Raw genomic sequence first — 72,089 nt, 5'->3', positions numbered from 1 at the left:
TATCACCTGGGCCTGATCCCTTCCTCAAGGTACGAGTGAAAACAGACAGGTGTCTGTTTTAAAAGGCTGGTGTGAAAGGGAAGAATGGGAGGGGAGGAGTGCAGACCAACAGAAAAAAGGAATCGATGAGGGGACAGGAGAGAGGAAATGTGAGAATTAATTTGGGGGGTGTTGTTTTTGGCTCTATGAAAGGAGTCGGAGGGTAAAGGGAAGAGAGAGCTAGGAAAAGAGATGTAGATGCCACAAGATTTGCACCTTCAGGTTCAGGAACAGCTGCTACCCTTCCACCATCAGACCTCTCAACGACAAGCTCAATGAGTGACTCTGGTACACTATTGATTTTCTTTATTATTTTCTCTATATTCACAGTCAGTTTGTTTACATTTGTTATCTGTTCTTTATTTGTTTACATGTTAACACTGAGTAGTAAAGTTTTTTGCACTACCAATAAATTGCAATCCTGCCGAGCTCACAGGAAAATGAATCTCCGGGCTCTGTGAATCTATGTACTGTAGGTTCTCTGAAAATAAATCTGAAATCTGTAAGATGAGGGCGGGAGTGGGGGGGGGGTGGCAAAGGGAAATCAGAAGTCCATGTTGGGGAAATCAGAGAAGTCCATGTTGGAGGGTGTCCTGATGGAAGCTGAGGTGTTCCTCCTCCCATCCACATGTGGTCTTAGTCTAGCAGTGCATGATAAGGTGGTCAGACATGCCAGCAAGGGGATGGGACGGGGAATTGAAATAGTTGCCTCTGGGAGATCCATGCTATCGTGGTGGGCAGAGCTGAGATGCCCAACAAAGCCAGCCCCCAGCCTCTCCAATTTAGTGGAGACCGCCAGACGCCGTAGTGCACACTTCACACTTTAAACCAGTCAGCGTCATTTGATGGTTTGAATAAATCAGCCTCTAATTTTTCATTCGCTTGTCATTCATTATGAAGATGAGTTGGAGGATATCAAAATCTCTGCCTCATGGACTTAAACATTTAGTTCTACTAATGGCTGCACTAATGTAAGCTCACCTACACTCTTTAATCCACGAGGGCATTGGCATTGTGCTGCATTCTGCAGTATTAATAGCATGAAGCGATTCAGTTCTAACTTCTGGGTACTATGCGCTGGTTGTTCCAAATTTCTCATGTCCCTGGGAATTGCAGGTACGGAGGTGAATGGGTCATTAAGTGAGGGGGTGGGGTGCTGGCGGATGGGGAAAGTGGGGAGAACAGAAAAAAGAGTAATATAAAAGAATGGATTCATTGGGCTGTGGGGTCTGTTCCTGCAGAGTGTCGGGATGGAACAACGCTGCAGATTGCTTTGCACAATGGAGGCTCAAGAGACCTCTGATGCTGGAGTCTGGAGCAAAAAGCAAACTGCTGGAGGATCTCTGGCAGGGTCGAGCAGCATCTGTGCAGGCAGTGGGAAGGATGACGTTTCAAATCGGGTCCCTGTGTGAGGACCGGTCCCGACACGGAAGATCTCCACAGATGCTGCTTAACCCCCTGTGTTGCTCCAGCAGTTTGTTCTTTGATTGATTTTTCTGAAAACAGTGGGAATTATGATGAGTTTATTGTCATACACATTGTACCATGTACATATGCACTGACATTTGTGCTTGGTGTAGCTGAACAGGAGCTTTGTGAAAGAAAACAACTCCAAAAATAGTCTGCATTCAATTATTGTACGGGGGAAAAAAAATGATACTGAATATAAAACCTAGTTAATAAATATTCAGTTCCCTTAATGTAAGAAAAATGTGGCGTTTCAGTAGTGCATTTCAATAATTGGGGTTTCAGAGAAGTTTATGGTAAGGATAGTAATGGGAGGTTCAGGAGCCTGATCTCTGTTGGGCAGCCCTGTTGGGGCTGGATGTCAGGCATCTGTACCTTCTTCACGAAGGTGGCAGTGAGGAGAGGTTATGAACAGGGTGGTGGGGGTCCTTTATGATGTTGGCTGACTTCCTGAGGCAGTGTGTCACATCGAGGTCTTCAATGGATTGGGAGGTCAGAGCCTGTGGTGGACTTGGCTATTTTTTTTAAACCTTGTGCGTTCCTGGGAACTTGAATTTCCAAACCAGACTGTGGTGGAACATAGAACAATAGAGCTCTGTACAGGCCCTTTGTCCCTGGATGTTGTGCCAAATCATGCATAGCTTTTAAAAAAAAAAATGTACTAAACCCTCCCTACCCCATTTTTCTTTCATCCACGTGTCTGCCTAAGAGTCTCTTAACCAGTTGGTTTACTTTCCACATTCCACCTGCAGAAGTTGGAAAGATTATTTGATGAAATGCTGAATCTCCTCCGAAAATGTAGGTATTTGTGTGCCTTGTTTACAGGACTTTAATGTGCTGGCCCAGGAGAGGTCCTCCAATATATGGCATCCCAGGAATTGGAAAGTACCAACCCTCTCCACCTCCTTCCTTTTAATGTGAACAGTCCCTCTGCCATCCTTTCCTAAAATCATCTCCTTGGTCTTGTTGACATTGAGGGCAAGGTGGTTCTTCTGGCACCACCCGACCAGGTTCTCGATCTCCATTCTGTTTACTAATCCCACGTATTTGATCAACCACCGAAGTGCTGAACATTTTATTTATACATTTTGTTGAAGCTGAACTTGGCAACACGATCCTGAGCGCACAGCTCTGGGGACTGAGCACACCACTCTGGGGAGCCCCACTTTTAACGATTAGGAGGAGGTGAAGTTGCTGATCTGCATTGGTTGGGGTCTGCCAATGAAGAAGTGGAGGGTCCAGTTGCAGAGGGACAGGCAGAGTCCCAGATCCTTTCATTTGGTCATGGGTTTTGCTGGTATTAACGCCAAGCCAGCCTGACATAGGTGTTCCTATGGTCCAGGTGACCTAGCACAGAGCAGAGGGCCATCAAGATGGCATTGACCTGTGGTGACAATAGCCAAATTGAAGTGTGTCCAGGTTTTTCTTGTGATAGAAGTTGATTCACTACATAACCAGCTTCTCAAACACTTCATCACAGTTGATGTCACTGCCGACAGTCATTAAGGCGTGTCACCTTGCTCTTCGTCACCAGAGTGACGGATATCCCTTTGAAGCAAGAGGTGAGGTCAAGCCATAGCAGTGAGAGGGCAGGCTGGACTGGAAGGTTCAGTGGCATTAAATCCATTGTGAGCACTCGGGTGGCTTGGAGGTAGGACTTAGAGGGCCATTTTACAAGCCGGAAGCCCGTCATGAGTGCCCTGCCACAAGGGTCAATACTCCCACCACTGTTGTTCCTCATTTCCGTAACAGATCTGGATGAGAATATCGGTGGTGTGGCTGGTAGGACTCCAGACGAGATTCCCATTCTTACCGGGGGCCCTTTGCCACCCGGCCGGGGGGGAGGGGGGTGGGGGAGGGGGCTAGCACATTTAATTAAAAGTTTTCTTTTCACCTCTCGTAACATTTTTTTTTAATGTAGTCGATAGGAGAGAAGTATGGAAGAAGCCAAAAATTGACCACTTCACAGAGACTGAGACTTATAAACTTTGAGCAATGTCCTAGGAGAAGGTGGAGGGGTTGACAATGCCTGGTATCATGAACAATGAGAAGGTTAATTACAATTGGAGAGCGATTATGTTCAGTTGAGTCAGTGGGCTCTTGAAATGCTAGATAACATTTATATGAATGAGTCCAAGGTGCTGGAGTTTAGTATCTCAAACCAAGGTAGGACTGAGACATAAATGGCAGGACTGTTGGGAATTTTGAAGGTCCTTAGTGGTGCATGTACATTGCTGTGTAAATGTGGAGATGCAGGTAGACAAGGTGGTAAAAGATGTTTGGCATACCTGCCTTCATCAGTCAGGGCATTGAGTACAGGAGAGGAGGTTCAACATATTATAGATGACATGGCATTGGTAAGGCCACATTTGGAACACTGGGGGCAGTTCTGGTCATTAAACTGGACAGAATGACTTGAATTAGAGCAAGACAGTGGGGAGAATAGTGTCTACAGTGTGGTACCTACAGACATTCCCTGCCTGCACAAATGCCACATACACTCATACAAGCACACACATGCATTTAAGGTGAAGATTACATTGAACACTACAGCACCGAAACATGTCCTTCAATCCATCTAGTATTCTGCTTAGTCCCAATGACCTACACCTGGACCATAGTGCGACATATCACTCCCATCGATGCACCAATCCAAATTTTTCGTAAATGTCAAAATCAAGCACACATTCAGCTGGCAGCTCGTTCCTTATTCTCACCATCCTCTGAGTAAATAAATTCCCCCAAATGTTCCTGTAAACATTTCACCTTTCACCCTTAACCCATGACTAGTTCAGGTGCAAGGAAACTGGAGCCCCTGAGGAAAACCCGCACAGACACGGGGAGAACGCATAAATAAGGAGGACTACAAGGAGTGTAGAAGGAATCTTAAGAAAGAAATTAGAAAGGCCAAAAAAAGGCATGAAGAGGCTTTGGCTGACAGAGTAGAAATAAATCCAAAGTACATTAAAAGTAAAAGATTAGTGAGAGATAAAATTGGACCCCTTGTAGATAGCGAGGGTAGGCTGAGTGAGAAGTCTGAAGAAATGGGGGAAATTTTGAATGATTTCTTTGCCTCTGTATTCACTGGGGAAAAAAAATGTTGAACCAGTTGAAGTAAAGAAAAATAGTGGGGAGGTCAAGAAGCATATAAGGATGACTGAAGAGGTAGTGATGGCTGTGTTAAAAAAGATAAAGGAGGATAAATCTCCCGGACCAGACAAAATATTCCCTAGGACACTCAGGGAGGCTAGTGGACAGTTAGTGGGGCCATTAACAGAGATATTTAGGATGTCACTGGCCACGGGGGTAGTGCCAAAGAATTGGAGGGTGGCGCATGTGGTTCCGCTGTTTAAGAAAGGGTCCAAATGCAAACCTGGGAATTATAGGCCTATAAGTCTGATGTCTGTGGTGGGCAAGTTGATGGAAAGTGTACTGAGGGATGCTATTTACAAATTTTTGGAGGTACAGGGATTGATAGGGAGTAATCAGCATGGTTTTGTCAGGGGTAGATCATGCTTGACAAACCTGATTGAGTTCTTCGAGTGGGTTACAAAAAAGGTTGATGAAGGGAAAGCTGTGGATGTTGTCTATTTGGACTTAGTAAAGCTTTTGACAAAGTTCCCCACAGGAGGTTAGGAAAAAAGGTGGAGGCATTAGGTATAAATAAAGAGGTAGTGAAATGGATTCAGCAGTGGTTGGATGGGAGGTGTCAGAGAGTAGTGGTAGAAAATTGTTTGTCCAATTGGAGGCCGGTGACTAGTGGAGTTTCTCAGGGTTCAGTCCTGGGTCCACTATTATTTGTTATATATATTAACAATCTGGATGTAGGGGTGGAGAATTGGATAAGCAAGTTTGCGGATGACACAAAGATTGGTGGTGTTGTGGACAGTGAGGAAGATTACCGTAGATTAAAAGGTGATTTAGGAAGGCTGGAGGTGTGGGCTGAGAAATGGCTGATGGAATTTAATACAGATAAATGTGTGGTGTTACATTTTGGAAAGGCAAATTTAAATAGGTCATATACATTGAATGGTAGACAATTGAGGAGTGCAGAGCAACAAAGGGATTTAGGAGTTGTGGTAAATAGTACCCTCAAAGTTGATACTCAGGTAGATGGTGTGGTGAAGAAGGCATTTGGAATGTTGGCTTTCATAAATCGGAGTATTGAATTCAAGAGTAGGGAGGTTATGATGAAATTGTACAAGGCATTGGTGAGGCCAAATTTGGAGTACTGTGTCCAATTTTGGTCACCAAATTATAGGAAAGATATAAGCAAAATAGAGGGAGTGCAGAGAAGGTTCACGAGAATGTTGACAGGATTTCAGGGTCTGAGTTACAGGGAAAGGTTGTGCAGACTGGGGATTTTTTTCTCTGGAGCGTAGAAGATTGAGGGGGGACTTGATAGAGGTGTTTAAGATTTTAAAAGGGACAGAGAGAGTAAACGTGGATAGGCTTTTTCAATTAAGAGTGGGGGAGATTCAAACTAGAGGTCATGGTTTAAGATTGAAGGGGGAAAATTATAAGGGGAACATGAGGGGAAATTTCTTTACGCAGAGGGTGATGGGGATGTGGAATGCGCTTCCGACAGACGTGGTCGAGGTGGGATCATTGGTTACATTTAAGGAAAGACTGGATCATCACATGGATAGGAGGGGACTAGAGGGGTATGGACCGGGTGCTGGTCAGTGGGACTAGGAGGGTGGGGATTTGCTACGGCATGGACTAGTAGGGCCGAACTGGCCTGTTCTGTGCTGTAAGTGGTTATATGGTTATAAATTCCTTCCCAATCGCTGGCGCTGTAAAGGCATTGAGCTAACTGCTACGCCGGCAGTGCTGCCCTGCAATATTGGTCCTGACTCTGTTGTCTTATTTATTGGTCATTTTATTTCTGTATTTATTATTAATACGCTACCTATTGTACAAGTTGACTTGCTTGGATTGCACGCAAAATAAAGCTTCTTTCTGTCTATTAGTGCACATGACAACAAACAATTCATTCATTCCTTCTTGTGTGTCCTGGAAATAAATCAATAGCCTTCCAGTGAGGATCCCCTCTCCCTCAATCTCCTAAAAACACCTTGTTGATGTGACAAACTGCAGATTTGAAGCCAAAACACTTAAAAATAAAAGCCATCACGCAACCCTGTGAGGGATCAGTTTATCCACTAATCAAGATTAATGCCCATTCTTAGAATCCCTTAAAAAAAATGCCTGGTAGTGTAAAAAAATGAATCAAAAGAAACCAATTTAACAGCTTTAAAATGACTGCATATTCTCAACATCAAACCTGACTGAATAGCCAGGCTGAGGAACAAAGAATGCATGGGTCTTGCTCCTAATGGTTTTAATCAAATATCTTGAAGAAAAAAAATGTTTCTCATCCCTCAACCCGGCAAGAAAATTCATTTAAAAATTCAGGCTAACTTTAGACATGAATTCAGACATGACAATAGAAGTCAATCATTCAAAATTTACATTTTCCTTCACTTTATGCCAAAGATGCCACATGTGGTTTTCAAAGATGTTTAACTGGGCCACTGGCCATTCCTCTCTCTCTGCAGAATAGGTGGTGTCCGAGTTAATGCCAGGACTTTGTCCCTTGGATGACCTGGCTTGTGGCATGATCGCCTGATCACGAGTTCTGGGGAGAGGTGAACACGAAGGCCGAGGGGAAGAGTCCTGTTCTAAAGCCCACGTGTGTGTGTGTGTATATATGTGTGTATGTGATTGTGTGTATGTAGGGGTGAACGTGCGTGTATGAATGTGTGAGTTTATGTGGCATTTGTGCAGGCGAGGAGTGTCTGGGGGAGGATACCACACTGTGGATTACTTCATAGTCAAGGAGTCCCAGGACGAAACAGCATGGAAGCTGGCCCATCAACCCAACAAGACTGTGATGTTCATTAAACACCCATTTATATCAATCCCATTCTGTTCTTGCCACATTCCCATTAATTCTACTGACATTTTATCACGTCTTCCTATGAGAGGCAGTTTATAGTGGCCAATTAACCTAGCTAAATATCATCGGGTTAGAGGAGACTCCAGAGTAGCCAAAATAATTCCAACTGATCACGGGAAGACTTGCAAAACCCCACAGGAATGGCATTCGAGTAGCTGTGAACACCATCAAGGACGGGATTGAACAGGGGTCACTGTATATATTTGACAATTCGTAAACCTGAATCAGTGTCGGAGTCACCCAGAATCAAGTCACTTATGTACACGGAAGGAAATGAGGAAAATGACTTCATCCCAGGAGTGCTGAGATCCAGACCTCACTGTCTGGAACCGGAAAGATTGTAGCCAACATAAACACTTTTAAAAAGCTCTTGAAGTGTCAGATGGCCACCGATTGAGAACCAGGACATTTGACTGACTTAATGGTGGCACAGTTCCAAAGTGGCTAGCAAAATGCTACTGCAGTTCCAGTGACCTGGGTTCGAAACTGGCATTGTCTGTAAGGAGTTTGTGCATTATACTCCTGTCTACAACTTTCCCCCCACTAAGTGCTCAGTTTCCTCCCACCCTTCAACACGTTCGGCGGTTGTCTGTTAAATGGTGTATTTGGGTGGCATGTGCTCCATGGGCCAAAGGGCCTATGACCATTCTGTACATCTAAATTTCATAAAATAAATTTAAATTTCTTGCTTTTCTATGGTTGTGGCTTCCTTATGTATTTTGATTCATGGCTGGTCTTATTTATCCAACAATCTCTTGATCCCTATTTTGAACCAGTATCCCTCACCATCTCACTGTGAGGCGGTAGCCAACATGAACACGCTTAAAAAAACGCTTGAAGAGTCTGACGGCCCCCAATCCAGCTGGACACTGGGACAGGTTTTGACCGATGCCTTCCCAGCCCTGGCCCTGTAGGCACCTGCTCGGTTATTGTTTAAAAACTCAGCAGGTCACCCAGCGTCCGTGGAAAACAAAATCGGTCAAGGTTTTGGGCCTGAGCCTCGTGCTTTAGTATAGGTGCTGCATGTTCTGCTGTGTGTCCCTCGCACTTGTGTGACCCCAGCATTTGCTGGCTTTCTGGTCCACCTCAATTTGGAACTTGATCTAATGTTGAGATGCCCTCTTCCTAATTTCCAGCTGGCTATCAAATTCCCCAATAAAACTAAGCTTCAGATGACTTAAGGCTGTGGAATTCCATTGGCATTTGCTCAAAGTATTATTGAGGAACCTTTTCACCCTTGCACCCAGGAGCTTTGACTCACTGGAAGAAGATGCAGGAGTATTAAAATCAGGCCTGCAAGGCTAGGAAATAGCATCTTGCTGCAGGCTTTGAGAATGATGAACGGTGTCCTGTAACTGAATAAATCACTCCAAAATATTAATGATATTCAATTAAAATTATTATTCATGTAAATATATTATGTGCTGCACATAGTGTATGTCAGTATGTGCACCATGGTCTGGAGAGACGCTCTTTCGTCTGGTTGTGGTGGTGCAGTCAGATGATAATGGACTTTGGTTGATGAAGGTTATCATCGACTATCCTATGAAGATAAAGCACGCAGCATAGATTCACCACGAGTGTGGCAGGGTTTCGAAAATCTTAATAGAATTGCTCTTGGCCTTCATTTTCAAATTGGCAACATTTGAATAGAGGAGTGATAGAAACGGCCTCCTGGAAGCAATAAATGCCAGTACTAGTCAAGCAATGGGGGACAGAATCATGGAATATTCAAGGACCCAGCTTTAACAAGGGGAGTGAAGGGAAAAGTAATCAGCCAGGTCCGGTGTTCGTCAAAGCTCAGGGACAAGAATGAGAAGTGGGTCCTCATATATTTTTCCTGTTGAAATATTTATCCAGTCCTTTTCCAATTTGCGTCTCTATCTCAGCTGGGACTTGTAGTGAGTCAGGCCATCGTTCGAGCAGCCCTCTCGGCAATATTTTGAGCAGTTCTGCTGAAGTTCAAGAGGAGCTGGAGGGACTCGGCAGGTCCGACGACGTCCACGGACCCTGTTCGAGTAAAGGCTTCTGACCTGAGTCTTCGATTGTCCATTTCTAACCACAGGTCCAAGGGAATTGGGGCGACTGGGTTGGTGTAGTGGCTAGCCTCGTGCTAATGCAGTGTCCGTGCCCCAGATTCTAATCCGGCGCCTGTATGGAGTTTGTACGCTCTCCCCGTGACTTGTGTGGGTTTTCTGCAAGTGCTATGGTTTCCTCTCACCCTCCAAAGTATACGGTGTTGGCCAGCATGGGTTTCATGAGCTGGAAGGGCCTTCTACTGTCCTGTATATTTAAAGTATGCTGCCTGACCCACTCAGTTCCTTCAACTCTGTTTGCCTAATGTTCCAGCATCAGCTGTTCTTGTTTCATTTGCATTTCCCTCCCCTATATCTCTGCCTTGAAGAGGGAGGTTGAGTGATGATTTTGTTTTAGACATCCAGCACAGTAACAGGCCCCACAGCCCCAGGCCTCCCAGACGCCCCAACCAACCCGGCAACCCTGAATGTTTTTTGGCGGGTGGGAGGTAACCGGAGGAACCCCATGCAGACGCAGAAAGAACGGTTACACTCCTTACAGACAGTCCTGGATTTGAACCCGGATGGCTCTGTAATATTGTCGAGCTCACCACTCTGCACTGTCGAAGGTGGAAAGAAGCAGGAGCCCTTGCAATTGTGGGGGCCAACATTCAGAGCTCTTGAACTGATGATCATTTTTCACAAATCCAATGGGGAATGTGGGGAAAAATGAAAGTGGAATGTGAAATTCATCATGTCAAATGGCCAACTGAAGATGTGAAGGGTGGATTTTTTAAAAATTTAGTTACAAGGCAGGGTCATTTCTGTGAAGGTCAGCATTTACTGGCAATCAGAGCCACAAAATAGAGCACAGAAATTAGCCCCTTTACCCATCAGGTCTCTACTGACCCTCTAGGGTAACTATTGGCCGGTTAGCTTAACATCTGTAGTCGAGAAAATGCTTGATGTTGTCACTAAGGATGAAATGGTGAGACATTTAGAGCAAAGGGGTTCCATCAGGCGGACACAGCAGGGATTCAGAAAGGCCAGGTCTTGTTTAACAAACTTGCTGGAGTTCTTTGAGGATATTAATGGGTGCGGTAGGTAGAGGGGAACAGGTTGATGTTATATATTTGGATTTCCAGAAGGCCTTTAATAAGGTGCCACATAGAGATTTATCAATAAGATACAGATGAATGCAGTTGGGGGAAATATATTGGCATGGACTGAGGATTGGTTAACTGACAGAAGGCAGAGAGTCGGGATAAATGGGTGTTTTTCTGATTGGTAAGTGGGGGGCCGCAGGCGTCGGTGCTGGGCCCGCAGCTGTTCACCGTTTACATCGATGATTTGGAAGAGGGGGCTGAGTGTCGTGCAGCCAAGTTTGCGGATGATACTGAATTGAGTGGAAAAAGCAAATTGTACAGAGGATGTGGCGAGACTGCAGAAGGATATAGTTAAGTTAGATGAGTGGACAAAGGTCTGGCAGATGGAGTACAACGTTAGTGAATGTGAGGTCAACCACTTTGGTAGGAAAAATAGAAGAGCAGATTATTATTTAAATGATGAAAGACTGCAGCATGCTGTAGTGCAGAAGGACCTGGGAGGGCTTGTGCATGAATCACAAAAGGTTGGGTTGCAGGTTCAACAGGTTATTAAGAAGGCAAATGGAATGTTGGCCTTCATCGCTAGAGGACTTGAAGTCGAGAGCAGGGAGGCCACGCTGCAACTGTACAAGGTCCTGGTGAGGCCGCACCTGGAGTACTGTGTGCAGTTATGGTCTCCATACTTGAGGAAGGATATACTGGCCTTGGAGGCAGTCCAGAAGAGGTTCACCAGGTTGATCCCAGAGATGAGGGGGTTGACCTACGAGGAGAGACTAAATCGTCTGAGATGATTGTCACTCGAATTCAGAAGAATGAGAGGAGATGTTATAGAAAGATATAAAATTATGAAAGGGATAGATAAGATAGAGGCAGGAAAATTGTTTTCACTGGTAGGTGAGACCAGAACTAGGGGACACAGCCACAAGATTCAGGGGAGTAGATTTAAGACGGAGATGAGGAAAAACTGATTTTCCCAGAGACAAGTGAATCTGTGGAATTTTCTGTGCAGAGAAGTGGTTGAGGCAACTTCATTAAACATACTTAAGGTTCCGTTAGATATATTTTTACATTAAAAAAACCATTTCATCAGATGCAAGGATCGACAACGAGATAGACAACAGACTCACCAAGGCAAATAGCGTCTTTGGAAGACTACACAAAAGAGTCTGGTAAAACAACCAACTGAAAAACCTCACAAAGATAAGCGTATACAGATCCGTTGTCATACCCACACTCCTGTTCGGCACCGAATCATGGGTCCTCTACCGGCATCACCTACGGCTCCTAGAACACTTCCACCAGCGTTGTCTCCGCTCCATCCTCAACATTCATTGGAGCGCTTTCATCCCTAATGTCGAAGTACTCGAGATGGCAAACGTCGACAGCATCGAGTCCACGCTGCTGAAGATCCAGCTGCGCTGGGTGGGTCACGTCTCCAGAATGGAGGACCATCGCCTTCCCAAGATCGTGTTATATGGCGAGCTCTCCACTGGCCACCGTGACAGAGGTGCACCAAAGAAAAGGTACAAGGACTGCCTAAAGAAATCTCTTGGTGCCTGCCACATTGACCACCGCCAGTGGGCTGATATCGCCTCAAACCGTGCATCTTGGCGCCTCACAGTTTGGCGGGCAGCAACCTCCTTTGAAGAAGACCGCAGAGCCCACCTCACTGAAAAAAGGCAAAGGAGGAAAAACCCAACACCCAACCCCAACCAACCAATTTTCCCCTGCAACCGCTGCAAACGTGTCTGCCTGTCCCGCATCGGTCTTGTCAGCCACAAACAAGCCTGCAGCTGACGTGGACATTTACCCCCTCCATAAATCTTCGTCCGCGAAGCCAAGCCAAAGAAGAAGAAAAAAAGGAATTAAAGGATATGGGGAAAAGGCAGGTGGGTGGAGTTAAGATCAGATGAACCATGATCTTATTGAAGGGAGGAGCAGGCTCGACGGGCCAGATGGCCGACTCCTGCTCCTATTCCTTATGATCTTATGTAGACTGTTTGTTTTCAAACTGCCCCCCGAAACATACCTTCCACCTCAAACAATTCCTATGCCATTGGTGCTCTGTAATTAGCAAGGGATTGCTTAAGGTGGTATGTGAGTGGGAAAAAATAGTTTGAAAACCACTGTTTTAATCGCACCTCATTGACTTGTTATTTGCACGGTTTCAGAACTCCAAAGGAAATGGGCCAATGACCATTTTTCTCAAGCAAAATGTCTCAGTAACAATTGGGTCTAGAGCAGTGGTTCTCAACCTTCTCTTCCCACTCACATCCCACCTTCAGCAATCCCTTACCAATCACAGTCCACCGATGGAATGTGGAATGTGAGTTTAGGGAGGCAGATCGAAAACCATTGCTCTTGACTGTGGACACACGAGAAACTGTTGATTCTGGCATCCAGAGCAATGCAGATTCTATTCGAAGAAGTCAGCAGGGTGAACAGCCTCTGGGAGAAAAATGTGTTGCACACAAGCGTGCTGGAGAAACCCAGCAGGTCAGATAGCGTCCATAGAAGTAAAAGCGAGATCAATGTTTCGGGCCTGAGCCCTTCATCAGGTATAAGCAAATTTAAAAGTCTAACCTCTGAATAAAAGGGTGGGGGGAGGAGGAAGTGGAGGGGCCACAGGCTAACAGGTGGATACAGGTGGGAGGGTAGAAAATAAAAAGAAAACGGACATGAGAAGGAAGGGAAAGGGTAGGGGACTGGAGGAAAAGAGACAGAGGGATAGGGAAAATGGAGAGACTCGGAAGAGGGATAGAGAAGTGCTTTGATGGAACATTAGGTTCTCTTTCTCCAATTTGCAGACAGCCTTGGTTTGGCAGTCCACAAGACCATGAGCAGGCATGTCGGCATGTGAATATGGCAGGGAATTGAAACGGTTGGCCTCTGGGACGTCCTTGCCTTTGCAGTGGTCAGAGCAGAGCTGCTCAATGGAACAATCTCCCAGTCTGCGTACAGTTCCACCGATGCAGGGCAGGCCACAACAGGAGGGAAAGATGCAGTAGGTGACCCTTGTAATTTTCACAAATGAAGTGTCGCCTCACCTGGAAGGTATGTTTTGGGCTGGAACTCCTGAATGCTCTGATGAAGAGATCTGGCCTGGAACAGTCCTTTGAAGTCTGGCAACGCTTCACCCACGAATCTGCAGGGTCTTTTTCTCCAAGTGACGCCGCTTGACCCATTGAGTTCCTCCAACAGAATTATGGGTTTTCCCATCTCTATGAATCCCATTTAGCTGGCACCTTCTCCATACCTTAGAGATCATCTCGCTATTTCTTAAACATTATGAGGGTACCTGGCCACCACCGTCCCTGCCCCCCCTCCCCCCAAACAGTGTTTTCTGGATTCCAGCTTCACTCCAGGAGAACCTGTCAATTGTCAGCCTGGAGATTCTAGCCACCTGACTGAACTACTGCGACCTCTAAGTGGTGGTGATGGGAGTCCACTGATGGAGCAGAGAGAAAGCTCACATGCAGCCTAAACCAGCGATGACCTCTGGCTGGATTCTGCTCTGGAAAGGATAATTGACCCTCTTAAAAAAAATCTTATAACTTTTCAATAAACCGAGACTACGCTGTTTGGTCGAGCATTTTCCCCATGACCAGCGCTTTGTATTTCTGACAACAGTCCAGGGAATAGTTGGTGTAACATTTCTATGATGCTGTCATCTCCATTGCTTCCCTGCAATTCCAACAGCGACTGGTATACATTTATTATTTCTGATGTTTCACAGAAACCCACACAGTCCTGTTGACTTCTGAGACCCTGGCTGCGATAGGCCGAAGAGGCCCTTAAGCTGATCAAGATCACTCAAAGAAAAGATGCCACATGTGGTTTTTTTTCCTTCAAATAATTATATTTGAACATTGAAGTTTTCAATTCCAGGTCGCCCTTCTCTCAATCTGGTTACTCCATTTCCCTACGTCATCTAACCTGTTCCCTTTCTCCCAGCTCACTCCTACATTTGTTTTTCACCACCCACCCCCCCGTCCTCCCCCACATCCCAGTGGTCTCCACGCCTATACCTCTGCCTGTCATGAGAAATAGGAGCAGGAGTCGGCCATCCAGCCCATCGAGCCTGCTCCGCCATTCAACGGCTGATGTGAAGATGGGCTCATCTCCACCTCCCTGCTTTTTCCTCTATATCCCTTAATTTTCCAACTTTGTAAAAATCTATCCAACCTTGTCTTAAATTTAGTTACTGAGGTTGCCTGCACTGCTTCAATGGGCAGCAAATTCCATTAATTGACCATCCTCCAGGAAAGGCAGTTCCTCCTCTTCCCCGTCCTAAATCTACTACCCTGAATCTTGAGGCTATATCCCATTGTTCTTGTCTCACCCGCCCTTGGAAACAACTTACTCACCTCTATCCTATCTATTCCTTTTATAATTATATACTTTTCTTTAAGATGTCCTAAATTCCAGTGAGCACAGTCCAGGATGACTCAATCTCTCCTCATAGACTAACCCCTTCATCTCCGGAATCAACCTGGTCCTCTGGACTGACTCCAGAGCCAGTGCACCCTTCCTCAAGAAAGGAGACCCACTCCACTTCTCCCACCTTCATTCGCCCCATGTCCTCACCCCGTCTTCGCCCTTCCCATATTTTTATACTTGCTCTATCCCTTTGCCAACTAAGTATTGGGAAAGGGCCCCGACCTGGAAAACTGACTAGCCATTCCTCTCCGTGGATGCTTCCTGACCAGCTGAATCCATCCGGATCTTCAATGTTTGCTCTTTATTTTTAAGAAAGAAAATCTTGAACGGTTAAGATAAAGTGTACAGCAGGCACATTAATTTTTCTACAGGGGGGCAGTGGACATCTGTACAAAATGGAAGGAGGAAGGATTAAGGGAGACATCAGGGGCCGGTTTAATCACACAGAGTTGTGGGTGCCTGCAATGCATTGCCAGGGGTGGTGGCAGTGCCTGGAACAATAGGAGAATTTGAGAGATTCTTAGGCATGCGCAGGAAATGAAAGAAAATTAGAGGGTTATGAGATAGGGAGGGTTTTTTTGATGTGTGAGTACAACATCGTAGGCTGAAGTGCCTGTACTGTGCCGTAATGTATTACCTCTGAGTGAGGCTGGTGTTTGTTGACTATCTCAGCAAGGTGGTGTTCCACCTCCCTGAACTGCCATGCCCAAGGAGGAGGAGGAACTACCACTGTGATGGTGGCTCACTTCAGAGGTGGTGGGGTGGGGCAGTCAAGAGTCAACCATGTCAGTGAAGGTGCAGACTCACACTGAGAAAGGATGCATGAGTTACTTCCCCTGAAGGATGTTCATGAACCAGACGTCTCTTTTTTTTTCCAACACAATGACCAATACTTTTTTTGGATTATTTAATAAATATGTTTGAATGCCCAACCACGATGGGATTTGAAATCGTATCTCCCAGGTTTCTGGATGACTGATCCTGTTACACAAATTTCATTCTCTCATACCCCATGGCCGTAGCCACAGTGCTGGCCCTGCAGTGAGAAGTCCATGCTTTTCGGGAAGGAGTGGCTCATGAGTGTCTCTCTCACCGTCACAGCGCCATTAGCCCACGCCCCCGCCCTGATCTCACCGAGCTTCTCAACCCAGTTCCGAACAGGTCCATCGCATGTTTCCACAATGTTCAAAGTAGGACCCAGCTCTGGCAGGGTAAGGCAGGAGGGTGGGGAATGTTACTTGCGCAGCTCAGTTCTAGCTCCCGAGGGCTCGATGCAGTCTGTTCACTACACCTCCCCAGAGAGGGTCACAAAGCTTCTGGGGAGGGAGGAGTGGGATCATCAAGGTTGTGACAGGTCTGGGAGAATCAAGGTGTAGGGCTGAGAGAGGAAGCACCTGCGATTAAAGCAATGGAGATCCAAGTGACATCTGAGCTGAGACAAAAGGCTAACCTCCTCTCTCTGCGGATGCTGCCCGGCCTATTGAGTGTTCTCTGGTTTTAACTTGAGTGGACATCGTAGATGGGTGCAGGCCTTCCCTCCCATGTTTCTGAGCCTCTCTCAGAGCCCTCCTCTCCCCAGTTACCCCCCCTTACCCCTCCTCCTCTCCCCCTCCCTCCTCATCCTCAGGCAGGAGTGCTGCCCACCGCACCCCGGCCTCACTCCCTAAACCGTGCTCTCCAACACCCAGTCTGAGCTGCAGCAGGCCCCCCTGGTTATCTCCAGGCCATCCTCATCGCACTGGACCAGAACCCCGTTGACCGACAGGCTCCTCTTAGTCCAGATGTTGGTGATGCACCGAGGGTAGCTGTAGCACTGGCCGGAGGAGAAATCCCCCATGTCGAAAGACTGGCTGCGCCGAGCTTTGCCCTCCATGGGAAGGGTGAGCAACTTGTTGAGCCGTGACTCGCTGCGGCCCAGCAGCGGCTCCTTGTCCGAGTAGTGGGCCAAGGTGGAGGCCCGGGACTCGTAGCTGTCATCCTTCCTCTGGCACCTCAGGTCAAGGGAGGCAAAGGCCCCCATCAGCCGGTCAATGTTGTGCCGGGACCTGGAGTTAGACCTCCACTTCTTGGACAAGGTGCTGGAGTCACTGTGGAGGCTGTAGCAGTCCTGGCTGGAGCCCGTGGAAGAGGAGGAGACGCTGCTGCGGGCAGACGGGCAGTTGAACTCGGCCGCTGCGTCCCTAGATGTGCCTGCCTTGTGACGCAGCTGGGGAAGGACCCCATTGTGGACGGGTGGGACAGATGTGGCCGTGGTCTGGGAGCAGACGTCGTTGACGTCGGACATCTTCGGCTGGCCTTGGCAGAACTTATACCTTAGCATCAGCACAGTAATGAAGATGAGGAGGGAGGCCACGATGATGCCCCCAACCACCAGGATCATGGTCCCTCCCAGGAACTGGCCATGAAAGGAGGCGCAGCGGCCATAGTCTGCCGCCGTTATGAAGCGCACACACCCCACCACATTGGTGGCTGTGAGTGTGGTGGCCGTGTCGTCCCAGATGGCCAGGACGCACAGGTCATAGCCAGCCGCTGCCACCAGGTTCTTCACCACAAAGCCTTTGTTGGATGCCGGGATCATTCTGAAAGAGAGCAGAGATGAGGAAGCTTTAGAAAGGGTGCTGAGGAGATTCACCAGGATGTTGCCTGGATTAGAGAACATGTCATATGAAGCAAGATTGACAGAACTAGGGCTTTTCTCTTTGGATCAAAGAAGAGTGGCTTCCGCAGGGACCACTCTCTCCACAATTCCCTCGTGCACTCATCCCTCCCCACCCTTTGTCCTCCCGGCTCCTTCCCTTGTGCCTGCAACAGGTGCAACACTTGCACCCACACCTCCTCCCTCACCACAGTCCACAGCCCCAAACAGGCCTTTCACATGAAGCAACACTTCCATTATACACCTACAAGACTTATGTACTGCATCAGGTGCATCCTTTGTGGCCTTCTCTACATCAGAGAGACCGATCACAGATGGGAGATCACTTCCCTCAGCACCTCCGCTCCGTTCACTACCACAACAGCCTCCCAGTAGCCAACCACTTCAATTCCAGGCCACACTCCCACGCCCACATGTCTGTCCATGGCCTTAAGTACTGTCCCACCCTGACCACCCGTAGATTGGAGGAGCAACACCTTATTTTCCATCTGGCTACCCTTCAGCCACAGGGCATTAACATTGACTTCAGTGCTTTCCACTAAATCTCCTTGCCTTTTCTTTCCCCCTCCCCCTTTACCTGTCTTTCCAGTTCCCTCACCCACCCAGCCATCTCTCATCCCTCTCATCACTGCTGTCCCCTCCCTCCTTTCTCCACCTATCGTCTCCTGGCTTGCCAAACCCCGCCCCCACTCTTTTGTTCGGAAGCCTGCCAGCATTCTCTTGTACCTTGATGAAGGGGTCAAGCCCAAAATGTCGGTTATATCTCTTCATCTTTGCTACATAAAGGACACTGTTTGATCTGTTGAGTTTCTCCAGCATTTTGTGTTTTTAACTTCAACCGTGGTGGTTGTGATTTTATTAGTGACTTAATAAAGGTAGATAAGATTATTTAAATTTATTTACAGCATTTTACAAGCTGAATCCAGCCTTTCAAATCTGTGCTGCCTTATTTCTCCCAAATTAACCTCGAACCTCGTACATTTTGGAGGGAGGGAAGAAACTGCAGCACTTTTTTCCAGGAGCCACACTGGCCAATAGCAGAGGATATTGGTTTAAGGCAATGGTTCTCATCCTTTCTCTTTCCTCTCACGTACCACCTTAAGTAATCCCTTACTAATCACAGAGGATGGCATAGATGCCCTGTGGTTAGAAAGGGATTATTTAAGGTGGTGCACGAGTTGGAGAAAAAGGTTGAGAATCATTGGTTTAAGATGAGCGGAGGAAACTTTAGGGGAATTTTCAGAAGCAGGTGTTTTACTCGGAGAGTGGTGAGTATGTATTGCTGGGGGTAGTGATAAAATGGAGCTTTTAATTTTCTTTTCTTTTCAAATTTTTAGAGAGATGTCCCGGTAACGGTGAGCCCCCACCTTCCGAGACACACCCAATTAATCCACCAGCCCTTTGGAATGTGGGAGGAAACCAAAGTACTTGGGGGCAACCCACATGCAGGCGAAGAGGAAAACAGACAAGCCTCCTTACAGACAGCGCCAGAGTCGTGCCCTGGGTGCTGGCGCTGTAATAGCGTTGTGCCGAGTACAATGCTAACCGTACTGCCTGGGACTGGTTTGAGCAGGTCAAGGCTTGGATTTTTCTCTCCTTTTCTAAAATTAAACAGTGAAACGATGTCCAAAGCAAAGCCACGCAGCGTCCATTTGCACCCTGAGCGTCATATTCTGTGACTGCTCCCACTACTTAGAACTATAGAGCAATGCATCACAGAAACAGGCCCTTTGGCCCATCTAGTCCATGCTGATTAGTCTGCCTAGTCCCATTGTCCTGCACCCAGACCATACCCCTCCTTAAGCTTACTCAACATCCTTCCCTAACTCACACATAACCTTCAATTACATCTATCTGAGTCATTTAAATGTACTAGACTCCTCCAGAAATGTGTTCCAGGCATCCACCACTGTCTGACTTACCCCTGATGTCTCCCCTAAACTTTCCTCTCTTCATGCTGTACAGATATCCTCTTATGTTTGCTATGGTCGCCCCAGGTGCTGACTGTCCCACCTATCTAAGCATTTCATAATCGTATTGTTATGAGCCCAGAGGACTCCAAAACCCAACAGCAATAGATATTCATTAAGACAAATGTTTACTTAAACAAAAGTTGCTTTTAATTATATTTCAACATGAAAATAGAATCAAACTTTAACTTATCACTATTGACTTACTTAACCTAACTTAACCCCCTTCTAATCCTAAGTGCACGTGTATGTAATGTGTGTGTAAGTTCAGAAATGTTCTTCGGTTCACAGTCCAATCTCACTTCTCACTCCTCCAAGTTCACTGGTTGTAGGCAATTCTTATACTGTGCACAGAATTTAACATTATTAAGTTCACCAGGCTTTGGTGTTCGAAAGGTAAATGGTGACCGCTCAGGAAGGTTCTTGTTAGTTTTCAAAGAGAGATTTATTGTGCGATGACATCCACAACTGATTCCTTTTTAATCAGCCACTCTAATCAGTGTCCTGCTGATGAAACTTGCCCCCTCAGGGTTCTCCAGATGATAACCTCTTTCTTTCAGGTCACCACAGAGTGCCTCTTTGTTTCTCTTATTCCAAATGAAATATTAAACTGCCAGTCCTCTCCTCTTGCATGAACCACAAGGGTTTTGACCATCTTACAAAATGGGGCTTTCCACAAGCTTGCCAGCTTGTCCTGTTCCAGTCCCAGCTGCTTCTGCTGGCTGTAACACTGTACAAGTGATCTCTGTGACTCTCTCTCTCTCTGAGGCAAACCCTGTTTGACTCTCTCCACTTGAAAAACCACTTGACCCTCTTTGAACAACAGGTTATCTTCCAGGCAATCTGCGGCTCCAACAAGATCTTTCATCTGTTGCCTTTTGTAAACAGCAATCCATTAGTGAAGTCTCTTGAGCACTCTCCAAAGCTCTTGCAAAAGCTGTGGAGCCGATATGTCTACCATTAGCAGAGCTCCAGTATTTCAAATAAGATCTGTTTTAAAGTGTTTGTATGTGACCTACACTAACAAACCTTTCACAGTTTATCTCCCAAAAACATATCTATATACTCTGTCACAGAATACACATCCATTAAGTCACCCTTTCACCAGAAAACCTCTCAACGTAGTGAGGCATGGTCTCTTCCCTTTGCTCCCCTCTCCCCCACCCAGATAGGTCAACTCTGTTTTTCTCTCTCCACAGGTGCCACATGACCTCTGAGTGATTGTGGCATTGTTTTTATTTCATCTTTCTGGTAGCAGCAGTATTATATCGCCCTTGTACTTTGCAGCTCACAATTCCAGCACAGTCAGAAATGTTTTTTGCCCAAAGTGGCATTATCAAACACAGGAGGGGGGCAGGGTTTCAGATGAGAGGTAGGAGACTTAAAAGAGATCAGATAGACATGCCTTTTTATCCAGAGAGTAGTGGAGACAGAGGGTCATAAAGTCTTCCACCATGGAAACAGGCCCTCAGGCCTGGCTTGTCTTTGCTGAACAATGTGTCCCCCTGCTTTAGTCCCACTTGGCCTCTCCATCCATGTAGTTAATCGAGTGTTCCTTAAAGAAAGGTAACATACCTCCCTCCATCACTTTGCCTGGCATCTATATCCCCGCAAGAAGAACAGTCCCCACTCATATCCCTTCCTAATCCCACTCTACTCACCTTATATTTACGTCCTCTTATCTCTTTAAATTTTACTCTAGGAAACAGGCCCTGACTATTGGACAACACGGTTAGCTCAACACCCTTTACAGCGCCAGCGATCGGGACTGGACTTAGGTTCGAATCCAACGCTGTCTGTCAGGGGTTTGTACGATCTCCGCGTGTCTGTGTGGTTTTTCTCCAGGGGCTCCGGTTCCTCCCACCATTCATAATGTACCAGGGGTGTAGTGCACTACCAGTAACCACAGAGACTAGGCTGAGGGAACGATAGGCTTTAATATACAGAACTGGCCTGGATCTAGGTATAGGAATGGAGGGAAGGGAGAGGTGGCTCGACCTTTATGGCCCAGGACCACGGGGGAGGAGTCATAGGGTATGAGTCATCAGTGGGCGGGCCAGCTCCATATATGCAGTAGTCAATCATAACTATATACAATGGGGGAAACATCACTACAAGGTTTAAAAGGTGTAAATTGGACTCAATGGCCAAAATGGCCCATTACTGTGCTGTAGGTCAAAATTTCAAAAAAAAAATTAAATTTAAATTTATTCAGCTTATCTACGTTCCTCCTGATTTTATACATCTCAATAAGGTCTCCTCTCAACCTTCTATGGTTTTACCATTCTCTCATAATAATTCAACTCCTTTAACTCTGGCAACGAACTCGTAAACCTCTTCGGGGCCTCTTCCAGTTCAGTAGATCCATCCTACAGCTCGGCAAACCAAAACTGCACACAGTATTCCAAGTGTGGTTTCACAGGCATCTTGTATAACTTCAACATGATGCCCCAATGCTTGCATTTAGTGCCCCGACCGCTGAAGGTGAGCGTCCCAAACACGTTCGTCACTGCTCTATCTGGAAAGAGCAATGCACCTGCACCATCCCTGTGTCCAGAACAGGCCGCAGAGGAGGTGGTGGAATCAGAAAAAATTTCAACGAACTTAAGGCATAAGTCAAAATACAATGCTGGAGAAATTCAGCTGGACAAACAGTGTACTCCAAATAGCAAAGATAAAGACATATAACCAACATTTCTGGCTTGAGCCCTTCATCCAAGTATGAAAAATTGTTGGCAGACACCCAAACAGAATGTGGCTGGGGGTGTGGGGGGAAGGGATGGGGGAGGAGCACCATTCCAAAGGCAGGAGATAATAGTTGGATAAGGGAGGGAGGGCACACCAGCAAGCAGAGGGACGAGGGGTGGCTCTGAGAATGGAGAGGAAGGAAAGAAGACAAAGGAAAAGGGAAGGGAGGGAGAATGGCGAGTAGGCTGGCAGAAACCGGAGATGATGTTCATACCATCTGGTTGGAGAATGCCCAGATGGAAAATCTCGTGTTGTTCCTGGAATTTACAGGTGGTCTTGGTGGTATAGTGGGACAGGGCACGGACAGACATGTGAGCATTGGCATAGGATGTGGGATTGAAGGGGTTGGCCCCTGTCACTGGCGCAGGTAGAACGTAGGTGCTCAGCGAAGCGATCTCCCAGCCTGCACCCAGGCTCTCCGATGTAGAGAAGGCGACAAAGGGAGCACCGGATCTGACGTAGAGAAGGCAGTTCGCTAAATGGTGCGAGGAAACAAACTGCTGATTCAAAAGAATTATCACCTTTCAGTCTCTCAGTCTCCATCCTATCACCAACATTCCCTAAGTTCTATCCACCCCTTCCTCCCTGCAACTTAAAATGTGTTTGATTCCTCGCTTTTCCCAGCTGATTTTCTCACTCTACAGATGCAGTTTGAAAAGCTGAACATTTCATCATTCTTAGAATTTTATGTTACATGTGAAATTTACCAAAATGGATGAGGGATTTCAGCAAAGAACTTGGACTGAAGACACATTGTTCTCCATAACCTTCCCACCTACATAGTCCAAAGGTTGATGGAACACTCTCCACTTCAGATTTCAGATTTATTGTCAGAGTACATACTTCACATCACATACGACCTTGAGATTCTTTTTCCTACAGCCGAGACAGTATTACTGTGTATTTGTCATGCAAAAAAACTATACACAAAGCACACACATAAATGAATAAATAAATATAAACAAACTGACTGTGGAATACAGAAAGAATTTTTTAAAATCTATAAAGTGCACAAGAAAGAGTTCTTAAATGAATCCCTGATTGAGTTTGTCAATGAGGAGTCTGATGGTGGAGGGGTAGCAGCTGTTCCTGAACCTGGTGGTGTGATTCTTGTAGCCCCTAGACCTCTTTCCTAATGAACATAGTGTGTGCTGGGTGGTGTGGATCCTTGATGATTGCTACTGCTCTCTGATGGCAGCGTCCCCATAGATGTTCTCGATGGTGGGGAGTTTTTTGCCCGTGATGTCCTGGGCTACGTCCATCTTCTTATCTTGATCAGCGTGCCCGTGATGTCAGGCGCACTGTAGAAGTGCCGGAGTTAATACTGTTGGGCCCAATGCGCGATACCGCTGCGGGTCCTGGCAGCAAAGAGGATTGAGGCAACACATCGGAAGACGCGCACGCGCAGGCCCGGCGCTTCCAGGAGTGCGCGGTGCGCCGCGAGTGCACGATCTTCTGGATAGGGTCTGGGCTATCAGCGAAGTCGGCCGGCAGTGACTTGAACATGTCGGGTCTGGGTCTGCAGGTGTGATGAAGATGGCAGAATCCAAGGAACAACAAGAAAAAGCTTTGTGCCAAACTGAAGAAATAGAAGAAGAGTCATTGATTGCTACTGAAGGGAAAGAAGGTAGGCCTCATGGAGAGACTAGTGATACTACTTTTGATGCTGCTTTTACAATTTTGGAATCTATAGCTCATCAAATGGGTAATATGTCAACACAAATGTCTACTCAGATTGACCATGGATTTATGAATATGACTGAAAAAATGAATAATATTTGTGAAGAAGTTTCTTCTGTTAAGAAAGATATTTCTGTTGATAAAGCTGATGTTAATAGATGCTTGAATATGGTGGATACAGTTCAAGACAATTTTAAGAAGATGGAAGGTGCCTTTCAAGTTTGTAAAGAACAAGTGGATCATAATAAAGAAAAATTAGAAAAAAGTGGAAGATTCTTTTGTTGGATGGGAAATTCAGAAGAAGGACTTATTGAAGAAGATAGACTCTTTGGAAAATCAAAGCTGTTGGAATAATGTTAAGATAGTGGGAATTCCTGAAGGAATTGAGGGTTTTGATCCAATAAAAAAATTTTAAAAGTGGATTCATGAAGCACTGGGATTGGAATTTTTTCCAGAAGATTTGGAATTAGATAGAGCACATAGGACCTTACGAAGTAAACCATATCCGGGTCAACCTCCATGAGCTGTTTTGATTCGTTGTCTAGGCTACCAAGATAGGGAAACTATTTTGTGAGTAGCAGCCCAAAATGCACGTAGATATCAATCCCCATTGATGGTACAAGGAAATGAGCTTTTTTTTTTCTATCCAGATTTAAGTCAAGAAATTATTAAAAGACATAAAGAACTTAATTCTGCTAAAGAAGTGCTTTGGAGAAAGGGTTATAAATTTTATTTTAGATATCCTGCAGTTTTGAAGATTTTTTATGGGAATTTCCAATCACAATGTTTTGAGAATGATCACGACGCTTTAATTTTTGCCAATTCTTTGCCAGACAGGCAGTCTTCACCTAAGAGGAAGACACCTGATTAGAAGAATGGAAATGGGAACGGGAAGACAAACATGTCAAAGAGCTTGATTGATATTGATGATCCGGAACAAGCCTTGGGATTGAATTAATTGGGGCTGTGAGCTGATTTAGACATAATTTTATAAGTCAGGTAGGGGGGGATAGAGGTCGCTGAAGCTTTCGGATGTCGTCCGCCACTAGTGGGAGGGATTTTATTTCTTCCCACACCCAGTTAAGTGGGGAGTTGCTACCTTTGTAGTTCCTTTTTATATTAAAAAAATACCTTTTTATTAGTGTAAGTTTTACTTTGTTTAGAGAGGGGTTTAGTGATTGTTTAATTTAGATTACTGAGCAAGGGGAGCTTCAAATTTTGTTATCGGAGAAGGGTATTTTTTGTGTGAATAGAAGGAATAGAAAGAGGGGTTTTTATTCTGTTTTTAGTTTGATAACAATGTCTAATTTGAACTTTGCAACATTTAATGTGCAGGGTTTAAAAAACCCAATTAAATGAAAACGTGTCTTAGTCTATATAAACAAGATGAAAGTTAATATTGTTCTTTTGCAGGAAACTCATTCAGCTGTTCACAATTTACATTAATGATCTGGATGAGGGGATTGGATGTAATATCTCCAAATTTGCAGAAGACACTAAGCTAGGAGGGGTTGTGTGCACGGAAGAGGGGGTCAGGAAGCTCCAGTGTGATTTGGATAAATTGAGGGACTGGGCAGATACATGGCAAATGCACTACAATGTGGATAAATGTGAGGTTATCCACTTTGGTAATACAAACCGGAGGGCAGATTACTATTTGAATGGCAATAGATTAAGAGATGGGGAAGTGCAGAGAGACCTAGGGGTACTTGTACATCAATCTCTGAAGGCGAGCATGCAGGTACAGCAGGCGGTTAAAAAGGCAAATGGTATGTTGGCCTTCATATCAAGAGGGTTTGAGTATAAGAACAAGGATACCTTACTGCAGCTGTACAGGGCCTTGGTGAGACCCCACCTGGAGTATTGTGTGCAGCTTTGGTCACCTTATCTAAGGAAGGATGTTCTTGCAATGGAGGGAGTGCAGAGGCGATTCACCAAGCTGATACCTGGAATGGCAGGATTGACTTATGAGGAAAGATTGCGCAAATTGGGATTGTACTCGCTGGAGTTTAGAAGATTGAGAGGGGATCTCATAGAGACCTATAAAATTCTGGCAGGACTGGACAGAATGGATGCAGATGGGATGTTTCCAAGGATGGGAAAATCCAGAACCCGGGGCCATGGTTTGAGGATAATAGGCAAACCATTTAGGACCGAGATGAAGAGGAATTTCTTGACCCAGAGGGTCGTGAATCTGTGGAATTCATTGCCACAGAGGGCAGTAGAGGCAGGTTCATTAAATATATTTAAGAGGGAATTAGATCTATTTCTTCAGTATAAGGGTATTAAAGGTTACGGAGAGAAGGCGAGGATGGGGTACTGAACTTTAAGATCAGCCATGATCTCGTTGAATGGCGGAGCAGGCTCGAAGGGTCGAATGGCCTACTCCTGCTGCTATCTTCTATGTTTCTAGAACATTTGAAATTAAAGAGGGATTGGGTCAGTTATGTATTGTCATCTTCTTTTAATTCAAAAGCAAGAGGAGTGGCAATTTTGATTCATAAGAAAATACCATTCGAACTTGAATCCTTGATGGAATCAGCTGGCCAAATTTTAATGTTTAATTGTTTACTCTTTGCGGAGTCATGGTCTTTTTTTAATGTGTATGCACTTAACTTCGAGAATGAACAATTTATGTCTGAAGTTTTTTTTAACTTTAAGTCAAGCTAAAGAAAATATTCTGATTGGGGGAGATTTTAATTGTGTATTAGATCCATTATTAGATAAATCTCCGAAAATCGTGAAAAAAATCAAAAGCAGTGGTCCAATTGGTTTCTTTGATGAAAGACCTAAATTTGATAGAGGTTTGGAGAAGGTTAAACCCTACTGAGAAAGATTTTTCATTTTATTCTTCACATCATGATTCATTTTCAAGGATTGATTTTTTTTTGGTATCAGTACATTTGCAATCACGTTTTATTCAAGCTGAATATAAGAGTAGAATAATTTCTGATCATTCATTGTTATTTATTTCTTGTGTTGGGCCAGAAGTTATTCAATCAACCTTTCAGTGGAGGTTTAATGTAAAGTTATTGAAAAAATCGGAATTTGTAAAATTTATTAAAGATCAAATTGTTTCTTTCTTAGATTTGAATAGGAATACAGTTCAGAGTAATTTTACTGTATGAGATACTTTGAATGTGTTTTTACATGGTCAAATTATTAGCTATGCATCAAAGGAAGAGAAGAAATTTTTGGTAGAGACTCGGTCATTGGAAAAACAGATAACTGATTTGGAAAAATAATTTCAGTGCAATTGTACAGAGGATAATAAGGCAGTTTTGACAAAAATGAAGTTACGATATAATACATTACAAACATACCAATTTGAATGTTTGATTCAAACATCTAAACAACATTATTATAAGTTAGGGGACAGAGCCCATAAAGTTTTAGCCTGGTAATTGAAAACAAAACAAGCATCAAGAACTATTAATGCTGTGAGGAAAGATAATTCCGTTATTTTTAAACCTCAGGAATCAAGGACCAATTTTTATCATTTAATCAGAAATTATATGCTTATGAGGGAGTTTGAGAAGATGGTTCTATTGTATCTTTTTTGTCAGAACTAAATTTGCCAATATTAGGGGAAGATGATGTGAGGAAATTAGATTCTCCTTTTACAAACTTAGAAATAAAGGATGTTGTTCAACAAATGCCAAATGGGAAATCTCCAGGAGATGATGGGTTCACTGTTGAATTTTATAAAGTTTTTTATGATGATCTGTCCTCTTTATTTATGGACATTCTTCATCAGGTAACTCAAGAACAAGCATTAGCAGATTCGTGTTTAAGTGCAATGATAACAGTTTTACAAAAAAAGATAGAGACCCTTTGAAAGTAGCTTCATATCGGCCAATTTATTTATTGAATGTGGTTTACAAAATAATAGTGAAATTACTGGCCAATAGACTTGCTAAGTATTTACCACAACTGGTACATGCTGATCAGGCTGGTTTTATTAAAAATAGGTATGCTTCTGATAATATTCTTAGAGTGGTTTCACTGATCAACGCTTCACGACAGCAACCTGACCTACCAATGGTAGTTGCATTAGATGCTGAAAAAGCTTTTCATAGGGTTGAATGGAAATTTTTATTTAAAGTGTTGGAGAAATATAAGGTTGGACCCTTTTTTATTGGTTGGGTGAAGGCATTATATAATAATACTGTAGCTAGGGTGGTGACAAATGGTCAAATCTCTTTTCTTTAAATTATCACGTTCAACTTATCTGTCACCAGTTCTATTTGCATTGGTCATTGAACCATTAGCTTAGGCTATTAGACATAATGAGAATATTAGAGGTATAAAGTTAGCAGATGATGAATATGATTAATCTATTTGTGGATGCTGTTTTGATATCTAATCCAGAACGATCTTTAATTTACTTGCAAGAATGTTTAGAATGATATGGTAAATTATCAGGATACAAAGTTAATTGGGATAAAAATGAAATATTACCAATTTCTGAAGGAAATTACGACCAGTGTAGACAAATTACTAAACTCTGTTGGACTAATAAAATTAAGTATTTAGGGATAATGATTGATGAAAATATTCAATAATTGTATAATTTAAATTACATATCATTAATGAGAAAGATCAAACCTGATTTGATTAAATGGAAGGATTTATGTTTGTCATTAGTAGGTCAAGTAATCTGTATTAAGATGAATATCTTTCCATGAATCCAATATCTTTTTCAATCGGTTCATTGTCCCCTGTCAAAATCTTTTTTTTTCAAGACTTAAATAAAGTAGTCCAAGAGTTTTTATGGAAGGGAAAACTAGCAAGAGTAGCGATGCATAAATTGACTTGAAAATACACTTTGGGAGGTTTGCAATTACCCCATTTTCAAAATTATTATGAGGCAGCTCAATTAAGATTTATTAATCGTATGTTAGATGTTTAGATGTTGGGCCAAGGTAGAATTGGCTGGTATATTGGAACCCTGACCACATCAATTTGTATGTAAATGGAATTCTGTTTTATTACAAAGATATGATGTACCAGTTTTGAAACACTTATTAGGGATTTGGACTAAAAGGAACTTATTAGTAGGCTCAAAAGGTAAAATATTGGTTCAGGCCCCAATATATCAAAATAAATTAATTCCTTTTACATGGAATAAAAGATTTTTAAGAAGTTGACAGATCAAAGGAATAAAGTTATTACAGGATTGTTTTGAAGAGGGTAAACTTTTATCATTTAACCAACTTAGAGAGAAATTTGGAATTTCAGGGAGTTCTTTGTTTGTTTATTATCAAATTAGGGCATTAGTGAAAGAAAATTTTGGAAGAGAAATGAAAATTCCCAAGTTAATGAAATTTGAGTTTATGATTTCTCATTTTTCGGATAAGGGTTTTATTTCAAAGATGTATGCGCTGTTACAAGATACTATGGATAAAATACATTTAGATAAATCCAGGATTAAATTGGAAAATGATTTAACTTGCGATATCGATCAGGCCGACGGGGAGATGATGTGTTTTGAGGGTGTGAATAAATTGGTTAATGTAAGATACAGTATGATTAATTATAATCTTTTTGCATCAGTTATATTTAACTCTTGAGAAATTGAGAAAATATGGATTTAGTAATTCAGAGCTGTGTTTTAGATGTAGATTATGTGTTGGAACTTTTTTACATTCTGTTTGGTTTTGTGATAAAGTTCAATCATTTTGGTATAAAATCAGGGATTTGGGTGGAAAAGTAGCAGATGGAGTTGAATGGGGATAAGTGGGAGGTAATTCATTTTAAAAGAACAAACCAAAAGGGCTAATGGTCAGTTACTTAAGAGGATAGATGAACAGAGGCACCTTAGGGTAAAAATCCCTCCAGGTCACTGCACAGGTTGATAGGATAGTTAAGACGGCCTGTGGGATGCTGGGATTCATGAAGAGGGGGATTGAATTCAGAAGTAGAAAGGTCACGTTGCAACTCTACAATTTTCTGCTAATACCACAAAGTATTATGTTCAGTTCTAGTCACGTCATTTTAGGAAGGATGTGGAAGCTATGGAGAGGATGCAGAGGAGATTCACCAGGATGTTGCCTGGATTGGGAAACAAGTCTTATGAGGCAAGTTTAGCTGAGCTAGGACTTTTCTCTTTGGAGTGTAGAAGGATGAGAGGAGACTTGATAGAGGTCTACAAGATTATGAGAGGCATAGAGAGGGTGGACAGCCAGCACCTGTTTCCCAAGGCAGGAATAGAAAACACCAGAGGACGTGAGTCCAAAATGAAGGGAGGGAAGTTTAAGGGAGACATCAGGGGTAAGTTTTTTTTATGCAGTGAGTTGTGGGTGCCTGGAATGCTTTGCCAGGGGTGGTGGTAGAGGCTGAAACATTAGGTGGATTAAAGGACTCTTAGGCACAAGGCTGGAGGAAAAGTGGAGGGTTACGGGGTAGGGAGGGTTTAGTATTTTTTTAAAGGAATATATGGGTCAACATCACGTCAAGGTCTGAAGGGCCTGTACTGCGCTGTAGTGTTCTACGTTCTGTGTACGCAATTAAGAGAACCTTGGTTAAGTGTTCTGAAGGTTGAAGAAGAGGTTCAGGAGGGGAATTTGAGGGCTTCAGGTTCACCTGCTGAATGTCGAGCCAGCATTGGGTGGATTCAGGGAAGGTTGAGGAGGGGCAGTTTCATAGTGGGATCTCAGAAGGCTGAGGCTGACCCTTTACAAGGATCAACTGAAAGAAACGCTGCAAACAAGGGGCTATTTTTGCGCATCTTCTAACTCAAGGTCGAACAATGACACACTGGAACTTGAATTGAAAATGGGCCTTCATTAATAAAGTGCTTTGTCCCACAGAGTTTGGGAGTCAGAATCTGAACCACTTGCAAGATTGTGATAAAAAGGATTTTGTTGTTCTCTCTCTCTCTCTCTCTCTCTCTCTCTCTCTCTCTCTCTCTCTCTCAGAGGACCATGAATCATTGAGATTCTACATGCCAGTGAGCTGTGAATGTTGTTTCACCTAATTTAACAACAGGATTTGTGATCTGTAGGCATTTGGAGCTGAGACCACCAATCAGTGGTAGGATTGTGGGGTCCTACCACCTGTTATGTTTAATTTTTAAAACAAAATTAGACACGCAGCACTGCAACAGGCCGATTCAGCCCTATGAGTCTGTGCCGCCCAAATAACATCCTATTAACCATTGTTTTGAATGGATCGGCACCCCCCCCCACCCGGAGAAACCCCGCACAGGCACGGGGAGAATGTACGAACCCCTTACAGACTATGCAGGATTGGAACCCAGGTCGCTGATGCTGTAAAGATGCTGCACTGACTGCTACGCCAACTGTGGCGCCTCTTTACTTTGGACTTGCAGTGGCGTGCGGTCATCTGGACCGAGAAAGGCCACCTTTCAAACTGTCACTCTACCATCCTTTCACAAATGTGCAGATTTCAACTCGACTGCCAGCCGGAATTGTGCTTTTCGACAAAAAACACACTGGAAATGCATGCAATTTATTTCCACGGCTGCTCGTCTGAAAGAGAAACACTTTGGAAGTCATGAGTTGCCCAGGGCCTTTCCATTCCATAAAAAATGAATCTTGTCACACTAAATGTACATTGCATGCCACTGCATTATGGTTTAATTTGATTATGCTCCCATTTACTTGCTCAGGTAAAATTAAAAATGTAAATTACTCACATCATGTGAAATATTGTTCATTATGGGCAACGAAGAGGGATGTTTAAATTGAACAGATTACCTGCTGCAGCGTGGAATTAACTAGAACCTAAGTCAATCTGGTTTGTTGCATTCTCTTTGTTGTGAACAACCCTCAGAATCGTTATTGGATGCCGCGTTCTTCAATATGCAATATCCCTTTTTAATATTTTATGGAACTGATCCACACAGAACACTCGAATAAGGTCTGAGCAAGGCGAATTAAACAACACTGCTCCAGAAACGAGCCGGTGTTTTCCCTCTTTATGACTTTATCAACTTGTATCATTCTGCACAGGGAAAGACTATTCAGCCCATCGGTGCTCTGTGATTAATAAAGGATTGCTTAAGGTGGGATGTGAGTGGAAAAGGAATGCTCTAGACCCAATTGTTACTGAAATATTTTGGTTGAGAAAAATTTTAATTGCCCCATTTCCTTTGGAGTTCTGAAACCCTGCACATAATGAGTCAATGAGGGACGATTAAAACAATGGTTTTCAAATTTTTTTCTTTCCACTCTCATACCACCTTAAGCAATCCATTACTAATCACAGAGCATCAATTGGATAGGGAAAATTGAAAAAAATTCAACTTAGTTCTTCAGATTTGTGTTTTAGGTGTGGTCAGGAAATAGGTTTTTTTTCATTCAACGGACTTGTTCTAAGATTAAAAATTTTTGATTACAAATTAAATCATTTTTAGAGCAGGTATTGAAAGTGAATTTAACATTTGATCCATTGTTATTTTTATTAGGGGATATTAAGTTGATCGCCTTAGAGATGAGAATGACTATTTATCAAATTGAATTTTTACGTTTGGCTTTGGCTGTTTCGAAAAAATGTTTGGCTATTACATGGAAATCAGAGTTGGTTTTAAGTATAAAAAGATGACATAATGAAATGAAAGCTTGCATTCCTTTAGAAAAGATAGCGTCTAACTTGAGAGATAAATACTTTTTCTTTGTTAAAGTGTGGAGCCCATATTTAAAAACTATTGGTGTTAAAATTTGATCTCTCAGTCCGCTTCGGTGGATGTCTCTGCTACCGCAGCTAAAAAGTTTGAATATGACTGCTTTTATGGATGATATTTTTTACTTTGTAGGTGGGTAGGGAATGAGGGAGGGTATTAGTGGGGTGATTGAAGGAGGTTTGGGGGGGTTTATTTAATCATTAATTTCAAATAAAATATTTTTAAAAATAATCATTTTCATGATTCCTATTTCCACTGGTTTCCCAAGTATTGAAAACCCATGAATCCCAGTTTGGGTGGTTCTCAATCAATGACATTCTTTCAAACTGCCGTGGAAAATGGGGTTAACCGGACAATTTGCCTGGTTAACGCCCCAGTTAGTTTGACTCGGTGAACCCTGTCATAATCCAACCGGGCCCCTGACCTACCTCAGAGGTAGTCAGGGAGCCCAGTTAAACATACTTCAGGCATTTCCACAGGCGATTTGAACAGGAAAATGGCCAACCCACTTATTCTGGTGACGTCAGAGCTTGCAGGCGTGCGTCACCTGGCAGCCAGCATTTGAACATCCGGTGAGTACGTGAAGCATCATTGCGGGGGCCGGGTTAGTGATTTAATGGGTCGATCACCCTACAATTTAAAAGGTGCTTCTAGCACCTTTGCACCAGGAATCTCACCCGGGTTCCAGGAAGGCTACCCAGGGGCTGCAGTTTAAAAGAAGCTAGAGAGTCACAGAGATTTACAACACACTCTTCAGCCCATCTTGTCTATGCTGACCAAGTTATCTACCCAGGCTTGCCGAAGTTGCCTGCGTTTGACCCATACCCATCTAAGGCAAAGATTGATAGGTTCTTGATTAGTCAAGGCTCATAGGGAGAAGACCAGGCATTAGAGCAGAGTGGATAAATGCATTAGCTCATGATAAAATGGCAGGATATCATCGATGGGCTGAACAGCCTATTTCTGCTTCTATGTCTTATGGCCTAGACCTGTCCTATTGGTGAACCTGCCTCATTGTCTTCTAAAAGTTACAATTATACATGCCTTTCCTTTTTTTTTCCACAGCTTGTTCTATGGGCCCACTGTTATAGACCATGGACTCTGTGTCATAGAGTCATAGAGCATTGAAATAAGCCCATTCGCCTGATTTGCCAACCACATTTCCCACCCACTTCTTTAAATCTTCTCCCTTTTAAACCTATGCCCTAAAGTTTTAGACTCCCCTACATTGGATAAAAGACCATGACCATTCACCTTATCGATGATTTTAGCAACTTCCATAAGATCCCCTCCTCAGCCTCTTATGGCCCAGCATATCCAGTCTTCTCCTTGTAACTCAAGTTAAACAAGAAGGTCTGAAGAGACTGGTGTCGAGTGAGAGTTACAAGCATGCTGGAGAAACTCAGCAGGTCACACAGCAAACATATGAGAGATTAAATCACTTTTTAAAAAGTTTAAATTTACAATTTTAGTTTTAAAAAAAATTAAGACATACAGCACGGTAACAGGCCATTTCAGCTCACAAGTTATACCTCTCAATTTACTCCCCATTATCCTACACCCTCCAGGTATGTTTCAAATGGTGGTAGGAAACAGGAACCCCCGGGAAAAACCCACGGCGACACAGGGAGAACATGTAAACTCTTTACAGACAGTGTGGGATCCAAATTCAGGTCCTGATCGCTGGCGCTGTAAAGGCGTTGCGCTAACCATGACGCCAAATGTGCCGCCCAATGAGTAACCAACATTTCTGCCCAAATCCCTTTGTTAGATATAAGCAAAACTAAGCATCTGGTGCCTTGCCATTCAGTGTGGGTGATCATGTCCGTCCATCTATCATGATCTCTGACCCTCCTAACCTAACCCTAATGCAGAGGTTCTCATCCTTTTTCTTTCCACTCACATACCATTTTAAGTAATCCCTATGGCATTGGTGCTCTGTGATAAGTAAGGGATGGCTTAAGGTGGTATGTGAGTGGGAAGGGAAGGTTGAGACTCACTGCTCTGGACTCAGTTGTTACTGAAATATTTTGCTTGAGAAAAATTGTTATGGGCCCGTTTCCTTTGGAGTTCTGAAGCCGTGCACATAACGAGTCAATGAGGGACAATTAGAACAGTGATTTTCAAACTTTTTCTTTCCACCCACATAACTCCTAAGCCAATCCTTTACTAATCACAGAGCACTGATGGCATAGAGATCACTTAAAGTGGTGCGTGAGTGGAAAGAAAAAGGCTGAGAATCACTGCCCTAAAGTGTGCGTCCCCTGTTCTCCATCTTTGAGGTGAGACCATAGTTCGATGGAAATCAAGGGAAAAATACCGAAGTGGTTTCCCATTGCCGTCTTTGGTTGCAGTGTCCATATTGGATGGGTAACCCTGGCCATTGGTCATCACATTCATCTGCCCAGTGTTTTTAGTTTTACAACCATAAATTCCAATTTGTACAATCTGCCTGTAAAAAGCATCCACCATCTGCAATCCATGGCTTCATGTGACCCTGAATGGAAGGAAAAACAGGTGCTACACCTTGCCCAGGGGTGACCCTATCGGACGGAAGGAGTGCCTTACTCCTCCTTTTGATGAGCAATTGCACGGTACTGACACCTAGAAACTAGGCAGGGACCTGAATAAAAAGTTGTGGTGGGGGGGTGGGTGGTGTAAGCACAATTTCACAGGTACAAATGAGGTCATAGGTTGATACAGGTGAGATGGTGGAGGAGAAAGAATCTGAGGTGATGGGGATGAGGGTAGCCCTCTGATAGGTGAGGGAAGCTGGAGGAAAGAAGACAGAGGGATATGGAAATTGAAAGACTTATAACTCGAACCTTCCAGCCCCAGTAACATCCTGGGCATGTATTTTATTTCACTCTTGTTCCTTCCCCCTGACGCCAAGCTCCCCTCTGTGCTCTTTTTGCCCACTCACCTGTAGACCAGCACTTCATCCACCGAGCTGTTGTATTGGAGCTGGTACATTTTGACCTTGGGGGCTGACCGGCCCACTGACCACCTGACCAGGGCAGTGCTGGCCGTCACTTGCGACACCGTCACCCTCTTCTCTGGCCTGCCTCTGGCCCCATCCCGGTGTGACCGGCTGGAGCCGGTGATGTCGGAGAGCCGGGAGTCGGGCCGCGGGGACCCGCCAGTGCTGTTGCTGAGGTGGGGGAGCTGGACGATGGAGAGCTCGACGGGGGCCGTTGACTCGCCGGCCGCGTTGGCCGCGATGCAGGTGAAGGTGCCGTAGTCCTGGGAGGTGGTGATGAGGATGTCCAGGGTGCCGTTGTCGTAGATGATGGTCCTAGAGGAGTTGCCCAGGATCCTGTCATCGGGGGCCACCCAATGGATAACAGGCCTGGGGTCCCCAATGGCCTTGCAACGCAGGGAGGCCATCTGCCCTTCCAACACCAGCACCTTCAGGCTGTGCTGTGTGATCAGTGGCTGTTCACAGACAAACTCCTCCTCCGACACATACCTGTTGGCCAGAAAGAATTCAAAACAATGAGCTCAGGTCTGTGGAAGCAGAGAACTGAAATGTAATAGAGTCGCCCTCTAAGTGGCTAACAATTTTAATTCTACACCCCACTCTCGTACCCACATCTGTTTATACACTGCCAAACAGAGGCAACCCGCATTTTGGAGGAACAACACTTAATATTCCACCTTGGATGGCATGACCATCTCTTTCCCTATCCCTCCACTTACTTTCTGCCATCTCCCCATCCCCTTTCCTCTCCATTCAGAGAGCTAAACCCAGCCCATCACTTATCACCTTATTTTTTTCTTGTACTTTCAAGAGTAGATTGAAATGAATAACTATTCCATTGGAAAAAATAACATATAATTTAAAATATAAAATCACATTGTTTGAACAAATTTGGGCACCATACATGGAACATAATAGAGAGAGCTTGCCTCGGACCTTCACCCCCTAAAATGATAAGAAGACAAAATGACTAGATTCAGTGTGTAACAAATAGATGACACGTTTTTCTTGATTATTTTCCTTTGTGTGAAGATATTGTTTTATGGTTTTATTGTATTGTACATGTTGAATATTTATGGATTTTGGAGGGGAGTGGGAAGAGGGGAGGGAGGGAAAGGGGGGGGGGGGGAAGGGGAGAAAATGCCACTGTGTAAATTTAATGAGAAACATTTGTACATTTTTTGGTTGATATGGTTCACAATGTGAAAAATAAAAAAAAATTATAAAAAAAGAGTGGGCTGAAAGGTGGCAGATGGAGTTTAATGTAGATAAGTGTGAGGTGCTTCATTTTGGGAAGAATAATCAAAACAGGATGTTTGCAGTGAAGGGGAGGGGATTGAGGAATGAAGAGGAACAGAGAGATCTTGGAATTCTATTCTTTGAAAATGGATTCCCATGTAGATAGGGTGGTGAAGAAGGCTTTTGGTATCCTGGCCTTTATAAATCAAAGCATAGAATATAGGAGCTGGGAGATGATGTTCAAGGCAGTGGTGAGGCCAAATTTGAAATATTGTGTGCAGTTCTGGTCCCCAAATTATAGGAAGGATATCAATAAGGTAGAGAGGGTGCAGAGAAGATTTACTAAAATGTTGCCTGGATTGCAGTATCTAGAATAAGGAGAAAGATTGAGTAGACTGGGTCTTTATTTATTGGAGCGTAGAAGGTTGAGAAGGGATTTGATAGAGGTATTTAAAATAATGAAGGGGATAGATAGAGAAGATGTGAATAGACTCTTCCCCTTGAGGGTAGATGAGATTGGAATGAAGGGTCATAAGTTAAGGGTGAGGAGGCAAAAGTTTAGAAGTAACATGAGAGGGAGCTTCTTCACTCAGAGAGGGGTGGCTGAGTGGAATGACCTCCTGGAAGAGGTGGTTGCGCAGGGTCAATTTTGTCATTGAAGAGAAGGTTGGATGAGTACATGGATGTGAGGGGGTTGGAGGGATATGGGGAGGGAGCAGGTAAGTGGAAATAGTGGAGTTCACTTAAATCGGTGTGGACTAGAGAGGCCGAGATGGCCTGTTTCCGTACTGTAATTGTTACATGGTTATATATGGTTATATACTTGAAACCAGAGTTCAACTGATGTGGTTTGAACTGGTCAGACTCAGGATCGGGACAAAGGAACAGTTGAAGGGGATAAAACAATAAAATCAGTCCAGGGCCAATGTAATGCGACACAGAATGGCCGGCTGGCTCTCAGTCTATATGAGGTCAATGATCATTTATAGAAGTACAGTCTTCTCAGGAATAGTCAGCATGGTTTGTGAGGGGAAGGTCATGCCTCATGAGTCTAATTTAATGTTTTCAAGAGGTAACATAAGAAATCGAGGGCAGTAAATGAATTTTAGTAAGGCATTTGACATGGTTGCACGCGAGAGGCTCATTCAGAAAGTCATGAGGCATGGGATCTGTGGAACTTTAGCTGCGTTGATTCAGAATTGGTTTGCCTATAGACAGCAGGAAGTAGTAGTGGACGGGAAGTGTTCTGCCTCGAGGCCAATGACTAGTGGAGTGCCACAGAGATCTGTTCTTGGTGATTTTTTTGAATGACCTGGACGAAGATGTAGATGGATTGGGTCAGTAAGTTTGCGGATGATGCGAAGGTTGGAGGAGTTGCAGTTGGTGTTGAAGGTTGTCATAAGTTGAAGCAGGACATAGATAGGATGCCAAATTGGACATAAAGTGGCATATGGAGTTCCCTCCGGATAAGTGTGAGGTGATGCATTTTGGAAGATCAAGCTTGAAGCCAGAATACATGGTTAATGGTATGATACTTAACAGTGTGGAAAAACAGAGGGAACTTGGGTCCAAATCCATAGCTTTCCTGATGTTGATAGCATAGTTAAGAAAGGCCTATGCGACGCTGGGGTTCAGTAGTCGGGGGGGGGGGGTGGGGTTATATTCAGTGTCGTGAGGTGTTTTTGCAGCTCTATAAATCTCTGGCGAGACCACTCTTAGGGAATCGTCACCTCATTACAGGAAGGTTGTGGAAGCTACGGAGAGAATGCCGAGAAGATTGACCAGGATTCTTCCTGGATTGGAAAATAAGTCGTATGTGGCAAGGTTTTAATTTTCCCCTTGAAGAAAGTAACTAAACACAGGCCTATGTGATAATGAGAGGCATAGATATATGGTAGATGGCCAGCACCTGTTTCCCAGGGTGGGAGTAGCAAATGCCAGAGGACATCTGTACAAAGTGAAGGGAGGAATGTTTAGGTGATACATCAGGGGTAAGTTTTTAACCTAGAGAGTTGTGTGTACCTGGAATGCCTTGCTGGGGGAGGTGGTGGAGGCTGAAACAATAAATTAAGAGACTCTTAGACAGGCATATGGATGAAAGAAGGTTATAGGGTAGGGAGAGTTTCATATTTTTAAATGTAGGCCCCACATTGTGGGATGAAGGGCCTGTACTGTCGTGTAATATTCTATGTTCTAAACCACAACAGTTGGTCTGTAGGAGATATAAGCATGGAGAATTTGGGGAAGCAGCCTGGAGACCAACCATCATAGAACATCGTAATCCACAGCACGGTACAGGCTCTTTGGCCCACAGAGTTATGCCAGCCTAATAACCTACTCAAACGACTGCCTGTAATCTACTACTTCTGGGCGCACGGTGGAAGCAATTCACACCATGTTGGAAATGTAAAAAGAAATCCCCAAAATCTGGTTGAAGTAAAAACACAAAATGCTGGAGAAACTCAGCAGGTCAAACAGTAGCAAAGGTAAAGATACATCACTGACGTTTCGGGCTTGACCCCTTCAGTGAAGTGCATTTCAATGCCGGGTCACACTCCCGCGCACACACATCTCTTCATGGCCTTGTGCACTATCCCACCCTGACCACCCGCAAATTGGAAGAACAGCACATCTTATTCTCCATCCGAGCGACCTCCAGCCAGATGGCATTAACAGTGACTTCGCTGCTTTCCACTAAACCTGCTGGCCTTTCCCCCCCTTCCAGTTCCTCCACCACCACCCCCTTCACTCTCGTTGCTGCTGTCCCCTCCCTCCTTTCTCCACCTATTGTCTCCTACCTTTGCCACCCCCCCATCCCTTCCCCCCCCCCCAAGTCTTTCGTTCAGGCACCTACTGGCATTTTCTCAGGCTTCGATGAAGGGCTCAAGTCTGAAACGTTGGTTATGTAATGTAAAGGACACTGTTTGGACCTGCTGAGCTTCTCTTGCATTTTGTAGTTTTACCCCCTGGGAAATGCAGTGGTTTTATCAGAATAAAGAGCCGATGATTCTGGGAATAGTCAGAGATGCCTTAATGAGTGTGTGAACAAAGGCCTAGTTTTGTGCTTGATTGCTCACATTATCAATCGAGGAATCTATTAATTAATACAGATCCTCTCTGGGCCAAACCAATCAGTATTGTTGAGGGCAGAACAGCAACCTACCAGAAGTACCTCCCCTTGAGGCTGGCAGGAGAGGCGCAGGTCTCCATGTCATCCTCCCGGTTTAACCGGCGGAACCAGAGCAGCTCGCAGTTGCAGTGGAGGGGGTTCCCGCCGAGGGTGAGGCTGAGGGGCGGGAAGAATGGGGTGGTGGACATGTGCATCAGCTCCGACCTGGCGAAGATGGGGTCCGGCGGGAGCTTCTGTAGCCGGTTGGAGATGAGGTCTAGCCTGGCCAGCTTCTGCAGGTCGGTGAAGGTTCCTTCGGGGATGTAGTCGATGAGGTTGTGGTCCAGACTCAGGGTGTGCAGGTTTCTCATCTTGCCGAGCGCTTCCCACGGCAGGCCGGCCAGGTTGTTGTAGGAGAAGTCCAAATCCTCCAGCGTCACCAGGAAATCATCCAGGGCTCCGTCCGCCACCCTGCGGAGCTGGTTGTTGTTTAGGATCAGGTGCTGGAGGTTTAGCAGGCCCCGGAAAACATTGCCCCCGATTTCTGTCAGCCTGTTGGTGTCCAGGTGCAAGGAACGGAGGCTCTCCAGGTCGATGAACGAGTAGGGCTGAATGTAGTCGATGGTGTTCCGTGACAGAGTCAGATCCACAAGGCCGCTCATGTTGGCAAAGTCTTGCCGGTTCACTGCGATTATGAAGTTGCCTCCCAGCCGCAGCTCGACAGTTCTCCGGTCAATATCCGCGGGGACAAACAGAAGGCCCTTGGAGGGGCAAAGGGTCCCCAGTGATTCGGACAGGTTTTGACACACGCAGTACTTGGGACAAGCGCACACTGCTGTTACCATTCCGACCACCAGCAGGGTACAGAGCAGTCTTTCCATTGTAGATCATGTAAAGGTACCTGAAAGAGAGGCAGAGACAGTGTGAAACTGAGTCATCAACTGAGTTCGAATGGCCACATGCAACTACAGCAAGATCACACGTCTGTAAACAGGATTAGTCTGCCTGTATAGCTGATAGACCATCATTGCACAGGATGGGTTAGTTAATTTACTGAGGATGTGCTGGCATTTGGAGAGAGTTCAGAAAAGATTCAAGTCAAGTCAACTTTATTTATCATTCCTACCATGCTCGCACGGTAGGACGAGATAGTTTCTCTAGGAACACGGAGCATATTTACCTAAGTTAGGAAAGCCGCTAACACATTAAAATATTAAGGTATTAAGACATATACACTAAGGCACTATCCACATCTGTACTGGGAGTTCAGGAGCCTGAGGGCTTGGGGGAATCAACCTGTTTCCCACTCTGGATTCAAGGGTCCAGAGGGCAGAAGGGAGAACAGTTTACATGGGGGATGTGTGGAGTCTCTCATAATGTTTATTGCTTTCCGCCTGCATCGAGTGTTGTTAATGTCCTTCATACTATGAGGAGGTTCTCCATTGGTCTTTTCATCTGCAGGGTCTTGCGGTCCGAGGTGGTCCAACTTCCAAACTGGCCGGTTTTGCAGTTGCACAGGATGCTCTCGATACATTCTCTGTAGAATGTAGTGAGGATGGAGGGTGGGAGATGGACTTTACTCAGCCTTTGCAAGAAGTAAAGGTGTTTCTGGGCTTTCTTGTCTATAGAGCTGGTATTAAGGGACCAGATTAAGATTCTCTGCCAGGTGCACTCTGAGGAACTTGATATTCTTAATGACCTCAAAGGTGAAGCCATTAATGGCCAGTGGAGCGGGATCCCCCAGGCCCTCTTGAAGTCGACAACCATCTCTTTTAATTTATTAACGTTCAGATCCAGGTTATTGGCCCTGTACCAGTCCGTTAGCGACTGCATCTCAACTCTGTAGTCCTCATTCTTAATAATAAGGCTCACCACGGTCATGTCATCAGCGAACTTGACAATGTGGTTCGAGCTGTGTTTAGCTGCACAGTCGTGGGTCAGCAGTGGACTAAGCTTGCAGCTCTGGGGGAGCCCCCATGCTCACTGTGATGGTCTTGGAGCTGCTGTTACTGATCCAGACTGCTTGAGGCTTCCCCGATAGGAGGTTAAGAATCCAATTGCAGAGGAAAGTGTTTAGACACAGCAGGCTCAACTTTCCTATCAGGTACTGATTGTGTTGAATGTCAAACTGAAGTCAATAAACATACGTGTCCTTATTTTCTAAGTGGGTGAGGGCTAGATGGAGGGCGTTAGCGATGGCATCGACCATAGAGCGGTTGGGTCTGTATGTGAACTGAAGGGAGGTCCAGTGATGGGGGAAGCAGGAGCCTGATGTGCCCCATGACAAGCCTTACAAAGCATTTCATGATGGTAGTCGTGAGTGCGACATTGAGGCAGGACCCAGATGACTTCTTTGGCATGGGAACAATGATGGTGGTTTTGAACCACATAGGAACCATAGCGCTTCTCAGGGAGATGTAAAGATGACTCTCCTCACATCAGCCACTGTAAGATACAGCACCTGATCATTTGGAGGAGGGGTGGTCTTCTCCGCTGCCACATCATTTTTCACCTCAAACTATGCAAAGAAGTTGTTCACTTCATCTGGGAGGGAGCCATCACCAGCACATGCAGATGGAGTAGTCTTGTGATAAGTGATACCTTGGATCACCTTCCATGTGCGTTTTGTGTCCTTGCCATCCAGGAAATGACTGTGAATGCTCTGTGCAGGTGCACGCTTAGCATCCCTGATGCCCTGAGACAGCTTGGCTCTTGCAATTGCTAGATGGCTGAGTTGTCGCCCACTCAGAAGGTGTCTCAGTTCTAGAGCAACATACACAGCTCTGCAGTCACCCATGCCTTCTGATTAGAGTGAGTAGTGATGGACTTGGGCACAGTGACATCGTCAGTGCACTTACTGATGTAGCTGGTCACTGGTGCCATGTCCTCCTCCAGATTGATGCAGCCACCACAGGTTGTAGCTTCCAAGAACATCTGCCAGTCAGTGAGCTCAAAGTGCTTGAATAGCCCCTGCTGGCCAGGTTTTAACCTGCTTCAGGACTGATCTAGCAAGTGGTCTGTGTGCTGGGATTAGCATTACAGAGATAAGGTCTGAGCATCCGAGGTGGGCTCAAGGCATCAGAAAAGTTTGTGTACACAAGGTCCAATGTGCTCACCCCTCTTGTGGCAGAGTCCACATACTGATGGAATTTAGATAGCCCTGACTTGAGGTCTTCCTGGTTGAAGTCCCCGGCGATGATAATCAGTCCGTCAGGGTGTGCGGTCTGCAGTTCGTTTATTACCTCGTACAGTTCCCAGATTGACTCTTTGGCGCTTGCGCTTGGGGGGGATGTATACACCTACTATGAGGACCATGAAAAATAAAATGATCTGCACCTGACCGTTACAAATTCCACCAGCATTGAGCAGTGACGGGACACTAGTACCGAATCCTTACACCATTCTGTGCTGATACACAGGCCACTGCCATGGGCTTTAGCACACAGAGCAGCATCTCTGTCAGCCCAAAATAAAGTGAGGCCGTCCAGGTGTATGGTGGCATCCAGGACCCTGTCGCTGTGCCACCAAACCATAGCAGTCCCTGTCCTCAAGCTGCGCGGCCTCTGGAGTCGGCTGTCGTCCATTTTATTCACCAGGGAGCAGGATGGATGGGAGAGGTGGGCAGCAAGGGGGTTTGGTCACAGCCAAGCATGAACCCCCACTCGCTGACCGCGCTTCCTCAAGAATGATTCCTGGAATGAATGAAAGTATTAGCATACGAGGAATGTTTGACAGCTCTTGGACTGAACTTCTCGGAGTTCAGAAGAATGATGGGGGACTGTGTAGAAACAGGGGAGTCCAAGTCAAGAGAGCGCAACTTCAGGATTGAAGGGCGCTTATTTCAAACAGAGATGCAGAAGCATTTGCTTAGCTGAGAGTGGTGAACCGCTGGAATTTGCTACCACGAGCGGGTGTGGAGGCCACATTGTTATATTTAAGGCAGAGTTTAATGGGTATCTGAATAGTCAGGGAATCAAGTCAAGATTATTGTCATCTGATTGTACAAGTACAACCTGAAGTAACAGCATTTTCTGGACCTTGGTGCAAAACTTGTAGACAGAACGCACATTCAGACAAGCAATACATATGCAGAGCAAATATTTTATCTATAAAACTAAATAAATGAATATTGCTTTCTACAAATGGTTAGTGCAAGCAGGTTCCTAGGGATAACAAGGGTTATCAGGAGAAGGCATTGGGATAGGGCTGAGTGGGAGAATGGATCAGCTCATGATGGAGTGGGTGGGCTGAATGGCCTACTCCTGTCCTTTATCTTATGGTCTTGTGGAAACATGCAAGATCCTTGAAGGACACGGCAAGGTAGATGCTGAGATGTTTCCACAAGGGGCAGGAGAAGCTGTCTCATTAAATATATTCAAGGCACAGATTGTGGGGAACAGGCGGATGAAGGGAGTTGAGCCCACAGCCAGATCAGCCATAATCTAGTTGAATGGCCAAGAAGGCTCATCAGGCCAGATGGCCGACTCCTGCTCCTGTTTCTTGTGGGCTTGTGTTCTGGGAAACAGCAGCAAGAAAGGCTTTCATTGCACCTGTCACTGCACTAATGTATAAGATAAAATTGCCATGTCTATGCTTTTAATCCCTCTGCCATTGCAAACCTATTCTTTCCTTACTTTATCAAGCCATTTGGAACCAGGCGAAGGTATGAGACTCCTCAGATCAAGCTGAGAAAATAAATCGGATTATCCCCCTTGTTCTGTGGCCCTGCTTGCTTAAATGATCTTCAGTCCCTTGGCTGTAAATGAGACCAGGGTTTCAGGCTTCTCCAGCCTCTCAAGCAGGGAGTTCCAGACCCTCACTAGCTGCTGGGTGAATGAAAGCATTCCTCCTTCATCAGTTAATAGAAACTGAGCCGTTGGCCTCCCTGCTGAGGGAAATGGTCCTTTCCATTAAATGCAGAAGAATACAGAAAGTAGCAAGCGTAACCCCAGGTCCATCAAGGCTGCGACTTCCCATCCATTGAAGATATCCAGGTGAAGCCCTGCCTCAAGAAGATGGCCAATATCATAAAGGATGGAGTTTAATGTAGATAAGTGTGAGGTGCTTCATTTTGGGAAGAATAACCAAAAGAGGACGTATCCAGTGAAGGGGAAGACATTGAGGAATGCTGAGGAACAGAGAGATCTTGGAATAACAGTTCAGCATTCTTTGAAGATGGATTCTCATGTAGATAGGGTGGCGAAGAAGGCTTTTGGTATGCTGGCCTTTATAAATCAAAGCATTAGAATATGGGAGCTGGGAGGTGATGTTGAGACTGTTCAAGGCATTGGTGAGGCCAAGTTTGGAATATTGTGTGCAGTTCTGGTCTCCAAATTATAGAAAGGATATCAATAAGGTAGAGAGGGTGCAGAGAAGATTTACTAAAATGTTGCCTGAATTCCAGTATCTAGAATACAAAGAAAGATTGAGTAGACTGGGTCTTTATTGATTGGAGCGTAGAAGGTTGAGTGGGGATTTGATAGAGGTATTTAAAATTATGAAGGGGATGGATAGAGTAGCTGTGAATAGGCTCTTCCCCTTGAGGGTAGGAGAGATTGGAACGAGGGTCATAAGTTAAGGTTTAAGGGGCAAAACTTTAGAAGTAACATAAGAGGAAGATTCTTCACTCAGAGAGCGGTGGCTGAGCGGAATGGCCTTCCGGAAGAGGTGGTTGTAGCAGGGTCAATTCTGTCATTTAAGAGGAGATTGGATGAGCATATGGATGTTAGGGGGTTGGAGGGTTATGGGCAGGGAGCAGGTAGGTGGAACTACAGCGAAACCTCGTTAGAACCCAGTTAGGTTAATCCGCGGAATCACTTATAGCGCAGGTGTCTGTGTACCCCAAAAATTGATTTTAGGATGCCAGGCTAACAGTAGCTAAGAGCCACAAACTCAAAAATGGACTTTTATGACTCATTTACAAGATTTATATGTTAATATGTGGAGTTTAAATGTCTTAAAGGTCTTATTATAGGGTTTGAGTTACAGTTTTCTGTTGCCCTGCTTCCTGAATCATGACATATAAGCATCTGTACCGCGACTCGGCTGTAACGCGGGATGAAATCTTGGACCCCCAACGACCGTGTTCTAATGAGGTTTTACTGTAGTGAATTTTCACTTAGATTAGTGTGGACTAGAAGAGCCGATATGGCCTGTTTTCGTACAGTAATTGTTATATGGTTATATCAGACTGGTCGCAATCTCTTCGCACTGCAGAAGGTACAGCAACCTGATGATCAGCATGTCTGCACACAAGAAAAGTTTATTTCCAACAGCTCGAAGATCCTCCCACTATCCTAACCTTAACCTACTCTGGCATCACAAAGAGTACTGTTTCCACCCTGATGAGGTAAGGTTGAAAAAGCTATGGTTTTCCTCTTTGGGGTGACAGAGGATGGATGAGAAGTGTCCTGTCAGATACCCATGAAGAACAACTATCGTCCAGTAGCACTTACATCTACTGTGAAGAAATGCTCCTAGAGGCTGATCATGGTCAGAATTAACACGTACCTAAGCAGAGGTCTGAACCCACTGCAATATCGTCACAATCGCTGTATTCATAGTTATATCGCTGGCTCTCCGCTCAGCTCTGGATCCTCTAACAAATAGCAACTCATGCATGCGGATGCTCGACTACAGCTCAGCCTTCATCACTAATGTTCTCTGAGGGCTGGTCAAGGAGCTCCAAACCCTGGGCCTCTGCACCTCCCTCTGCAACTAGATCCTTGACTTCCTCATCGGAAGGCCACAGTCACTAAGAATTGGAAACAACGTCTCCTCGCCTAAAGATGAGCACTCAGCGGCGCAAGGACAGCTTCTTCCCCGCTGCCAGCAGATCCCTGAATGATCAATGAACCAAAGACACTGCCCCACTTTGACTTTTTGTGCACTATTTTTATTTACTTTTGTAAACTGGATTATAAGAATGTTTGCACTGTGACACTGCGGCAAATCAAATGAATTTCGTGACATGTTCATGACAAGAAATTCTGATTCTACTTCTGAGATTACAATGGGCGCCTTTATCCCCAGGCGACAATAGCAAATACATTGATTTCAGGTGAGTTGAGCGAAGTTCAGCTCATACATCAAAGGAATGTTTATCTACTCAGAAAATGGTGGGTGTCTGGAATGTATTGTCAGGACTGGTGGTGGAGGCTGGTATGATGGGGATGTTCAAAAGTCTCTTAGATCAGCACATGGATGCAAGAAAGATAAAGGGTAAGTATGACAGAATATAGATATGTTTTTGGGAGGTAAATTGGGGCAGGTTTGTTAGTGTAGGTCACATACAAACACTTTAAAACAGATCTTAATTAAAATACTGGAGCTCTGCTCATGCTAGACAGGTCAGCCCAAGAATCTTTGCAAAAGCTTTGGAGAGTACCCAAGAGACTTCACTAATGGATTGTTGTTTTCAAAAGGCAACAGATGAAAGTACTTTTTGGAGCCGCAGTGGAACTTGCGTTCCTAGGAGCGTCATGTGGTTTTGCAAGCAGAGAGAATCAAACAGGCTTTCTCTTTGTGTGTGTGTGTGCGCGTGAGAGAGAGAGAAACTCAGAGATCAGTTCTACAGTTTTACATTCAGCAGCAGCAACTGGAACTAGAATAGGACAAGCTGGCAAGCTTGTGGAAAACCCCATTTTGGAAGATGGGTTGTGAGTGCTTCATTCAGCCTGGCCAAAGCTCTTGTTATTCATGCAAGAGGAGAGGACTGGCTGTCTAATGTTTCACTTGGAATAAGAGAAACAAGAAAAGCACTCTGTGGTGACCTGAAAGAAAGAGGTTATCATCTGGAGAACCCTGAGCGGGCAAGTTTCTTCGGAAAGACACTGAAGTGGCTGATGGAAGTAAATATACAACAAATCTCCCTCTGAAAACCGACAAGAACCTTCCTGAGCAGTAACCAATTACCTTTCAAGCTCCAAAGCCTGGTGAACTTTGTCAATGTTAAATTCCATGCACAGCATAAGAATTTCTTGCAACCAGTGAAGTTGGAGGAATGAGAAGTGAGATTGGACTGTGGATTAAAGAAAGTTTCTGAATTTACGCATACATAATATACACGTGCGCTTAGAATTAGAAGGGGGATAAGTTAGGTTAGTTAAGTCAATAGAGATAAGTTAAAGTGTAATTCTGTTTTCATTTTTAAAATTATTAAAAGGAACTTTTATTTAAGTAACCATTTGGCTTGGTGAATATCTATTGCTGCTGGGTTTTGTAAAAGTAGGCAAGAGTTAGAGAGCTGTGGAGGTGGTTTACACAAGTCAGCACAGCATTATAGGCTGAAGAGCCTGAATGCTCATTTTTTTCTATGTATTGATACACCTTTTCTTCAACTCTTGCGCTAGCTGTACCTTTGAATATTAATATTCATCATGAATATTAATCATATCTATCCATTTTATTTATGATCTCTTCCCATTCTGGGGTAATTTAATGTTGAATTTTTCTTTTTTCTCACAAAGGTTTGGCTGCAGCAAGTTAGAATTTCACTGCACATGTAGATGGTACTAATGCATATGACAATAAACTCATGATCATTAAACTATGTAACCATATAACCATATAACCGTTTACAGCACGGAAACAGGCCATGTCGGCCCTTCAAGTCCGTACCGATTCACTTGAACTACTCCACTAGCTCCTCCGCAAACTTCTGAGGAAGTAGAGGCTTTCTTCATGATGCCATTGGTGTGTTGGTTTGAAGTTCTTTCATAGTTTTAAACACCCCAACTAAATTATTCAACAAAGACAACCGCACCCTGGTCAGTTTCTCCTCAGGACCATCCAGTCCTGGAAGGACCCTTGCTGGAGAAAGGGAGAGACCCGGGAGTGCAGGTGCACGGTGTCCTGAAAGCAGTATCTGAAGTGGGACGGCTCACGAAGAACATGTTTGGCACACTCGCCTTCAATGGGTGAGGTATCAAGCCTGGACCGCGAGGCTCAGTTGCACAAGGGCGGGGCCATGCTTGGAGAACCTCGAGCCCTTCTGGATGCCCAGCCGAAGGTAGTTATGGCATTCAGTTAGAAGGGACGTGGAGAAGACCCACCAGGATGTTGCAGGGAAGTGGAGGTGAGGGGAAAAAGGCTAAGTGGTGGCATTACAGAAGTACAGAAGATCATAAAGCAGACGAAAAGCTTTTTTTCCCCCCAAAGTGGACAATTTCAGAACAACGTGGTGCAGACTGAAGGTGAGAGGAGGGAGATTTAAAAGGAGCCAAGGGATAACATTTTAACTCAGAGGGTGGCTGTGTAATGCACAAACCTGGTGGAGAAACTCAGCAGGTCATGCAGCATCTATGGGAAGTAAAACGTATCGAACGTTTTGGGCCTGGGTCCTCTGTATGAGCAAAAAACTGGAAGGTGCTGTGATGCACTGTGGTGGCACTAAGCAGACACCAGATTCGAAAGCCTGAACAACTTAAAGTCTTCTGCTGCAGTTAGCTGCAACACCGTGTGACTGACCTCGAGGGGCCAGATGTGGATGATTGGCAGCCAACCGGGTGGGGATTGATCCATTCAGGTCTGCTGATTGGCAGCCGGCCAGGTGTGGTTTGCTCTCCGCTGATCTTCCTGCAGGTACACAGGTCGCCCCCTACAGAAGACTAGTGGTGTATCACCACAGGAGCCAGATTAAAAAAAAGTGGGGTGGGGGGAGCAGAAGAAAGGAAGGTGAGGTGCACAGGCTAACTGGTAAGAGGTTGGGAAGGCAGAAGAGAACTGAGACGTGATAGGTGGAGGGGTAGCTGATATTGGTGAGAAGGTGGAAGACCTGGAATGAGTAATTGGAGAAAGCTCTAGAAGCAGGTATGATTACCACAGTCAAAAGACATTTGGGTACAAATGTCTATTGGAAGGGTTGAGGATACGGAACAAATGCAGGAAAGTGGAATGAGGCCACAATGCCAACTTGTCCAACGTGTTGGGGCGGAAGGTCTGTTCCACATTGTATGCCTGAGATTCTGTGGTGAGCCTCCTCTGCCTATTAGCTGGTGCTCTTGTGTCATCCCTGTGGTGCGTTGACCAGACTGTACACATTTCTTTGGTCCTGGCTTGACGAATGGTTTATTTATTCCCACACGACCTCCCTGCTCTCGTCCAGTGAAGATTCGTGTCACGTGTCTTATTTGCTTTCAGGGATTTGTGGACACGCATCCAAGATCACTTTTCTCACTCCCCTGTCAACCACTGCGTACTTCCTTTTTGTGCCTGCCCTGTCTGGGTTAAATTACATATGCCACGTTTGTCCAACCCGTTCACTGCAGTCTAGAGCTCCCTTCCTCATCCCAACCATTCTTCGCTCTTGATCCGAACTGTTTTCCTTTGTTCCCGCTGAGATTCGGAAACACCGAGTTCCCTCGGTTTCATTTTCCAACCACCTTCACCCCGCCACCTCCCATTTCCCACAAGGACGAAATTCTCATCCGTCGGTCACTTCTACTTGTAAGTGCTCCTAAAGTGTATTCCTTCTCCACCACCTGCCCTTGGCCTTCAATAGCCTGACCACTAGCAAGATCCCAGTAATCGACGTGTTCAGAAGCAAAACGCAATCAGGTGGAACTAGTGTAGGTGGGACATTTTGATTAGCATGGGCCAGTTTGGTTGAAAGACCTGTTTCCACACAGTATGACTCGCTAATGAAAAGCATCAGTGAACCAGATGCATTGACACACCAATCCCATGGTTTCAGGTTCCCATTACTGGGTCTATATTTGCATTCCAAAAATGCTAATATATTCATTTACATTGAACTTCCCCAGGTTTGAAGGAAGGTCTTAGAATAATTGTGCAGGATCTTAAATCCTATACTATCACAGCTGTGACCTTACGTAGAGAGGAGGAAGAAAAATCACCTTGATCCAGGTGAACACAGACACGCACAGACCCCCCACAAGCACGGACACACAAATACACACACCTCCAAACACATTCACTCACTCTCACTCATTAACTTACATGGCAAACAGATGCACACGTATGCACATATTATACACACATGCACACTAACAACCACAAACACATGACTAACACATGCACACATACACATACGCCCTAACACATGCCCCCACCACACACACACACACACACACACACACACACACACACACACACACACACACACACACACACACACACACACACACACACACACACACACATAACACATACTTGCATACCCCAAAGCTCGAGACAAGAAAAGACTCCCATGGGTTGTCAGACCATATTGTCACAGGCACCAGCCTTCACTCCATCGAGGACATCTGCAACAGGCAGTGCCTTAAATTTAGACATGCAGCACGGTAACAGGCCATTTTCGGCCCACGAGTCCGTGCTGCCCAATTTACACCCAATTAACCTACATCCCTAGTACGTTTCGAATAGTGGGAGGAAACCAGAGCACTTAGACCAAAACCCTCGCAGTCACACGGAGAACGTACAAGCTGCATACAGACAGCACACGATTAGAGACCCTGCCCCAATCTCTGGCACTGTAAAGGTGTTGCGCCAACCGCCTCACCAAACGTGCTGCCCAAGAAAGCAGACTCCATCCTCAAGGAGCTCCACCACCCAGGCCATGCCACCTTCACTCTGCTACCATTGGGGAAAAATGTACAGGAGCCTAAAGACGATTGCTCAGCAGCACAAGGACAGCTTCTTCCCCTCTGCCATCAGATTCCTGAATGGACAATGAACCACAGACACAACCTCACTTTGTCGTTTACTTTTTCTTGCACTATGTTAATTTATTTTGTAACGTAGTTTGTATAAATGTTTGAACTGTGACGCTATCACAAAACAATGAATTTTGTGACCTGTTCATGATAATAAATTCTGATTCTAATTTGGAAACACATGCACTAGCGCACACACATTCACACATGCCAACACACACAGGAATACACACATACGTACGCATGCGCACGCACACACACACACACACACACACACACACACACACACACACACACACACACACACACACACACACACACACACACAGAAGCACAGACATGTGCAGGCATGTGCACATATACAAGCATTTCGAGCTGTTGGCCATTATATCAGAGAGAGCTCTGTCCCAGGAATCAGCTCCCATTGGTCTTGTTAAACAGGAAAGGAGAGAGCTGATAATAACTTCTCACTGGAGCTTCACAGTTGACCTGATATTTTCACGCTTGGCTTGACAACTGTTAACAAGCCATCCTGTGCAGCTGGGAGTTATCGTTAAACTCATGTAGCTGCACACACTGAATTCCACACAGAGTTCATCTCTTCCTGTTGCTTCCCCTTTCTCTCACAAACTGGAGGCCACCTACCACCACACACCCCCCCCCCCACCAATCCTAACCCCCCTCCTATTCTACATGACCATTGCAGATCCACCCCGGGCCTTGTCTCCTGTTCTCCTCAGTTCTCAATACTCTGATCTTTCATAAAAGATGTTCACTATCCCTCTTCTTTAAATAACCCCGATGATCGACCCTTCACATCACTCTGGGGGAGTGAATTCTAGCGATTCAACCCCACTCCCGAACTTCCTTCTCTTATTAGAAGCAAAAGGAATTGGAGCAGTAGTTGGCCATCTGGTCCATCAAGCTTGCTCCAGCATTCGATAACACCATGGCTGATCTGGCTGTGGACTCAGCTCCACTGACCTGTATTTTTCCCCATAACCAAGTGGTTCTCAACCTTTCTCTTTCCACGCTCTGTGATTAGTGAGGGATTGCTTAAGGTGGTCTGTGGGCGGAAAGAAAAAGGCTGAAAACCACAGTTTTAATCATCCCTAATTGATTCGTACGCAATAACGATTGGTGATTCTCAACCTTCCCTTCCCACCCACAGACCACCTTAAGCAATCCTTTAGTAATCACAGAGCCCCAATGGCATAGGGAACACTTTAAGTGGGATGTGAGCGGGGAATTACTGAACCTTTAATTCCCCTACTAATGCACCTGTGTGTTAAATACATTCAGTGAGGCAGGGCTCTACTGCCTCCTTCCGCAGAGAACGCCACAGATTCACGACTCTCTCACCGTAGTTCCTCCTTATGCCTTCCCACCAGTTCAGCAGGAGGAGGCAAGTGGCTAATCCCTGAGGTGAGGTGTGGATTCAGCTGAGGATGCTGCAGATCGGACCCAGACCCCGGAACGCCATGCTGCAAGCGTTTCTCCCGCCACTCAGCTGAGAATCAAACACTTCATAATGCAACCGCTCCACAGTTTGGCTCCCCAAAACTAAACTTGATATACATTCATGTCACTCCAATATGAATGCAGTACATATACATTTTCTACACATTGTCAGGGTGCATTAACACGTTCAACATTGTCTTTCTGCAGGTATCAAACTAACTCACCAACAACCTTGCGTAGATATCTTTGTTATGGAACATAGAACGTTACACAGTACAGGCCCTTCAGCCCACAAAGCTGCACTGACCTATTTAAACCAACTCCACAACAGTCTAATCCTTCCATCCCTCACAGTCCAGAACCCTCTCTTTTTTCTTATTTTTGTTTAGGCATACAGCACAGTCACAGGCCCTTCTGGCCCAAGAGACTGTGCCGCCCAAATGCACCATGAAATGACAAACCCTGGGGATTTATGGAGGGTGAGAGACAGTGGTGGAAATCCATGCAGAACCAGGGAGAGCATAGAAATTTCTTACGGACAGCTTAGCATGATGCACTGGAGCACTTTGTCGGATTACAGCCTCACAACTCCAGTGGCCAAGGTTCCCTGATCTTTGGTGCTGATCTCTTCCTGTGACGACATGAACTGCTCTGGTTTCTTTCCAGCTTACCAAAGCTATGTGATTTCGTAAGAATGACAATTTGCCTTTCATGTGCAGGCGTGTGGGAGAATCTTGGTGGGGTGGGTGAGGGGGGAATTTTGTGCGGATAGTTTAATGGGATGTGGGATAGAATAGTGTAAAACAAGGGCTTGATGGAGTGTGGAACTCGATGGGCTGAAGGGCCTGTTTCTGTGCTGTGCAGGTCCACGACTTTGACATGGAGCACACACAGTAGGCACCAAAAAGTACAGGGAGAAATACCATCAATGCTATCTCCGTAATACTCTTCCAGATCTTCCAAGTGAGCCAATGAGTATCCTCTCCCAGGCCACTGAAGTTTAGAATAACCCAGCCTTGGGGACAGGATGCAACATGGTCACTCTCTGTTGCAACATAAAATGAGAAAACCTCAGCTCAGAAACAAACCCTTCGGCCCTTCTAATTTGTGCCAAGCCATTTTTCTGCTTAGTCCCACTGATCCTGTCCATCACCCTCCATACCTTTCCCATCCATGTACTTATCCAAATTCTTCTTGAATGTTAAAATTGAGCCCGCTTTCGCCAGTTCAGCTGGCAGCTCATTCCACACTCTCACCACTCTCTGTGTGAAGAAGTTCCCTCTCATATTTCCCCCTAAACCTTTCCCCTTTAACCCTTAACCCATGTCATCTGGTTTCTATCTCACCTACCCTCAGTGGAAAAATCCTGAGGGTAGGTAAGATACAATTTACTCTGTCTATTCCCCTCATAATTTTAAATACCTCTATCAAAGTTCCCCACAACCTTCTATGTTCCAGGGAATAAAGTCCTAACCTGTTTAACCTTTCCCTGTAACTCAGATCTTGAAGTCCGGGCAACATCCTAGTAAATCTTCTCTGCACTCTTTCTATCTTATTGACATCTTTCCTGTAGTTAGATGACCAAAATTGCATACTATACTCCAAATTTGGCCTCGCCAGTGTTTTATACAATTTTACCATAACATCCAAACTCCGATACGCAATACTTTGATGTATGAAGGCCAATATGCCAAAAGCTCTCTTTACAACCATATCCACCTGTGACACCACTTTCAGGGAATTATGTATCTGTATTCCCAAATCCCTTTGTTCTACTACACTCTTCAGTGCTCGACCATTTACCGTGTATGTCCTTTCTTGGTTTGTCCTTCCAAAATGCAACACCTCACACTTGTCTGCATTAAATTCCATCTGCCATTTTTCAGCCCATTTTTCCAGCTGTTCCAGATCCCTTTGCAAGTGTTGAAAACCTTTTTCATTGTCCACAACACCTCCAATCTTAGTGGCATCTGCAAATTGCTTATCCAATTTACTACATTGTCATTCAGATCATTGATATAGATGACAAACAACAATGGTTCCAGCACCGATCCCTGAAGGCATGTCTGAGAAGTAACCACCCATCACTACTCTCTGGCTTCTCCCCTCCAGCCACTGTCAAATCCAGTTCACGACTTCACCATGAATACCTAGTGTCTGAACCCTCCTGACTAACCTCCCATGTGGGATCTTGTCAAAGTCCATGTGGACAAGATCCCCAGCCTTTCCTTTGTTAACTTTCCTGATAAGCTCCTTGAAAAACTCTATAACATTCGTTAAAAAAAATGGCATACCACGTGAAAAGCCATGTTGACGATCCCTAATCAGTTTCTGACTTTCCAAATAATTGTATATTTGATCTCTTAGAACACCTTCCAGTAATTTATCTACTACTTACGTCAGGCTCACAGGCCTATAATTTCCTTTTGGAGCATTTTTAAACAATGGAACAATGTGAGCTACCCTCCAATCCTCAAGCACCACATCCCCTGGCTAAGGACATTTTAAATATTTCTGCCAGAGCCCCTGGAATTTCTACACTAACCTCCCTCAAGATCCGAGGGAATATCTTGTCAGGTCCTTAGGATTTATCCACTCTTATTTGCTTTAAGGTTCCATGACCTCACTGCTTGTTTCCCTTACTTCTCATGACTCTGTGCCTGTTTCCTGAGTGAATACTAATGGAAGAGTCATTTAAGATCTCCCCCATCTCCTCTGGCTCTATACAAAACTGGCCACTCCAATCTTCAAGGGGACTTTTCTCTTACTATACTTAGAATTTTCCTTCACATTGTCTGCCAAAGCAATTGCGCCTCCTTTTCAGCTTCCCAATTTTTCTTAAGGTTTTTCTTGCATTGTTGCACTCCTCAAGTACCTCATTTGCTCCATGTTGCCTGTACACCTCATTCTTCCACCGAACCAGATCCCCAATATCCCTCGAAAACCAAGGTTCCCTAAGCCTGCTAACCTTGCCTTTAATCCTGACAGACAAACTCAGCACTCTCACAATTTTACCTCTGAAGGTCCTCCACTTACCTCGCACATCCTTGCCTGAAAAACAACCTATCCAAATCCACATATTCTCGATCCTTTCTCATTTCCTCGATATTAGCCTTTTTCCAACTTAGAATCTTAACCCGAGGCCCAGGCCTATCTTTGTCCATAATTATCTTGAAACTAATGGCATTGTGATCCCCTATACATACTTCTGTCACCGATCCTGTCTCGTTCCCTTAAGGAAGATCAGTATTGCAAACTCTCTAGTTTAGTGGGTCTAAACTATTTTCTTTCCACTCACATAACACTTTAAGTAATCCCTATGCCATTGGTGCTCTGTGATTAGTAAGGGATTGCTTAAGGTGGTACGCGAGTGGGAAGGGAAAGTTGAGAACAACTGCTCTAATTCCAATCGTAACTGAAATATTTTGCTGGAGAAAAATTGTCCTTGGCCCATTTACTTTGGAGTTCTGCAACCGTGCACATAATGAGTCAATGAGGGACGATTTTCAAACTTTTTCTTCCCACCCACATCCCACCTTAAGCAATCCCTTGGTAATCACAGAGCACCAATGGCTTAGTGGTGTGTGAGCGGTAAGAAGAAGGTTGAGAACCACTGGTCTAGTTGGTACCTCAAAATTTTGATTTAGAAAACTTTCCTGAACACATTTGACAAGCTCCAAGCCATCCAGCCCTTTTACAATATGAGAGTCTCCATCAATATGTGGAAAATTAAAATCTCCTTCTATCATAACCTTATTTTCTGTCTGCTATCTTTCTACAGATTTGATCCTCCAATTCCCATTGACTTTTGGCTCATTGGTAAAATAACCCCATTGAGTGCCTAGTTACTTCGTTCTGTCACACGCACACAGACTCAGAATATATTTGTTAGGACAAATGTCACGAAATTTGTTGTTTTCTGGCACCATTACAGGTGCAAAATTACTATAAATTACATTAAAAAAATAGATTAGTGCAAAGGAAGAGAGACACTGTGGTTCATTGTCCATTCAGAAATCTGATGGCGGAGGGGAAGAAACTTTTTGTATCGTTGGGTTCTGGCTGCTGTGCCTCCTTCCTGATGCTAGCAGTGTGAAGAGGGCATGGCCTTGAGGATAAAGGCTTCTTTCCTGAGACACTGCCTCTTATAGATGTCTATAATGGAGAGACATCTGATGGTGCTGGTCAAGTTGACATCTCTCTGTGATCTTTTCCTGTCCTGTGCATTGGCATCTCCATACCAGACAGAGATGCTACCAGTCAGAAATGCTCTTCACTGTACACCTGTAGAAATTTGCAAGAGTCTTTGGTGAAGTGTAGCCACTGGCAAGCCTTCTTCATGATTGCATTGACACGGAGGCCTCAGGGTAAATCTTCAGGAATGCAAGTAGGCTTTTTTGACTGAGGTAGGGTGAGACAAGATCTGAAGGGCATGGGTTAAGGGTGAAAGGTGAAATGTTGAAAGGGAACATTAGGGAAAACTCTTCATGCAGACAGTGGTTGGACTGCAGAATACAAATTAATGAAGGTCCAATGTCAATGTGTAAAGAAATTTGGACAGGTATATGGATGGGAGAAGTATGGGGGTGGGGGGGGGGGGGGGGAGGGGTTGGTGGATATGATCCAGGTGCAAGTCAATTGCACTAGACAGAATAATAGACTAGATGAGATGATGGGCCTGCTTCTGTGCTGTAAGGCACTTTGATTCAATGGATCTATCGAAAGAGGCCAGAGGACACCCAAAAGGGCAGAGGCTGTGGAAGGGAGATTAAAGCAAAAGACTGTGTTGGGAGAATAATTGGCAGCAGTGATAAATGGGGTCTTGGCTGGGATTGAACTGTGAGGACCGGAAGTGGGGCTGGATACATTGCAGGAGGACAAGTCATGGCTGTGGTGAGGAGTCAGGGCAAGATCACGGACAAGGAGTAAGAGAGTAGCGGAGGCCACGGACAGGCAACAGTGGGAGAGGGTCTCACAGAACCCCCATCATCGAGAGGAAAACATATCCACAGTGAGAGCGCTGGCAAGGAAGGTGGCTGTTTCAACATTAGGGTTTGAGGTGGATTTGAGGAAAATGTGGGAAGCACAGACCTGGCTACTGGGTACCAATTGAAATGTGTTAGTGGGTGTTGTGTGAGGTCAGGCCATAAGACCATAGACACAGGATCAAAAAGAGGCTATTCAGCGCATCAAGTCTACCCACCATTCAATCATGAGCTGATCTATTCTCCTAATCAACTCACAGCCTGGCCTTCTCCCCATACCTTTTGATGCCCTGGTTAGTAAAAGAACCTATCCATCTCCGCCTGAAATACACCCAATGACCTGGCCTCCACAACCACCTGCAGCACCATTTCCATAGATTTACCATCCTCTAGCTAAAGAAATGTCTACCAAACTCTGTTCTAAGCGGTTGCCCTTCAAGTTGTGCCCTCTTGTCCTAGACTCTCCCACCATGGGAATCAACCTTTCTACATCTCCTTTGTCCACACCTTTCAACATTCAAAATGTTCTAATAAGATCTCCCCTTCACTCTCCTAAACTCCTAAATTACAGCCCAAGAGCTGTACATTCCTCATGTGATAACCCTCCCATTCCGAGAATCTTCCTTATGAACCTCCCCTGAACCCTCTTGAATGTCAGCACATCCTTTGTTAAACGAGGAGTTCTAAACTGATTATAATACTCTCAAAACATTCACTAGGCCCTGACACAGTCTCAACATCACATCCCTGGCCTTCCACTCCATTCCTCTTGAAATGAATACCAGGCTTGCGTTTGCCTTATTCACCACTGAGTCAACCTGCATGTTTATCTTCAGGCAATCCTGCATGAGGGCTCCCAAGTCCCTTTGCATCTGGGTATTTCCAATAGTTTCCCCATTTAAAAATATTGTCTACCATTTATTTCTTCTCCTGCACGCTTTCCAACACTGTATTTCATTCACCATTTCTCTGCCCATTATGCTCACCTGTCTATGTCCTTCTACTCCTTCTGTTCGTGCAAGGTCTCTGAGGGCTCCTAAAGCATGCCCTGGAGGTTCCCCATTCCCCCGCTCTATGCCCCTTTGAGTGACTAGTGCTCAGGAATTGGTGGAGACGCCTCATTTCTTCAAGGGAGCTTTAGGCACGTCTTTTCGGCTTCACCGCTTCAACATCCATGGTCGTGACATCAGTTCGACTGGGCGGCCTCCTCCATGAGTGGCGCAGCCATCCGGAGGTTACAGCCATTGCCTCGCAGCACCAAGGACCCCGATGTCCGATGCAGAGTTCGCACGCTCTCGCCCCCTGCCACCGTGTTTCCTCCCACCTCTCAAAGATGTGCCAATCGTGGGTTACATAAGAAACGGGAGTAGGAGTCGGCACATCAACACCTGTTCTTTCTGGGAAGAGATTCACATGTCATTGAATGATACTTTGTCAACCTTCTGCAGGTTCTCTGTGGAAAGTATGCTGATTGGTTGCAGTGCAGTCTGTTTTGGTAATGTGAACATCTAGGAACACAGAAGGCTGCAGGAGATAACAAAATATAATTGAGTCCATCATAGACATCACCCTCCCATGTATTGCAGACATCTATGTGAGGTGCTGTCTTCAGAAGGCAACCTTCAACATAAAAGACCTTGTTCATAACCTCTTCTCACTTAGACAGAAGGTACAGAACCCTGAAATCCATCTCATCTAGGTTCAGAATAGTTTCTATCCAACAGCTATCAGGCTTTTAAACAACCTTCCCATGCTAAATCTAATCTTAAACTATTCCTGTCCGACCTGTTGGAGTTTCAGATTTGTTGTCAGACTCTATACAACGTGTGCATCTCAACAAAGCTGAAAGTCCATAGGGCAGTGGCCATCCCTTCTCTCCTTTATGGATTCTGTACAGACGTCACATCAGGCAGCAGGAGAAATTCCACATGTGCTCCCTCTGTTCCATCCGCTGGCAAGACCATGTCTCTGGAGGTCTTGGGTTGCATGAAGTCCACCAGCATTGAGTCCCTGATCATCAGAATGGGTGACCACCGTATGCCTCGCCGCTGCTCTATAGTAAATTAAAGACTGGAAGGAGACCTCAAGGTCGTCCATGCAAGCACTATAAAGGCACTGTGAAGGAAACCCTCCTACCCAGAGAACTTAAAGCTGCAGCTGCTGGCAGCTCCCGTGGGCGAGCCCTGTGCAATGAAGCCTTCATCAGTCTCGAAGGCAGGCACTGCCAAAAACTGGTGGAAGGCCGTAGGGCAGCAGCGACAGTTATTACAACAACGGACTTCCAGTGCCTCCATTGTGTTGGAATCTGCGCTTCCAGATTGGGACTGCAGAGTCACCTTCGTGTCCATAGGTGAACTGCACAACAACATGTCTTCCTCAAACCGAAGGATGACCAATAATTAAAAAAAAAACCAAACAGAACATCACATTCAACCCTGAGATTCTGTTTTCCTGTAGGCATGGCAAAATTGGTATTGCAAAAAAATTGTGCACAGCATAAACATGTAAATAAACAAAGAACCATAAACAAATAACAAATGTAAACAAACTGACTGTGCAATACAGAGAGAATAGAAAAGAAAATCAATAAAGTGCACAAGTAAGAGTCCACAAATGAGTCTCTGATTGAGTTTGTCGTTGAGGAGTCCGATGGTGGAGGGGTAGCAGCTCTTCCTGAACCTGGTGGTGTGAGTTTTGTGGCACCGATACCTCTTTCCTGATGGTATCAGTGAGAACAGAGCACATGCTGGGTTGTGAGCATATTTGACGACTGCTGCTGCTCTCCAACGGCAGTGTTCCCTGTTGACGTACTCAATAGCTGGGAGGGTTTTGCCTGTGATGTCCTGGGGTGTGTCCATAACCACTTGCAGGGCTTTACGTTCAGGGGTATTGGCATTCCCATACCAGAACATGATGCAGCTGGTCAATACACTTTCCACTACACCTCTGTAGAAATTTGCCAGGGTTTCTGGTGTCAAACCAAACCTCCACAAACTCCTGAGGAAGTAGAGGTGCTGATGTGCTTTCCTCATTATGCCATTAGTATGTTGAGTCAAGGAAAGATCCTCCAAGATAGTGACTCCCAAAAACTTAAATTTGCTCACCTTCTCCACCTCTGATCCCGCAATGATCAATGGATTGTATACCTCTGGCTTTCCACAGAACATATATAACAATTACATTATGATAACAGGCCATCTCGGCCCCTCTAGTCCACACCGATTTAAGTGATCTCCTCTAGTCCCACCTACCTGCTCCCTGCCCATAACCCCCTCACATCCATGCACTCATCCAACCTTTTCTTAAATGACAAAATTGACCCTGCTGCAACCACCTCTTCCGGAAGGTCATTCCACTCAGCCACCCCTCTCTGAGTGAAGAAGCCCCCTCTCATGGTACTCCTAGGCTTTTGCCCCCTAACCCTTAACTTATGACCCCTCATTCCAATCTCATCTAGCCTCAAGGGGAAGAGCCTATTCACATCTATTCCCCTCATAATTTTAAATCCCTCTTTCCTGAAATCAACAATCAGCTCCTTAGTTTTGGTGACATTGAGTGTAAGGTTGTTGTTCGTGCACCATTCAGCCAAGTTTTCAAGCTCCCTCCTGTCCGCTGACTCATCCCCTTCCTTTATACTTCCTTGGACTAACTGCAGCTGTGAATATTTATTTATTCATTTATCTTTTATATTTATTATTTTTTTCTATAATTTGAAGCATGCATTTTTTGCTTTTATTTAACAGAAAGTATCTGGTAACAAATCAGAAGTTTGATACATAAGTGCATTTTACTGCTGTGTTTGACAATGACTTCATTGTCATTATCAAGCAAAAAGGGCTCTAACGGTGTTAAAAATTGCTTCGCCTCTGTGGCAAATCATTCCTGGCACAAGCATCAGTCTTCATCAGACACACCATCCTCCCCTCCATCGACTCAATCTTCTCCTCCCACAGGCTTGGGAAAGCAGCCAACATAAGATGAGGATAGTAGATAGTGTAGACAGCAGGAAATCTTTCCCCAGGATCAGATGCAGGTAAAACTACAGGGCAGAGTCAGCTGTGAGTGATTTAGAGGGGTGGGGGGGGGAGGTGAGGGGGGATCTTTTGCATAGGGAAGTAATGGATTCATCCCACCCTGATCAAACTCCCTTCTCCACGTGCCCCCCCCACCCTTTACCCGGGCAAAAATCAGGTGAGTTTGTAAACCTGCACCCCAGATTCGAAGATGGTTTCTTTCCCGCTGTTATTGGTCTCTGGATTCTCGTCAGTAAAAAGTGATACTTAACTATACTTTTCCCCTCAACGCCATCCCCCGTACTTCCATTTCTATCCTTGCAATTCCTGTGTTTGTCTTGCCACACAGAACAAAGCTTCCATGTTCTCTCTGCACACGTGGCCACAAACAATTCAACTCAATTGAACAAGGAGCACAAGAAATGTGTATCTCCTGTCCTGCTCTGCTGGTACAAGGGAGAAAAGGATGAGGGTGGGGTGGGAGGTCTTTGTGAAAATGTACTCATGCTCCAGAAGGCACGGAACAGACTCGATGGGCCTAGTGGCCTGCTTCTGCTCCTTTAACTTGTGATCTTGTGATGGTCTGAAATTTGACAACTTCAGAATAGATCGACAAATATTTGGCAGGTGAGGCATTGAGGGATTTAGAAAAAAGTGTGAAAACGCAAGTGAGATCTTTCTCTTCTCACCTTTTGGTTCTCTTTCCATCCCTCCACGTAAATATGTTCCTTTCAAGCCCAACCTTATTTATCTAACTCTATCAATCTTCATTTTTCTTTCCATCTACAGCTATCATTATCAATCTTTCTCTCTCTGTTTTTAATTCTCTTTCCGACTGTCAGCATATGCCACCCCCCCCCCCCCCACCCACCTCTGTCTCTCTACCTGTGTCGCAGGCAGATATGACTGAAGTTGGTGGGAAATTTTGGTCGAAGTGGACAGATTAGGACGAGAGGTGCAAGAGGACGAAGGGCGTAAGAGATCAGGAAATAATTAGGGAAATGGGATTCCTCTGATCCAGCATAGACTCAATAAGCTGACTCGCCTATGAAATGAGTCCAACTTTGTGGAGACTCAGGCCTTGACCCCCACGTGATGTTCCCACATTATGTATCTCTGCCTGATAATGCAGCCTTCTCTGGTAGACCTCTATCTCCCTTCCTTCAGCTCCCCACCCCTTCCCTTTCTTCTCCTATCAGCCAGCTATCCTCTGCCTTCTCCCCATCACTTCTCTGCTTTCTTCTCTTCTACCCTCCCACCTGCACCCACCTACAACTTCTTGCCTGTTGGCCTGCGTTCTTCCCCCTCTCTCCCTTCCCCTTCGAACTGCTCCCCCTGGCTCCCGCCTTTCAATTCGGGTCTCAGCACTGCTGAACTCGCGACATCGACTGCCTTTTACTTCCTCCGGACGCCTCGTGGCCTGCTGACTTTCTCCAGCACTTGTGTGCACTGCCCTGGAGCCCAGCATCTGTAGATTTTCTTGTTTACCTCAACCTATCAAGCCTTTCCTACAGGAACCACAGCCAGTCATAAGATGATCGGAAAGCAAGAGCTGTCAAATTGGCAGTAAGCTTTGCTTCATAGCTGGGCAGGCTGCAAGCCATCGGACACTGCTTCCTCTTGTAGCATAAGCTGCCATCAAAGCAAATCTTCTTTGCTTTAAGTAAGCACGTGTGTTCACACATGACTCTGGGCACAGAAAATACATGCACAAATGTATAGGCATGATAATGACCCAAACCAAACATGCCCTCTCATATACATATATATGCTTGTACGTTGCTGTTCTCTGCATGAAGAGCAATGCACGAGATAAGTGTGGGCTCACCAATTCCACTGAAGCAGGTTTCACAGGAGAGACGCTCGTCCCAGATTAAAATTGATAAAATGTCCATTCTCATTACTTTGCTCTGACCTTTGTGGCATTCGGGCATGGACTGTGGAGCAGAGGCTTTTCAATCTCACTGAAAAATGTATTGATCCACCAATGTGATTTGTTTTTGACTAAAATGAGAGCCTGCCATTCTGATTTTATTTCGACATTTCTAATCGTTAGACAGCAAAAATAAAACAGACGGTCCATATCCCTGTAATTGTGTTTATCAATTGTTTTTTTTTTATTTTACTGCTTCTAATGGGTCGTCAACTCATTAAACCATAGGATGTTACAGCACAGAAACAGGCCATTCAGCCCATCTAATCTGTGTCAAACTAATTGTTCTGCCTAGGCACCCAGATCATAGCCCTCTATGTCCCTCTCATCAATGGACCTATCCACATTTTTCTTGTGTCAAAATTGAGCCCACATTCACCGCTTCAGCTTTGTTCTACACTATCCCCATTCTGTGTGAAGATGCTCCTCCCAATGTTCCCCTTCAACATTTCATCTTTCACACTTGACCTATGTCTCCTCGTTCTTTTCTCGCCTCACCCAAGTGGAAAAAGCCTTCGCTTGATCCAAACCCCTTATACTTTTATGGACCTCTCAAATCTCCCCCTATTCTTCTGCACTCCAGAGAATAAACTCCTGATTCACAAAATAAGCCGATGTTATACTGGAGGGGCAGGCAGTGGGGAGGAAACAGAGAGGCGGGAGGGGGATTTAGATTGGGAAAATGGGCAAAGAATTAGCTCATGAAATTGGAATGCACTTTGGTACAAGGAATTAGCCTTTGCATGGGTAGAAAATTCAAAATTCAGAGTCCTTGTACAAGATACCCTGAAAGGTTAACGTCCAGGTTGAGTCGGTGGTAAAGAAGGTGAATGCAAGGTTGGGATTCATATCTAGAGGAACAGGGCACGGGAGTAGGGATGTGATGTTGAGGCTTTGTCAGGCACTGGTGAGGCCCTCACCTGGAGTACAAGGAACAGTTTTGGGCTTCTTATTTATGGAAGGATGTGCCAACACTGGAGTGGGTTCAGAGAAGATTCACAAGAATGGTTCCTGCAATGAAGAGATTGGCATTGGAGGATCGCAAGATAGAGGAGCAGAAGCAGGCCACTAGGCCCATCGAGTCTGTTCCATGACTCTGCACTAAGCTGAACTATGCTCACTCCTAGTTCCTATTTACAGCCTTTTCCCTATATCCCTCCATATCCTTACTAATTAAATACTTAGCAATTTCCTGTTTAAATACTCCCAGTGATCTGGGTTCCACTGCTGTTTGCGGCAGTGAGTTCCACAGATCCACAACCCTCTGACTAAAGAGGTTCTTCCTAATCTCTATTTTGAATGGATAACTTCTAATTTTAAGACTGTGACCCCTTGTCCTTGATTCACCCACCAAGGGAAACATCTTATCTTCATCCACTCCATCAAATCCTTTCAAAATTCGAAATGATCCCTTCTCATTCTTCTATACTCCAATGAATACAATCCAAGAGCTGCCAAATGTTCTCATACGCCAGCCCTTGCATTCCAGGAATCATCCTGGTAAATCTCCTCTGCACCCTCTCCAAAAACATCACATCCTTTCTAAGACAGTGGGCCCAAAACTGCACGCCAAATGAGGTCTCACCAGTGTCCAATAGAGCCTCATCAACACCTCTTTACTCTTATGCACTATTCCGCTTGAAATGAATGCCAACGTAGCATTCACTTTCTTCCCTACCGATCCCACCTGGTCATTAACTTTTCTGATTTCCCTGGATGACTTTCATGACTTGTCCATGACGATAAATTCTGATTCTTGCTGCACACTTTGCAGTTCAAAAGAATGAGGGAGGAACTCATAGAAAGATTTAGAAAGTTGAAAGGCCTGGGCAGAGTAGATGTGCCAAAGTTTTTTCCCATTGTATATGGAGTCTAGGACAAGAGAGCACAGATTCAGGATCAAAGGGCATCCATTTAAAACAGAGCTGTGATGGAATTTATTTAGGCAGAGAGTAATGAACCTTTGGAATTTACTACCATAGGCGGCTATGGAGGCCGTCATTTACGGTTTGTAGACACGTAGTGAGACAATAAAGGAATTTTGCTGCCACTCGGGCAGTCTAAAAAGGAATGTGCAGGAATTTTGGGTCAATTCCTGCATCACGATTTATCCTCCAGGACTCCCAACAACTTTTTTTGGAGGAAGCCTGAAGTGTAAATTGTACCAGAAAAATTCATTGACTGTCATCCACTCGACTGCACGTCCGACCTCCAGGACTGTTGCACTCAGGTACGTGCAGTCTGAACGACCATATGGGCAGTAAGCATGTTAAATTTTTTTCCACGATTTTCCCGACATCAAAGACTAAAAACCATAATCGGTTAGAGATTGATAGGTAACCGAATAGTCAGGGTACCAAAGGTTATGGGGAGAAGGCAGGAGAGTGGGGCTGAGTATGAGAATGGATAATCTCATGATGGAATGGCAGAGAAGACACGATGGGCCAAATGGCCCACTTCCGCACCTATATCTTATGGTCTCATGGCAACACTCTCTTCTCCCCTCCCTTGCACCCCCTCCCCTTCTGTTGCAGATGATGCATTAACTAGAAAACATGAATAGATTCAAGGACAGTTTCTTTCCTGCTGTTAAAAGACTCTTCAATGGATCTCATGCTTTTTTTTAAATATATCCTGCACCTTTTTTGCCACTATATCTTCTACAAATTGACTTAATATAACAATACTCCCTATAATTTTGTTGAATTATCTGATTATTTCTTTATCGACAGCAGAAGTAAGTTCAAAAGGACGAGTCTCAAATTACTGAAAATAACATGGTCAACGAGGGCTGATTGTTGGCGTGCAATGGAACAAGTTTGGATTAACTCCAATTTATGACAGATCTAGAGTTATCCTTTGTAATATGGAATTAGTGGATGTGGGTTAATCCTGCCTGCTCCAAACGACACTGATCAATCGAGGCAACTCAATGCAATCCATGCTACAAGCCTACACAGGCAAGTCTCCTCAACTCTTCCTCCGCTACATTGATGACTGCAATGGTACCTTGTGTACCCATGATGAGCTCGCCAACTTTATCCACTCTGCTGCTAATGCTGGGTTTCTCCAGCACTTTTATGTATGGCACTACAATCCCAGCGTCTGCAGACTTTTCTGTTTAACTATTCCTCACTCTGCTTTCGGAGCTGATCCAGTTGAAATAATGAAGACTTTGTTGGTCTGGTCACTGAGTCGATGAATAGAATGGCCAAAACCCAAACCAGGAATGGATTGCAGTACTGATTAAAAGACTCTCTCACCTCTGGGACAGAAGGACTTTGGGTCAATATCTCACTCCAAGTAATTCATCATGAAACCCCAAGGGATTGAACAAGGAGAACTCAATGGGTCAGGAGGCATCCATGGAGAGAAACGGTCAGTCCAGCGTTTTGGGTTCGGGTCCCCTTAGCGAGTTCTGCAGACGCAAGAGACTGCTAATCTAGAATCTGGAGCCAATGTGCTGGAGAAACACAGATAGGAGCTTGGCGAAAGTAATTGTTGACATTCTTCAGAGACCACCAGATTGTTAGTGGTGCCATTTCGCAGAGACCCTTTGTCCACTCTCTTAAAGACCCAGTGGAACTACACTGAGGTCAGAAAGCAGAACATTGACCATCCATTTCTCTCTGTGGATGCGGCCCGACCTGCTAATTCCTTCCAGCTCTTATTGTTTGCCCAATTCACTAGTCACCTTGAATCCCATGTGTCTCAAACCATCAGGATCAGCTTATCAGGTGGGACTCGAACAAATGACTAACAAACATCCATTGATCAAGGTCCACTGACAAACATCCACTGTCATGCCTTCAACAAGTTCCTGAGTTATGTTAATGTTCTTGGCTACTTTTCTGGGTGAGAAGATTTCAGAGATTCACCAACTCCTCTGAGGACAAGTTCCCACACTCCTCAGTATGAAATGGTGTCGTTATGTCACTCTCTTGCGGTTGTCCCAAGGTGCAAACATAGAGTCAAGGTCACATATGCAGGCTCTTCAGTCCAACCTGCCTACGCCAACCAAACTATCCCAACGCTCATCCCATCTGCCTCCATTTGGCCCAGATCCCTCTAAACCCATGCTATCCATGTATCTATCGATTTTTTTTCTTAAACATTACAGTAATACCTGCCTGTTCCATACACCCATCACTCTCTGTTACCCCTCAGGTTCCTGTGAAATCTCTTCCCCCTCACCTTAATCCTATGTTAATCTGGTTACCGACTCCACTACTCTCTGTGTTTACCCAATCTATAATTCTCTTGATTTTGTACATCTCTTTAGAGATATTAGAAGATATTTAAATGGATGAATAAATGAATGAGGGTTTATTTTCAGATACACACGCATCAATGTACAGATGTACTACAATTCTTGCTTGTTGCAATTCTATAGGTAGGTAAACTAAAAGGAAGTCAACAGGTAAAAGAGGAAAAGAGCAGGGCAAGATTGCATCAGGCATGATGTCATTAGGCCCTCTCATGTGGTCAAAAAATCCAAGGGTAAATGCAGAGTTTCTACTCCCTTACTTCGGGAGACTTACCTCCATGAATGCGCCGTGGCCGGCTCCAAGGAGGCGACTGCAATCCCTCCGAGGGGGAAGGGTCAGCGGAGGAACACGGCACTCCATCACCTAGCATGAATGCAGCGGTGCTGCAAGTGGCTGGCTAGGGGGCGGGCTGATGATGTCACGGTGCCTGAAATGCAGGGGTGGGATTTTTAATGTCCTTAATGATGACATGTATGATTTCTGCCTGTGTACTGTTGGCCGCACCTGTCTCGCCTGCTCTGGGGTCGCCACGATCCACTATAGGGCTCTTTCCACATCAGTGCATAAGAATGACGTCGATTGGCCACATGGTGCTGCGGCACAACAGGGTACTATGGGGCTCCGCTCAACATGAATGCAAATGCAAGAGCAAGCCACGTGATTGAGCTGGATCTGTGATGAAGGATGTGATCCAGCTGGGGAGGGTGCAGAAAGGATTCACAAGGGCGACACGGGGACTTGGAGGGCCTGAGTTAGAAGGGGAGACTGGAGCTGTGACCCCTGATACAAAGGAGGCAGAAGGATAATGAGGGGCATTGGGTAAGGAAGGTGGTCACAGCCTTTTCCCCAGGGTAGACTGTCATTCAGACTGTGGCTGATTGAAAAAATAGAAGAATAGGCTTAAGATGCGAGGGGAAAGATATAGGGGACTCTTTTTTTCCTCACAGAAGTTGCCTTAGGATGTGAAGGAAATTACAATATTTAAAAGCCACAGGGGCTGAGGAGGATGTGAGCCAAATACAGGCAAATGGGACCAGCTCAGATAAGGACCTTGGTCGGCATGGACGAGTTGAGCTGAAGGGCCTGTTTTTGAGCTGCATAGCCCTATGACACCTTCATGGGGTCTGCTGTTCCACCAACCATGTCTGCAGTTGGGTGTCACACAGAGGGCAGTTCAGAACAGATGAACCTAAGAAATCAGAGCAGGAGCAGGCCATCTGGCCCATCGAGCCTGTTCCACCATTCACTGTGATCATGGCTGATCTGATGATGGCCTCATCTCCACCTACCTGCCTTTTTCCCATGTCCCTTAATTGCCTGACTATGTTGAAATCTACCCAACTTTGTCTTAAATATATTCACTGAGGTCGCCTCAATGGACAATGAATTCCACAGACTGTCCTCCTCATCTCGGTCCTAAATCTACTACCCTGGACCTTGAGGCTCCATCCCCTAGTCCTAGTCTGCCCCACCAATGGAAGCTACTTATCTCCCTCCAACATTCCCTCTAATTTTTAGTAGTCAGTGTGCACAAAAATCTTATGTTGTCCAATTTTCTTTTCCCTGTGACAAAAGTATGTGTGCACTGAATGCTTGTGCAAATGTAAAACCGGAACAAGGAAAGTGAGGTGACGTGAATTAGTGATGTGTAAATGTGGTATTAGAAAAATGGACTAATGAGTTGACAGTTAGCTAAGAGATTATTTTCAATAAATATAATTATTACTTACTACATTACTTTAGTTAACTAAACTTTTGTTTGCACATCAATTTCCCTTCTGCATTGGCTGTGAAATGTGTGTGTGTAATGGAAGATTCTAACCTGTTTTTTTAAACTTGCAGCTCTGGGTTCTGCAAGGCTGAGAACCTGCTTGTGTTTTAGAATCAGCAGACTTAAGCTAAATTCCACCGAGGGGCCAGAGATGCTGCTATCTGACGAAAGGACATCTGTGTACCAAGAACATTTAATCTTCCTGCTTGTTTTGGTCACAGACTGTCAGAGGCCTAGCCTTGATGCAAAATAAACCATTGTATTCAAAGTGATAAGCTGAAAATTATGTTATTCGTTAGAAGCCTAGCATGCTGGCTTGCTCGCTTATCTTTCTTGCTGTGCTGGGAATAGGTCCTTGGGTAAGCAGTTTTTGGGTAATATAAGTCATGGTCCCGCAGCTGAAGTTTGAAACTCTCCGAGAGGTGGCAATATCTCTCAGCAAGAAGAAGAACTTCTGGAGCCCAGCCAACGTCCCGGTCAGGGGAGGTGGAGAAGCTGCTACCGGCGCCCTGACAACCTACTACAAGTGTGCAGTCGTTGCCTTGCTTCGGCAGTTGAGACCAGTCCAAGCGTTGATAAGTAGAGTTGGGAAGGGCTTGCATATTGTAGTGTGAAATCAGCTTTTGAATTTGTAATAATCATTTGTATAATCTGAACTGCTCTCGGTATGTGTGTGTCTATTTTCTTTTGGTAGCTCAAACACTGTGACCAATCTAAAACGAACAAAATGAGAAGTATAAGTTTACCCAAGACAGTGTGCACACGCACAAGTTTAGAGAAGTAGTTCTCAACCTTTTTCTTTCCACTCACATGCCACTTTAAGTATTCCCTGTGCCATCGGTGCTCTGTAAGGGATTGCTTAAGGTATGTGGGTGGGAAGAAAAAGGTTGAAAACCACTGTTTTATTCATTCCTAATTGCATGGTTTCAGAACTCCAAAGGAAATGGGCCAAGGACAATTTTTCTCAAGCAAAATATTTCAGTAATAATTGGGTCTAGAGTAGAGATTCTCAACCTTCCCTTCCCACTCATATACCACCTTAAGCAATCCCTTACTAATCACTGAGCACCGATGGCAGAGGAGCTATTTAAAGCGGTATGTGAGTCGAAAGAAAAAGGTTGAGAACCACTGGCTTAGAGGGAATAGTGCCTGCTTCTAGCTTATCTACGCCTTTAACAATTTTGTACATTTCTAAAAGATCTCCTCTCATTCTTCTAAATTCCTCTCCCAGCCCTCTTGCTGCTTCGTATACTCATCCAGGTTCTCCCTATTTTGTGCCAGCTCACCAGTTAATGGGATGAATCAAAGAGGAACACTCTGGCTCTCGAATCCCTGTTGGCATGACAGCATGAGCTTTGTTGCTGAGGTGTTAATTCTCGCGGCAGAACACGAGCTTGGAGCTTGGCTATATTCGACGAGCTGACTCAGTGTCACTGCCCTGCACCACGACATCACCAGAGTGATCAAAAGCATGCAAATAACTCGTCTCGTCGCTGCATCTGGCCAAGCACGTCATGTAAAAGAGTTGTTAATTGGTGCCTGCGGAAGTGACAAGATGTTCCTTCCAGCAGAACTGATGGTTTCGGGCAGGATGGCCCTTCGCCATCCAGAATCCTGTGGGATGAGGAGGGCAGCTCTTGCCCCAGGTGGTGCTGCAATCCAGCTCCTCGAGTGAAACGAGAATGTAAATTCAACAGGAACTGCTGAGCCGAGCATACCGAAAATGGACATGACCTCTCGGATAACCTCTCAGCTGGAGGTATGCAAGCAGTGGAGGAACTCAGCCAGCCTCCATGGAAAGCCATCAGAGATCTGGGCCTGAGCCCTTGTCTACTACTTTCTTTGGATGCCGCGTGGCCTGCTGAGTTCCTCCCATGCTTGTGTGCTCTCCTGCATCCTCAGGCTTCTTGCTAACCTCTCAGGTC

The 72,089-nt window shown here is 44.9% G+C and overlaps 1 protein-coding gene across 1 annotated transcript; it reads right to left on the bottom strand.

The window, feature by feature from the left end:
• Positions 1-16,679: 16,679 nt before the first annotated feature.
• On the bottom strand, positions 16,680-40,939 carry LOC138735561 (leucine-rich repeat and fibronectin type-III domain-containing protein 2). The gene is made up of 3 exons (XM_069883580.1): positions 40,113-40,939; positions 35,654-36,199; positions 16,680-17,608 (listed from the first exon to the last, which is right to left on the bottom strand). Exons 1-3 carry the CDS (start codon positions 40,937-40,939, stop codon positions 16,693-16,695), a joined length of 2,289 nt encoding a protein of 762 aa, XP_069739681.1. The 3' UTR covers positions 16,680-16,692.
• Positions 40,940-72,089: the final 31,150 nt, after the last annotated feature.

Source organism: Narcine bancroftii, chromosome 6 (genome assembly GCF_036971445.1).
Source record: "Narcine bancroftii isolate sNarBan1 chromosome 6, sNarBan1.hap1, whole genome shotgun sequence".
Taxonomy (NCBI): Eukaryota; Metazoa; Chordata; class Chondrichthyes; order Torpediniformes; family Narcinidae; genus Narcine; species Narcine bancroftii.
The sequence above is the reverse complement of the archived record's forward strand: the minus strand, read 5'-3'. Positions and strand labels throughout refer to the sequence as shown.

Excerpts from the sequence above, each read along its gene's own strand:
- LOC138735561 (XM_069883580.1), bottom strand. The coding sequence starts at position 40,939 with ATGGAAAGACTGCTCTGTACCCTGCTGGTGGTCGGAATGGTAACAGCA. Across the intron at positions 36,200-40,112 it reads CTCAAGGGGAGGTACTTCTG|GTATGTGTCGGAGGAGGAGT; the intron begins GTAGGTTGCTGT and ends TCTGGCCAACAG. Across the intron at positions 17,609-35,653 it reads GATGAAGTGCTGGTCTACAG|AATGATCCCGGCATCCAACA; the intron begins GTGAGTGGGCAA and ends GCTCTCTTTCAG.